This window comes from Chamaea fasciata, unplaced genomic scaffold (assembly GCF_029207755.1).
Source record: "Chamaea fasciata isolate MVZ Bird 193981 ecotype frontalis unplaced genomic scaffold, bChaFas1.0.hap1 SCAF_5, whole genome shotgun sequence".
Lineage (NCBI taxonomy): Eukaryota > Metazoa > Chordata > Aves > Passeriformes > Sylviidae > Chamaea > Chamaea fasciata.
In genome coordinates, this window is record NW_027094090.1 from 3,581,044 (window position 1) to 3,651,286 (window position 70,243).

Genomic DNA, 70,243 nt, shown 5'->3' on the forward strand with positions numbered 1-70,243 from the left:
CTGCCTTTAGGTGATGAGGCAGTTGTCCTTAAAGACAAACAGGGATTGATTGTGTCTAGCAGTGTGTGCTCTGTTAATTTGCTGTTGCTGAGCAATGAGAGGACACAGCCAGGAGATTTGGATTCCTACTGGGCTGCTCTGGAGAGATGTGGGTTCTTCATAGATGGGTTTGAAAGTAGAACCTGGGCTTGGGAATTTTTTTGGTGTGTCCTGTAGACAGGACTTTCAATGAAAGACTTCCCTCTTGCCCTGTGATTTTGTGATTTTATTCAAAGTGCAGAGCAGTTAAAGAGCAATCCCAGTGCCTTTATCATCCATCAGTTTGGTTTATCCTCACACATCACCACTGCCTTCTGGTTGTGGCTGTAGAAGGTACTTCTGAAGTCCAGATGAAGATGATCAGGCAGCTCCTGGCAGGACATGTGGCCCTTGACTTTGTGTTTAATATGTGAACACAGCTGTTTCTTATCTGCGATGCAGTTTAGAGGATAAATTCATCTGCTACGCCTTGTTTTGAATCATAAAATCATAGAACGGTTTGGATTGTAAGGGCTCTCAAAGACCATCTAGTTCCAAACCCCTGCCATGGGCAGAGACACTTTCCACTAGACCAGGTGGCTCAAAAATTAACCTTTTCCTCAAAATACATTAGTGACATTTCCTGCTTCACAGAGGATGACTGGATTTTTTAAGGATGCAAAACCTGGTAATTACACAAGTTGCTCATAACATCAGCCAGAGCTGACAGACCTTAACTCCTGGGCAGCCCTGGATGTAATCATAGATACTCATGCCTTATTGTCAGGAGCAGTAAAGGAGTTGCTGCTCTTTTCTCCTCCTCACTGAAGGATTTATTAACTCTGAAGCCTTTTCTAAATGAATGCTTGGACTGTTGAAATTGTCTTTCTCTTTCTGCACTTCAGTGTGTTACAAGTGCTGCTTGCCTTGAATGTCCAGTGTGATTTTACCTCCTATTTACTGCAAAAAATACTTTGTGCCACACAAGGTGCAGCTCAGCCAGTTCGTAGCAAGGAGAAAAAAAAAATGCTATAAAGTCTACAGGACTTTTTAACTGCTGGTCAAAAAGGTGGGCAAACCCAAAGTCTTTCACTTCTGTTTCTGAAGGGAGAGATCGAATGACAAAGTCCCTGTCTATGCGCCTGTGTTTGGTGCTTTAACCAGAACTGTGCAGTAGCTGACAATAAATACAAGTGTGATCCTGTTGTCAGCTGTGCTCCTTTAGGGATCTTGCTGCCTGTTTGCGTCAGGTGGGGCTGGACCTTGCTGGTGGGTTTTTGTACACAGGTACAAACACAGCCTTCCATGTCAGTAAGCAAAGTCCTGTTTGAATGGGGGGGAAATGGACGGTGAAGATGAAAAGGTGCAAGGGAAGAACAGGTATGGAAGTCAAAGGAAACATTCTGTAAGTTGAAGAAAGGATAGTGTGTGTGTGTGTGTGTGTGTGTGTGTCCCTGCAGAGGTTTCCTCTCCTACTCCTATTCCTGATCCCTGCTGAACTCAAGATTGTGGCTTTGTGGCTTTTTCTCCTTTATTTTAGCATCAGGAAATTGGGAAATCCCAGAGCACAGGGTTGTTAGCACAGAAATGTAAAAACACAACCTCATGTCTTGTGTCCAAACAAATGTCTGGTGTCCAAACAACATTACCCACCCCAAACTTTCAGCCCCATAGCTGTGGGAATCAGGGATAGGGCACAAGTGTCCTGCACCCACCAGGCCCTGTCTCCCACACAGGACATCCCCTGCCCTGCTTTGGCAACCCCAGCAGTTGCAGTACATGCTTAAAGCCCAAGACACCCTCAGCTCAATGGAAAACAAGATCTTTCCCAGGAAGGTGCCTAACCCTTTCTTCTCTCCTACTTCTTATTCCTCCTCTGGGAAGAGTGTGGGGTTTTTTTTCAAAGGAGCTTTTAAGCATCTTGCCACTTCACAGCCCTTGAGTTGTTTTTCCTCTCCCAGTCCCTAAGGTGTTGATCTCTGGCCTCCATTTGAGAGCTTGCAGCAAGTCAACAGCTCAGGAATCCACATGGTCCTGCCAAGACAAAGGTCTTCCACTCATTTTTGGGTTTCTCCACCTCCTGCCGCAGGCACAAAGCTGGGTAGCAGTTCTGGACTTCTCTGCTTTGAACCTGTAAAACTTGTATAGCAACTGTGAAACCAAAACTCAAATCATACTCTGGCAAAACACAGCGAGCTCCTCTTGGGAGGATGGAAAGTGAAAACTGGTTGGGTTTTGTGTTTTTTCCACTTTAGGAAAGTGCTGGCTTTGTGCAGTTGAATGATGTAGTTACCACTGGGAGAGGATGTGAGCTGCAGCAATTCCCAGTCTTGTCTTCCCTCTTTGTAGGAAGGGATGTTGCACTCGAACAGCAAAACTTAAAGACCTTTCCAGGGAAATAATCCTGTGGCAATGATGTGTATTCAAACTGGGGTTCAGAGATTTGCTTCAAACACAAATTTCAGAGGAAGATCCATCTCAGCCTGCCCATCATCCCCTATGACACAACACCATTGCATCCAAAGACACTGTCCCAGAAGTATCACGTTCACCTGCAAGGACTCAGCTCTTCTGAGGAAGTCAGGAATTTAGGGATAATATGGAAATTAAGTTTTAAAAATAACTTCAGCTATCACGTATTAGTCATAGTTTCTTCCCCCTTCTTCACATGGATTTCTACCTGATCATTTTAAAGTGTTTTGCTTTGTTTTATTTCTATCCAGCAGGCTGATTTATTCATGGGTAAAGCCTGATGGTTTTTTATTTTTCCTGCAATGTTGGGGAACATAAAAGCCTGGAAACTTGAGGTTGCTATCAGCATTTATGTTAAAAAATAATGGTGTTGGCATCATAAAATCATTACTTTTTTTTTTTCATTTTTTTTTTCATTTTTTTTCTGTTTTAAAAACAGGGGGAGCTAACTGCATGGTAAGAATTTGCCTCCCCAAGCCTGGACTATGTGAAATAGAACTGATTATCTGTCACTCTTGATGCATCAGAAGAACGATGCAGATGTTTCTCCAAATGTGACATTTCCTCTTCAGAGCCAGATGGGTGTGTGGTAGCAGTTCAAAGCCACAGAAATCAATGGAAAAGGGAAAGTGAATTTCCTACATGGAAAGAGCAAAATCAAATTTAGAAACCTGCTGGAGCTGGCAGCAGCAGAGAAGCCAGGAAGGTTTGTCCCTGACAGCTGCAGCCTGCAGATCACTCCTGGGAAATGCTGGCCAGTTCTTTCTCTCCAAAACCCAAAAGCTGAAAATTGTGCAAAACAGGAGACTGGGATCTGGAGCTGTGCAAAGGACCAAGAGTACCTGGTCACAAAATGATTTGGATTAGAAGGGGCCCTAATGATCATCTCATTCCAACACTTTCCACTACCCCAGGTTGCTCCAAGCCCCATCCAGCCTGGCCTTGGACACTTCCAGGGACAGGGCAGCCACAGCTTCTCTAGGTACCCTGTGCCAGGGCCTCCCCACCCTCCCAGAGAAGAATTTTTTCCTAATCTCTAATCTAAGCCTGCCCTCTGTCAGTTTAAAGACATTCCTCCTTGTCCTAAGTCTTTGACCTGCATCTCTCTAATCCAATCTTTTCTCCACACCTTTATAGAGCACCTAATCTCTGTGATATGAAGATGCCAGCACTAATACCAGAGGGTAACAAAAGTAATCTCTCTAGGTCAGGCTGCGAGGGGGAGAATGTCTGTAAACTCTCCAAAAGCTCATTGTTCCCAGTCCCTTCTGCATCTGAAGCCCTGATGACCTGGTTGTGCTGCCTGTTCTCCCAGCAGGACCAGGCCACCAGCCTCTCTGCAACTTTCCCCTGTGAAATTTGCAAGGCTGAAGCATCAGGCTGGTGATGAGCACGTGGGGAGAGCTGGCTGTGAGAAAGGGGAGCTGGGAACCAGTGTGTGGCTGCTGCAGTGTGGGAGGATCAGCGAGGGCCTTGAAAACCTGGGCATGGGCTGAAAGCTGAAGTGTAATGGCCAGTGCCTGGTCACTTGAAGATTGGCTTAGGTGTGACCACAGCAGCTCAGACAGAGAACAGATGAGCCCTGGGAAAAGGGGTCTGATGCTTACAGGGAAAGTAGGGCCTTCAGGAGATGTGTAACCCAGGGGAGGAGGAGGAGGAGGAGAGCCTGCCTGAGCACTCAGACATTTTATAAAAGGATAAAACAGAACTTTGCAAGCCAGATCAATCATGTAAGCAAGACGCCTGGTGTACCCAATTCCCAGCACCCTCATCTTCCTTGGGTTTGTGCCATGCAAGTCATTCCAAATGTTATAAATATTTCAAAGGAGCTGTTTGCATTCTTATTTGCTTGTAGAGTACAAGCCTTGCAGTGAAGGAGATCCCCGTGATTGCCTCTCAGGCTGAAAGCATTGACATTCCTGTCTTGCACTGATCCCAGCCATTATCTCACTACCTGGAAAGGGAGAGAAGTTCAATACTTATTTTCTGGCTAGGAATGTGCAGGGATGTGCAGGGCAGCTCATTTCATCCCTGTGCCCCTTGATGCAAAGCCTGGTTGTGTACACAGTAGGACTAAGTGCAAGGTGGGGAAGGAAAATTAATTCTCCAGCCTGGATAAAGAGGTTTTTCTGGGTTTAAGGATGAAGTTGAGGGGAAAATTCTTCCATGTGAGGGTGGGGAGGCCCTGGCACGGTGCCCAAAGAAGCTGTGGCTGCCCCTGGATCCCTGGAAGTGTCCAAGACCAGGTTGGATGGGGCTTGGAGCAACCTGGGATAGTGGAAGATGTCCCTGCCCATGGCAGGAGATTTGGAACTACATTGTCTCTAAGATCCTTTCCAACCTAAACTTCCCCATGTTTCTGTGAAATATGGTTTTTAGACCTGTGAGACAGGTAAAAGGCTCCTTTGCTGTGTCAGTTCTAACTAAACAACACCCCTAACATATTATTCATTCAATTACACTTTTGTTTCCTTCGGAGACACCTTCCTACAGGACACGGCTGGGAAAGCTGGTAGCAACCACTGAGGCTCCAAGTGCCTCTCCCACAGACACCAGGACTGGGGAAGATCTCAGGAAGCTTTCTGCACTATCCCTCAGCCCTGGGGTTCAATCAGTGCTGGCTGAAACCCTTCCCACCATGTTTGCTCAACATGTTCTGAGAAGCTCAAGTGATGCTGAACCACTGCCGCCCCCTCTGGACATGCAGCCTGGCATTTGTGCTCTGCCAGGAGGAGAGATGCTCTGATTTCACCATCCTAGACCCGAGCTTGTTTTTTGTTGTTGTTGTTGTTGTTGTTTGAATTATTACTGTTTTTACTTTTTAGTTGTTCTTTCTAGATACCAAACAGAAATGCTGTTGAACTGTGAGTAAGGGGTGATGATCCTCATACACCAGAAATCCTCAGACTATGTTTGAAGCCTTCTCTGCTTATTTAAACTGCCTGGCACTACTGAGATGCCTGAGGTGCTTTTTGTGGATGAAACCAAATAATATCTGATATAGACAATGATGCTCTGACTCCTGTGATGGCCTTGGCTGGAGCTTGGAAGCTGGTTTCTGGAATTCTCTGGAAAATGGAAAGCAGATGTATGGACACCAAAGATGTCCCATCTGAGATCTTTCTAGGTCAATGCACTGAAGAACTGGAACAAATCCCAGGGAAAGGACCAGGTGACAGAAGCACCTTAATGGGGACCTGAACCATCATTCTCTAATACAGGTCCTGGTCACAACTATGAAACTCTGGGATGCTCCTACTGGGAAGTTTTTGGAGCTGAAGTGGCATTGTCCAGGCAAGATCAGTGTTGGAAAAACACTGAGGAGTTGAACCCCTTCTAAGATGTGCAGGCACTGAGCAGGATGTTATGGACAACAAACTTGGACATGAACATCCAAACATGGATTTTCATGGATAAGACACTCATTTTGGGTCTAACCCTGAGTATATTGCATTAGGCCTCTTCTGCTAAGCCCTGGAATCATGTGCTGGAAATATCCTTCAGGAGATGAACTGCTAATCCACATTTATCCTGGGAAATAGAACTGTAAAAAATCTGGTTTTGTAGAGATTTGAAAGCTCATCACTCCAAGGGGAATTTCCCTTGTTTGCCAGACCAGAGGGCTGGGTTAGAGTTGAGGTGGACCAGAAGAACTCCTGAGTGCTGCTGCCCTGGCCTTGGGCACGGCTGGGGTGTCCTTCCCTTCCACCTGGGTGCTGGGACACATGGAGTGAAGGAGGACTCTCCTTTACCTCCTGGGCTGTCTGGCAACAGCACATGGATGTTCAACCCACCTGCCTTTAATTTTCCCAACCTGTGGCCCTTTAAGGTTACTAAACATCCTGGGAAATTCCATTTTTGGATGATTTTTCCCCAAGGAAATGGTTGCCTGCTCAATTTGCTTGGGCAGACCCCCAGCCCGTCCTGCTGTGTTTTCCAAGGCTGGGACATAAAGCAGCTGCTGTAACTGGTTCCAGTCACTGGAAGAAGCCCAGCAGTCCATGCCATCAAATCTTGAACACCTTTGTTCCTCACATGGGGCTCAGGAACATCTCCACATGCAGCAACCAACACTCCCGGAGCAGGGCAGAGGCAGCAAAGCCATGTAGGACGTTGGTGTCCGTGTCCCTGCCGTTCCTGTTGGAGTCACAGCTCTCGTAACAGCCTGGGGGGAGTTTTTTTGGAGCGCTCCTCACCCACTGGCCTAAACAGGTTTCTCCAGTGGGGGTAAAGCCAAACCTGGCAGACTTTGCCCTGGGGAGGATGAAGAACACTCACCTGGAGGTGGTCTGGATGGGGCTGGAGCCTGCAGGAGATGGATGGGGAGGCTTTAGAGCACCTCAGGGATCGTTTCAGGAAGGTCTTGTTGACTCCAGGAAGGAAAAACAGTTTTGCAGGGAGCAGAGACACAGAACAAAGCTCATGGTATCACTGTCAAGCATGCAGATGAAAGGATGGGGTCATATCCTGCACAGTACTGAGAGTTTCTCTTGAACTCCCTCCAAGCCAGTGCCTTTCTACCTCCAGGGAGGGCATGAAGGAACCACAGTAAAAAAAAACAACCCTCCCAGGTTAAAATGTTCCACCTTCACCTCCTGCTGCAACCTGAGCTCCAGAGATGAGGACACACGGATCTGATGCTGTTCCAAAGCTCATGGATCATCCCAGCCCTGTGAGGCCAGGCAAGGCGTATTTGTTCATCCTTAGGATCCAGCACTGCAGGATCTGAACTTCCAGTTGCCTGTGCAAGAACAGGAGATGCTGAACAGGGAGATCTGAGTTTCTGAGCCCCTTGTTTGTGAAGCCCCCAGTTTGTCCCAGTGCCACCACGAAGAAGATGGGATTGGTGCTCTGATGAGCTCAGAAATTTGCATAAGCGATGCAGGAGGCCAAAATTCCATTATCACACCCACAATCATTACATTCCGTTCTGTACTGGTCCTACCAAGAAAAAAATCCACCACAAATCAACTAAAAAACCCTTTCCCAGTACCTTCCACTCCTTTCTAAGGCCATCAGCTCCCTGTCCTGTTCCTGTCACTTCCCTCCCATCCCTGCCCGTCTCCAGGAAGCGAAGGGTTAAAAGCTCTGAAACTGCAAGAACTTCCTCCTTTCTGCAGTGCCACCCTCGGAATGACGCTGGTTTCTGCCGGGCTTTGCCCAAATATGTCCGTTTCCTTCTGAAAGAAGGAGGAGGAGGAAGAAATAGAGATACAGAAGAAATACATATATTTTATATACATATCTGAGAGACCGAGTCCGAGCCCGCGGAACCCAGGAGTCCGAGCGCAGCGCTGCCTCCTCCCGCTCCATGCCGTTCCGCAAAGGTAGGGCTGGATGGGTGGGCAGCATCCCGGGATGCTCCCTCAGGGACTACCTGGGCATCCAGGGATGGCTCCGTGCCCCTGGCGGTGCCTCCTGCGGGGATGGGAGATGGGAGCACCGGGCTGTGCCCGGCTCTGCCGCACCGCCGGCTTTTGGAGGACGATAGGGGACACCCCTGGGGTTGTGTGTGGGGTGGGTGTGTGTGTTCTGTGCAGCCTGAAAAGGGCAACTGGCCCCTTTCCTCCTTCCCTGTGGGGTTTTTCGGCTGTCCTCGGGCGAGGGGAACGAGCTGCTCTGGTTGATGCAAGGGCTGAACACAGAGGGCAGCGGGATGTTCCTGGCAGGGGGTGCTGCTGGGGCGGTGCAGGCTGAGAACTGAGCGCATTTGTGTCCTTGGGAGGTGCTCGGCTGAGGGGCTGGCAGGAGAGGCTGCGGAGGGAAACGGCCCTCACCTGGGCAAGCCCCGTCCGTGCCGAGGTGCTCTCAGATCTGCACCCCAAACCATCTCTTTTCCACAGAAATCCACACTTGCCACTCTCTGGCTTGGCAGAGTGGGAAGGAAGCACCACCTTCCTCTGGGAATAGGGACCTATGAGACCTAAAGCCCCCATGGGTGCTCCTGTGCTGCCGTGGATGAGTTTTCCATCCTCTCCGAGCTGCTTAAATGTCACCTCCCCCTCTTCCCGGAGGGAAGTGCGGGCGCAGAGTGGGATGCTTGTGGTGGTCCCTTTCCCCAGCAGCTCTATTGGGTGGAGAAAAGGAAGCGGAAAAGTCTTCCTCATGAGCCAAAAAAGCCAGGGGTGGCAGGGTGAAGTCGGGATGTGCAAGGACACGGGCAGAAGGTGCAGCTCAGCACCGCACACAGGTGCTTTGGCCGGAGGGCAGTCCTGTGCTGGGGCAGGGACAGAGGTGTCACACACTGCCACTGGCACGGCATCGAAAGGCAGCAGGGAGGGAATGAAATCGGCGGGGAGAGGGCTGGCTTTGTTTTTTCTCTCCTCTGGCTGCTCTGGGGAGGTTGTCACGGGGGTGAGGCAGTGCCCGCAGTGATGCTCGCAGAACCCGTATCTCAGGCGCCGAGGTTTCTGCTGCCTTTTAAGGCTCCGCGCAGCGTGATGTGGTTCACACCCTCGCATCCTGACAGCGCAGCAGACTGCAGGGCTAGATTTAATTTTAGGTGATAAACGGATTAATTTAGAGCAGAAGGAGAGCTGCTGGGGGTGGGCGGTGGGAGGAAAGCAGAGCTTGTGAGGCTTTAAAATCGCTGAGCTGGGGGAGCGGGGAGAGACCGGGGGAACTCCCCATGTTGGAGGGCAGCTCCCGTGGCCCTGCCGCAGCCTCAGCAGGGACAGAAGTGACCGGGCAGCTATCCAGCACTCGGGGACACACGGCGGATTTGCGGCAATTGATGCTTTTCCGTGTGCGGTCCTGCCCCAGCACACCTAAACCGGGGGGGACCCGTTTGTTGGGACACCGTGCCGTGCTTGTCATCGCTGCCAGAACCGTGGGGCACGGTTTACCTGAAAATCCTCGGCAGTTCTGTCCCGCAGCCCTTGTCACCGTCGCAGCCGTAGCTCGTCTGACTACAAACTTCCTCTAGAGGTCAACCTTGAAATGCCAGAACAGCTCCCAGCAGCTCCGTGCATCAGCCTGCGGCTCCAGACAGCCCAAGGAGGCAGAGAGGCCGGTGTGGATGGGTTTTATCCACTGCTTGTGTATTTTAGGGATAATTTTGTCACCACGAGAGTTGTCAAGCGCTGGAAAAGCGGTGCCTGGGGGAAGCGGTGGAGTCAGCGTCCCTGGAGGGATTTAGGACGTGTAGATGTGGCACTTGGGGTCATGGTTTAATGGTGGCTTAGCAGTGCTGTGACCTGGCTGCAGCCTTTAACCTCAGTTCAGATCATCCCGTTGGGCTGGTGGGACCCCACATCACCATCCCTGCCTGGACCACTGCTCAGTGGCTGCTGCTGGGCTGCCTGGGCTTCCCAGGGGCATATCCATAAGCCACCAGGCAGGAGGGTTGTGGAGAGCATGGCCTTGTGGCTACCCTTCAGAAGCTGCCCACAGCAAGCTGCGCATATCCTAAGTTTGCAGGAGAGTTGGGCATGAAGCTATTTTCCTTCTAGTTCAACTTGGTGCATAAAAATCCTTGCTGAAGGTGGCGGCTTCAGCTGGGTTGGAATCTGGCCGTGTTCCTGACCCTCCCAGAGGAATATGGGGACTCCATGTAGCTTGGCAAGGAGGCTGAGCCTTTACTTGGGAGCTTTTTGGGAACAGCATCTCACCACAGGTCTTGCTCACAGCCACCCTGATCCAGGGTGTAAAGAGGAGGCTCTGCCCAAGGGCTGCTGCTCTGTAGACCTTCGGTAGCTTGAGGCACAAGGACACTTTGGGATGAGCATTTTGGAGGGTCTCAACTGTGTTTGCACACCCCTGTGTGTGGAAATGGACCATCCTGTGGCAGAAAATGGAAATTTCACCCCTGTCTTGGCTGGTTTCTTACTGCTTGCAGCTTTGGCATCACTTTTCTGTGTCTCCCTGAGAAGTCTGTGTGAAATCCTGGCTGCCTTGGCTCTGTTCTGCCTCCCTCCCCCTCGGGCATTGTAGCCTGTGGCATTGCCAAAGGATCTGCACTTCATGGCTGTATAACAGCTGCCATTTAGCCAACCTCAAGGCATTTGGCAGTTTCAGATATTAAAGAAAGGTGTTTCTAGCAGGGATGCTCAAGGACAGCCAGGAGGAAGGAGCTTAGGACAGAAATTAATTTCTTCCAGCATTGCTGCATCAGCTGGGAGCACTGGAGAGAGCCCTGATCCCTATGCAGTGCCATTACCCTGGCAAAAGCCTGTCTGTGGCTGCAGCTCTGCTGGCAGGAGTTGTTGGGAGCTTTCACCTGAAGTGCCCTTCCTGAAAAAATATGATTTAATTACTGCAGCTGACGCAAGGAAGGCTGGGAGCGTGCAGGTGATAAGCTGGCAGGGCATTGCCAGCGAGCGGGACATTTGTCATCTGTCAAAGGACAAATGAAATCCCGATGCTGCTGGCTGGGAAGGAGCTGGAGATAAGACTGAAAGCCAGCGAGCAGAGATTGAACACATGGTGATAGAGGCACAGAACAGTTTGGGTGGGAAAGGATGTAAAAGATCACCTAGTTCCAAACCCTCTGACAGGGCAAGGACATCTTGTACTTGATGAGTTTACTTAAAGTCACTCCAATCTCACCTTGAACAAGTCCAGGGATGGGGCATCCACCACATCTCTGGGCAACCTGTTCCAGGGTCTCACCAGCTTCAAAATAAAGATTTTCTTCCTTATATCTAATTTAAATCAACCCTCCTTCACTTTGAAACCATCACCCCTTGTCCTATTGCAACAGACCCTGCTAAAAAAATCTGTCCCCATCTGTAGGAATAGGGTAAAAACCTAGCCTGTCATTTCTTCTAAGTGCAGCTAACAAGTAATCTGTAAGTTCCCATATGAAGCTGTTTTGAGAATGAGCAGTTCCTTTAACACAACAATCTATTCTGATGGTGAAAAAAAATGCACCTGTAAAAACAAGGGATTTTTCCGATGAGAATCAGTAAAGAAAATCTGTAAACAATCTGAGAATAGATAGATTTGATGGACAAGTAAAATACCTTTTCCTAACCAATAGAATAATTAACAAGAAAGCTATTAACCAATTAGAAGTTGCCCTTGAAGTTTGTAAAAACTGTATAAAGACAGCATTCAGCAATAATAAAGGGCCTTCTGAGCCTTCTGAACTTTTACTGTGTCTCTCTGCGTGTCGTGACCGCCTCAACAATGACACCCGTCTTTTTTTATATGTTCCCTTTAGGCACTGGAAGGGGCTCTAAGATCTCCCACAAGCCTTCTCCAGGCTGAAAAACTCCAGCTCTCTCATCCTGTCTCTATAAAAAAGGTTTTCCAGCTCTTGGAGCATTTTCATGCCCTCTTCTGAGCTTGCTCCAACAGCTCCACATCCCTCTTATATTGGAGACCCCGAGCTGGACATGGTGCTCCAGGTCGGGGTCTCATGAGAGTGGAGTGGAGGGGCAGAACCCTTCCCTCTCTCACTGCTCACACTACTTTGTACATTCTGTCAGCAGAAGTTACAACATCCTCTGGTCTCATTTCTGCTTGCTGAGATCAAAGAGGCTCTTGTTAGCAGGAGCAGAGGTGCCTTTTGCCTGTGAGCATGAAGGAAAAGGGCAGGACTGTGCCACATCGCAGCATTGCTATTTCTGCTGCCCTGTCCCCTGTGCCACCAAGAACTTCCTTGCGGTCCCAGCTCCTGCAGTGACTCAGATTATAACACCCCCTGATGGGAAACTCTGCTTTTGCAGAGTGGTTACAGCTAAAGCTGGAGAACTGCCTTTCTGCAGCTTTTTTTTAGGTATTGGAAGGGATAATCTTGTCACTTCGGGAGACTTTCTGGATTGCTGGGAATGCCCTGCAGACCCACATGCTGCTGCCTTTCCGGTGACATCACCCATCACTCCTCGATGTCGTGTCTTCCTGGCAGCCCTGGAAAAGTTTTTATCCAGCATTTCCTGTCAGAGGCAGTGGACAGGATTTTTAAGTGCTGAAGGATGCAGAGAAGCCACGTGAGGAGTCAGGAGTTGCTTGAGGGGGGTCCTGCCTGCTGCAGCTCCCCATGGGGACTGTCCCAGTGACAGTGACACTGTAGGTGTCTGCTTGAGGGTGTCTGCTTAAAGGGCAGGAAGGAAATGTGTGGCAGAACTGGTCCTAGCTCTCCTGACTCACTGGCTCGTGCCTGAGTCAAACCATCACCTTGTTTTCACTGAACACCTTTCCTGGAAGGCTGGAAATCACCTCCCCTCCTGCTTTGTCCCCTGGCCTGTATTTCTCACTGTGGTATTTTCATTCTGGCTCTTGGTTTCCTTTCACTCCCTTTCACCTCACCAGCCTCTTGAGCCAAAGGACCCAAAGGAGCAGGTGTCTGTCCCCCTATCACACCCCTCCCAGCACCTCCCTGCACTTCCAAGAAGGCCCTTGGTGAGCACGACCTTCCTGCTGCCTCTTGGCCTTTGCACTTTCTTTAGCATTTATGAGGAGTTTTAAATGGATTTGAGAGTCACCATGCCTGGTTTTGTTCCCATTATTGCTCACTGGGTCATGCACAAACAAGCAGTAGAGTCCACCACATCTCATGGTGCTGGTGCAGGGGGCACATGCCAGGCTGTGGGGGCCAGGTGGGACAACCTTGGCTGCCACCAGCTGCAGGTGGAACCACCACTCCACAAGAAACTCCTGTAGGGTGTGCAGCTCTGGGAGGTCCAGTGGGGTTTTGGGACCTGCTCTCCATTCTGATGACTCCACAGAAACCAGCTGGTGGGGAAAGATCTGGGTTGTTAACACCTCTGAGACTTCCTGAGTCTGGGAATTAAACCACATAACAATACTGAAGGTATATTCTCATGTCCTAACCTGGGAGCAGGCAAACACACCTATAACCTCCCTGCCAGGGCCAGCATCCCACCAAGAAACTCAGGATGCTGAAAAAACCCTTATTTTGGTGTCCTGTCTCCCTCCTGGCAGGGATGGGGAAGGACTCTCCATTGCTGTATTTCCAGCCACCAGCTGAAATCAAGCTCAGTGGCTATGTCACACAGGAAACCAGCTCAGATTGGGCTTGGGCTTCACCCCAGTGCTCAGATCCCACCACCAACACCCCCCAGGCCCCTTTTCCACCTGCCATCCCACCATCCTTGTGCCACTGGGAGCCTGTGCCAGCAGAGCTGCTGCCCTGCTGAACCTTCCCCTAACACACCCTCTGTGATGGAGAAATTGATCTCGGCACAAAACGTCTCCGAAGGCTTTAAATCAGATGACCACAGGTGTTTTGGTTTTTTTTTTCACGGAGGGACGTGGGAGGATTTCAAAACCAGCAGCCAGCAAGGTGTGATCCCTGTTTTCCTGGTGCGTGCGTGCAGGCACACACATCTCTGCAGGGCACCTGATTCTTTTCCCTTAATTTTTTCCATAACTACATTTTAAGGTTGGGGGCGGGGGGGGGAAGGATGGGGGACAGGCCTCAGTTGGGACTCAAGATCAAACTCACACAAGCCAATTTAGGTTTCCTTTTGTTCTCCCCTGGAGAATTCCTTGTCCTGGCAAGGGGTATTAGAATTCCATTAATTAGGATTCCACTGGGGCAGCATATCTTGTTTAAACCTTAAATATTTTTGCTATAAATAACAGCTATTATCTTATCCACAGCATCCTTTTCCAGGCCAAAAGCTATTCCCCAGTTTTCTCCTTCCTGTAGAACAAAACCACTCTCATTTTGTCCTCTCCCATACACCCCATTCTGAAAACAGCTCCTTGGTATTGCCCACCATGTCCCATCCCAGATTAAACCTCTTCCCAAAAGCACAGGGCCTGGAGTCAGAAGTGCCCTTCCTTGGTGCTGAGGAACCAGCACCATCCAGTCCAGAAAACCCAACCTCCTGCATTTTGTATTCCACCCTCTTGCTAAAACAGCATGGAATTGGGCTTTCCTTTTGGTTTCCCAGCAATATTAATATTGTTGTTGTTGTTGTGTTGTTGTTTTGTTGTGTTGTTGTTGTTGATGATGATGATAATAATAATAATAATAATAATAATAATAATAATAATAATAATAATAATAATAATTTCTTCTGGGACTTCATGCTGTTTGTTCAGAATTGACTGCTGAGACCTTTACGTTCCCCCTCTCCCCAGTTCTTCACTCTGTGTTGGATGATTTCCAGCCTTACCAATTGAGGCAGGGGAAACTGAGGCACGGGAGGGTGCAGAGATGGACTGGAGGCTGTGCTGATGGTGCTTTTAGCTGCTCTTATCCACGGATCCACCTCTCTGCACCAATCCTGGCTGTGCTGGAGCATCCTAAGATGTGTTCCCTGTGAAGGTATTTTTTGGGGGGCAATACTGGTGAAAACTTTGTAGTGCAGTGCAGAGCTTCCAAATCAGCCCCTGTGGGCAGGGTGTTAAAACCCCACCTGGAGAGATGTTGATTTGGGTTGGAAATCAAGGAAAGTTTTGCTCAGCTTTGAAAACTATTATCTGGGGACAGAGGGAGCAAGCTGAGACAGACCAAAGTCTCCTTGTGAAATTGTCTGGGGAGAAACGATGTTGCTGGGGAAGGTGACGGTAAATCCACAGAGAAAAGAAGGGATTGCCGTGTCCTTGTGCAGTCCCGGCCCCGCTTTGGGCTCTCTTCTGTCGGGACTGGTGAGAACCAGCTGCATCCCTTCACCCAGTCTGATTTATTCCCCTCCCCGCGGCCTCTGGAGCTTGTTTATCGGACCTGACGTGGGGAGAACCTTTCCCAGGGCAGCGGGGCGAACTTGTTTACCAGTTTTACTTATTATTTTATTGGCCTTGGCTGGCATGAGGGGCCAGCCCCGGGAAGCCGTAGGCCGTGCACGTCCCGTTCGCGTGGACACGGGCGGGGAGCGCTGCGGGCTCCGCTCCGGCTCCTCCCGGGACACGCGAAAGGAGCGTGCCAGAGCCGTGCAAGCTGCGCTTTCCAGCTCCTTCCAGGAAGCCCGGAGAGCAGCTGAGGGTGGTAAACAACAGGGAAAACCCGCCAGGATCAGGGGTGTGTTTTTAACCAGGAGGTACTGGTGCCTTAGCCTCTTCGCTTTTTTATTTTTTCAAACGCTGCAGTGCATTAGTGCATAACTCTAAGCTCCGTGTAAAGTGTTAGTTAAATGCCTTCACGTTTTGCTCAGACAAAACAATCCCTCTTGGCCTGAGATCCAAGGATCCTTACTGCCTTCAAAAGTCCAAACCAAAGTGAATTGGGAGGAGCAAACTGGGGGAATGTGACTTCATTACCTGAAGCTGTAATTGGACGATTAACCCCTGATATGTAAATATAACCCAAACTTTTATCTGTCTGAAAACCTCAGTGACCATAGTCCATCTTGGGTGTAGCCCCTTGGGGAGCCTTTGTCTGCCCTTCATTAAATATATCTGCTTTTATCCTTGTAACTTTGGTCTCTGTTTCAAGGTAAGCCTGAAAAGGCATCAGTACTGGGAGCAAAACTGCGTGTTTTGTCTCCTCCTCCCAAACCCATGAGCTCCAAGCAGGGATGTGGCTTCCCAGTTTCAGTCTCCATTGAGCCAGGATGCTCCAGCTGCCTTTACTGGGGGATAAGCAGAGTTGCACTGGGTATTGCTCATGGGCTTGAAGGTGAGGACTGAACAACTGCTGATTTCTGTGCCTGGGACACCAAATTTTTCCACCGCTAAAAATGCAAGTGTGTACTGCCAGGTCACCTGGCACAAGTGCAAAATAAAGGCTCCTCAGTCACCTCAATATAAATTTATTTGGAGCAAACTCTTGCCTTCATGCCAGGCGTGACCCAGGCAAACACCCCACCTTAAATGCCAATAGGAGACTAACATGGCTGGAGCAGAAATTTGAGAATTTGACTTGGCTTTTTTTCCTCCTTCTCAATGACTTTCTTAGAAATCCTCCTTATTAGGAAGGAATTTCTCACAGGAACAGTAGGACATAGCTGATGCTGTGATTTGGGCTCAGGCAGCCTGATAAAGCCCTTCCACAAAAGGAATGTGGGGTGGCTTTATGCCAACACCAGGTGCTCCAGGGATGGATCCATGCTCACAAAACAACATTCCCATTCAGAGCAAAATAAAGAAAAATGTATAGAATAAGCAGTATATAGAATAATAATAAAGAAAAATAAATGGTAGGGTTTGGGTTTATTTTCCAGCCTGTGTCCATTTCCCAACTGGAGGGCTGGATCCCATTCATGGCTGAGGACAAGGCTTTGGGGTGAGTTGAGGAACTCAGAAGTAGCTTCACCTCCAAAATCTCCATGCTGCTGAACCAAGCTGAGCAGGATGAGTTGAGACAGAAGAGGCACCTGCCAGCAGTGATTTTTGTGATTGTTTTTTTCTCCAAAGTGGCTTTGCCAAAGGTAGGAAATGGATTTCCGCCTCCTGCTAGCTGTGAAGGTCATGTGCACGGGGGAACACAGTCAGCAAAGCCTTTGTTTCCCTTAAACCTTAAATCACCTCTGGTTACTGCCATGTTTCTCCTTTCCCTTTTTTTTTTTCCTCCGCTTAGTAATTTTTGGGTGCAGCTGTGCAGCTGAGAAACTGATCACGTCCAAAACATTTACACTACAAATAAAAGAACAAAGCAATAAACCATTAAATCATGTAGGGCTGTTGCAACAGCCGCAATTAGGTGGAAGGCATGAGGGGGGGAAGCGTCCTTTTTACGGATGTGACTTTCCTAGCCCGAATTCTGGACGACCTGAGGTTACCTTTGGCAGCCTGGCTTGGAATGTGCTGTCACACCGTGCTGGCAGCCACGGGGTTGGGGTTGGGTGGCCTGGCGGTTAACGGCCCAGCTACAGGCAAGATGGGACAAGACAGCGTGGGATGAGGCTGGCGTGTGCCAGGGCTGAGCTTTCCTCACCCCTGTCATCAGTGACTGGCTCTGCCTGAATGCAAGAGGACCAGATTTTTGAGCAGCATCTGAAGGGACGGGGGTAGCTGTGTGTGCTCCTGCACGTGTGCAGGGGAGCTGCGCCTGCTCAGTCTCTGGGGCTGAGATGGGTTTTCAGGGATATTCCGCTGGTCAGGTCTGGAATGAGCAGGAGTGTTTAGGGCAGGATGGGGAGGGGCACAGCTCATCCATGCTCAAAGCATGTCCTGCAGATACTACAGCTCCTGTGACCCTCTGGCTACCCCACCTTCATCCCAAACCCATCCATAGCCAAATCTGCAGAAAGGCCTTGCTTTTGCATAGCTGGCAGGTTTGGGAATTGCTCTGGGCTCTGCTCCATGGGTACAAACTGTATCTCCCGCTGCCTCAGTGACCATCCATGGAACCCCTGAGGCATCACAAGCATCTTCACCCGGCAGTGGGTGAAAGGTGCCCATCAGTCAAGTGCCTGGGGCTGTTCGAGCCTGGGTAATAACAACATGAACTGAAGGAAGGTCATACCTTGAGCCTGAGCCTGGCTCTCCCTCTTTATAGGGAAACTGGCAGGAAAGCCTGCCCGGGAGTCGGGTGGCCCTCAGATCTCTTGTTGACTGTCTAGCCGTTGTTTTCCTTCAGGCTGAGCCCTGGGTAAACAGCTGGGTTGGGAAATGTGAAACCCTGGCTGTAGCCATGCTGTCACCGCAGGCAGCAGCCCAGGAACGTGCGGGGAGCACAAACCCACCAGAGCTGAGCCGGGGGGAGGCACAAGGGGCATGGACAGGTGAGGTGAGCCTCTCTCCTGGGGTCATTTGTATAGCTTGAGAGGTGTTGTGTTTGTAGCACAGAGTTTGTGCTGGGACAGGTCGCCCAGAGAAGCTGTGGCCGCTCCTTCCCCGGAAGCGTCCAAAGTCAGGTTGGACACGGCTTGGAGAAACCTGGGATGGTGGAAGGTGTACCTGCCCATGGCAGGGGGTTGGAACTGGATAATCTTTTATGTCCCTTCCAACCCGAACCATTCTGTGATTCCCTAATGAGTGGTGTGGCTGGAAATGCTGAAGCAGAAACAGTAAAAGTGGGTTTTTTTGAGTTATAATCAATGGCCAAGATGTGCTTCCACCTGTGCCATGACTTCCCTGCTCTGTCTCTCAGCTCAAGTAACAGCAGTTGTTTGGGAAAAAACTGAGGCCCTCTCAAGTGCTTTGAAGCACAGCATCTTTCCTTGTGACCTCTGCCAGGCACCCAGATGCTGCTTTGCTACTCCCTGTTAAACTCCAGGGCAGAAATCTAAACACTGAAGTCAGTTTTGGGTGGGTTTTTTTGTTTGTTTGTTTTGGCTTTTTGGTTTTTTTTGTTGTTGTTTTTTTTTGTTTGTTTGTTTGTTTGGTTTTTTTTTTTTTTTTTTTTTTTTTTTTTTTTTTAACCCAAGGTGCTGTTAACAGCTTGTCATTGCGGGTTGGAAAATATAAATGTATTTGAGAAAATATGTTGGCGGCAAGCTCCCCATATTGTTTCAGATTGCCCCAAAATTCCAGAGAAATTTTCCATTAATATTTTTCATGTCTGATTGGAAAATATCAGGGAAAGAAGAAACAAGTTCTGTAGATGTTTTAAAACAATTTTAGTCTTTTTTTTTTCTTTCCCAGCCAGGTCTCCATGGCAGAGAAAAAAGTAAATTAAATACAGAAATTAAAATCATCTGCTGGGACTTAAATGCATTAAAATCATTGCTCTGTAAGTGGAAGAATTTTAAGAAAACCATGATAAGAAAATTTGGTTATTTAATTTCTGCATTCCAGCTATCTGTGTGATCTTATTCCAGTGATTTGGGTCCAAAACTTGGTTAGGAGGGGTGTTAGGAAATTGGAGGTTCCCTGAGAGAGGTTTTGACTGTAAGGAGCTCCAGCAAAAGATACGGAAACAAAACAGGACCTTACTATTCTAAATTTCAGCTTGTCGACCACACATTTTCCCTCTTACTTGTCTTTCACAGACCTCCTAAAAGCAGTGCCTGCAGATCTCGAGTTTAAAAGCACATGGCAACACTCTGGAAAAGTGGGACACTTAGACCTCACCTCTGGATTCCTTGTGGTTTCCACCAGCTGAAAGGAGAGGGGAGCCCTTGGGGAGGCTGATCCAGGGAATAGCTCAACCCCAGGGGTGGTGCTGGTCCCAAAAGTGGTTCTTCTTGGCCAGAGCTGAGGTGTGTGGGCCACTGTTGAGCAACCATTGTCTGGATCATCCCAGCCCTGTGAGGAAGCAGGAATGAGCAGGTTGTCCATGGGGCAGACGTGCTCAGAGAGGTGAGGCGTGGGTGGGAAGATGCTCGGCAGGTACACGGTTTTGAAACACAGCTCCTCACCAAAGCTCCGCTCTTCCTCCCTGCATGGGACCCTGGATTGGACAAGGACTTGTGTTTTGGGTCACCTCATGCTGGAGAGCACTGAGATGTGCCTGGAATGGTTTTGGGCATGGCTCTGAGGTTCCCTCAGTGCTCAGAGGACACAAACTCCGCCAGGACACATCTGATCCTGGTTTGCAGTCAGTACCCACAGCAGGGCAGCTGAATTGTTCTGTGTGCAAGTGGGTGCCTGTTTCTCCCCACAGGTGGTAGAAGTGGTCAAAGGTGACCAGTTCCTTGTAGACACCCCAAAATTACATAAATCCTTCCCAAACTCTACCCACAGCTTTGCTGTGGATGGAGGCAGAACAGCAGGAGCTGAGAGCTTCAACGCCTCCTCCCTGCTCAGCATCCCTCAGGGGAGCCTTTCCATCTGAGCCTCCCAGGCAATGCAGATCCTTCTGGGATGCTGCTTCAAAAGCCCCTATATCAGGAGCCAAACTGATTATCAGCGGGGGTTGAGACCTGAGAGAAAAAAGTACCCTTTCTCCCAGGCTCTGATTAATCTGCTGCCCGCTGCTGCCTACAAGCACGTCCTTCTTGATCATCAGAAATACAAACCGCCACAGATTCTCCCCCAGAGCTTTGTGTTTTAGGTTCTTTGCATTGCTTTGAAGAGAATCTTCAGCATCTCTGGGGTATCTGGCTTCACCATATCATTGCCTACAACTTTTTAGACGCTTCTCTGTCACCAAGACGATGCTGAAGTTGTCACTGGCCCGGGCTTGTTACATAATGAGGTGAGTCAGCCTCAGAAAGGCCACAGCCTTTGCCATTGTTTGATTTAATAACCTGCAATGATGAGATAACGATCCAGGCTCTTAATGAAAGGTGGGTGGTAATGAGAAGTTAGGAAACAGTTCAATAGCAAAGTCCATGGTATAATGACAGGCTGTAGTTTCCGGAGGGTGATCATCCTCCACCGTAAATGGGCTGAACAGACTCATCCATCATCCGTGGGGGGGGTTCACATCCAGCACTGAGCGCCTGCAGGCAGGAGACCTGGAGAGCTGCATCCCAGGTGCATCACCGGGCTGGGAATTAGGTTCCTCCTGAACACAATCAACTTCAGCCATCGGGCACCTCCACGAAAATAAATCCAATAACAATCTGTGCATTCAGGAGGGCTGGAATTCTTTGTTCTTCCCATTAGATCTCAAAAAAGCTGCATTGCTTTGCAACACTGTGCTGGTTTGGGCTGGGACAGGTTGATTTTCTCCAGAGTAGCTGCTCTGGGGCTGTGTTTCTGACTTGTGACCAAAACAATGTTGATAATATAGAGATGTTTTGGGGTTTGCTGAGCAAGGGCTTACATAGTCAAGGCTTTTCTGCTTCTCACCCCACCAGTGTGGGGGCTGGAGGGGCACAAGGAGTTGGGAGGGGAAAGACCAAGGACAGCTGTCCCCAAACTGACCAAAAATATTCCACAACTCATTTTGTCATGTTTAGGAAAGGGGGGACATTCGGGGTGATGGTGTTTGCCTTCCCAAGCCACCACTACATGTGATGGAGCCCTGCTTTCCTGGGGATCACTGGACACCTGTGAGAAGTAGGGAATTAATCCCTTCTTTTGTTTTGCTTGTGCACGTGCCTTTTGCTTTACCCATTGAACTGTTTGTACGTCAACCCATGAGTTTTCGCACTTTTACCCTCCAGTTCTCTTCCCCACCTCACTGTGGGAGAGTGAGTGAGTGGGGTTGTGCTTCCAGCCACGGTTAAACCACGAAAATCCTAAATTAGGTCTGGTTCAGGTGTGAGCAAATGGCTGTAATTCTGCTGATTTTCCCGGAGAAGGCACTGTGGTAACACATGCCAAGTTCTGCTGGCAGCAGCAGGACGGAATATCTGTTCTGGCAGCGGGGACAGAGTAGCCCTGTAAACACACTTTTCTCTTAGAGCAGCGGGATTTTGCTGCTGGATCAGTGCCTTGTCGCAGGTGGTTGTCGCCTCTTGATTAGAGATGAGGTAACCCAAAGTCAAGTTCAACATCCTGTGGATTTACACCCTAAAGCAATCCCAGGATTTTCAGTGGGGAATTTCACACCTTAAAATAACAAGGCAAACAGGGAAGTGTTTCTTTCACGTTGGTAAAAGTTCCTGGGAGTAGAAGACTCAACCCGGTGTCAGGCTAATGTGAATATTGTCTTTTCCTAAGCTCTGGCAATGCCCAAACCTGAATTGTGGCTCTGACTGATCTGCACCCGTTGACCCTTGCTATTGGAACCAAGCCTGGACTTCTGCAGCCAGGTTTTATTTCAAGGAGAACCACTATTAAATTCCTGAGACTGGAATATCCCAAACTCTTGCCTTTTAATCACCCTCTAACTACTTTTAGAAACTCATGTTTCACAGAATAACAGAATGGGCTGGGTTGGAAGTGACCTTTAAGATCATCCAGTTCCAACCCCTGCCATGGGCAGGGGCACCTTCCACAAAAATAAGTTGCTTCAAGCCCTGTCCAACCTTGGACACTTCCAGGGATGGGGAGCCACAACTTCTTTGCTCAGCCAGTGCCAGGGCCTTACCACCCTCATAGTAAAGAATTTCTTCATAATATCTATCCTAAATCTACCCTCTCTGCAACCTATGGAGTCAATTATGTTTATGATTTAGCCCATTTATGGGGTGAGTTTTGTTATGCACTAGTGTTGTAAGGTCAGGAACTTTCACAGGACATTGCTCAATCCTCCTGGACCCGTTTCTGAGCAGACCTGCCAGCTTTGAGAAATGCCAGATTTGAGAAATGTCCCAGCTTTAATGGATGTTTGCAGCTTCAGAATGTTATCCCCAAATTATTTTTTTTTTGAGAATTACAGAATATTATTTTTTTTTAAATTACAAATTAATCTCCTTTCTTAAATATGAATCTATGTCTGGGAGGCTCCTTTGAGGTCATCAATCCTGGCTAATGGACACCCATTTTACACCTTCCCATTTTGGTCATAAGATTTACTGGGTGTTCCCAAGGACCATCCAAGACACATTTGGCATCTGTCACCTCTCTGAGAACATTGGAGGAAATCTTGAATGATTTTGCTTTTAATTTGATTGAATCCAGGCTTTCATCCTTCCTTCTTCCCTATATTCATCAAAGCCAGGCATTACATTTACATCTCTCTCATTTCCTTTCCTGCTACCCTTTAAATCAGCCAGTCATAACCAAAGACCTCTAGTTAGGGCACAAATCTGACCACTCAAAAGAAATAAGGTTTGAACCCTTGTCCTCTAGCCTGAAGAGTTATATATTAAAAGAAATTAAACAAACAAACATACAACTTTGCCGAGTGTTGACTTCAGGAGGAATTTACTGTCCTTGAAAGAATTCCTGCATGGAGTGTGACGGTGACAGTACACAGGGAGATCAGAGCAGAGGGCTGAGCAAAAGCAGCAGGTCCCCAAGCTGGAATCAGCTGGATAAGGCTGAATCCTGCATTTCTGCAACCCCTTCCTGGCTTTTCCTGTCCCTGGGCTGCCAGGAAAGCAAGGTCAGCCCTGGGTGCAGTGTTTGACCGAGGCTGATACCGCGGGGTGAGCAATGCCCTGTGCTTCTGTGGGGATTTCCCCCTCTGGAGCTCAGCCCTGGTTTCTTAATGTCAGAGGCTGAACCCCGTTGAATTTTCCCCTTTTCTCTGCTTGTGGCTGTCTTTAAGCAAAGCTGCACCCACGGGCAGCCCAGGTCTTGCTCCGGCGGTGTCCCGGTGCCCGGCTGTTGTCAGCAATGATCGGAATTTCTTGCAACCCGCCAAGGAAGGAGTTTCACGAGCACATCAGGTGCAATTAGAGGGTGCAACAGGCTGAAAAACTGCACGGCTTGGAGAACGCGTGTCTGCACTGGTGGGTGAAAGGAGGGAGAGCTCTGGGGCACACGATGTTCCCTGCCCTGCCTGGGTCCTGCACCCCGGGCAGGGCTCAGCCCTCGCTGCTGCAGAGGGACCGGGAGCTCTCCCCTGATTTCAGGGCAGGAATCTGTACATTCCGTGCTGAGCAACATGCCTTAATCCCTTTTTGCAGCAAAGCCTGTCTGCAAATAATACCGTGCAGAGATGGTTTTGCTTGGTTCCTGTTCCCCTTTGCCCGGCAGCAGGGCCGATGAGGCAGGAGGAGGAAAAGCAGCGTTAGACTGCAAGAACAGGGGGGAGAGAGGCGAGAAATGAGGAAGGGAAACACAACTTGTTTAGAGGAGGGGAAATAAAAAACTCTTCCATGGCAGAAACACCCCGATCCATTACAGGGACACGCAGGAGCTCTTGGTGTTCCCTCCCGGGCATCAGGAGCTGGGCGGGATGAGGGAGAGGGAGCGGTGATGTGCTGGTGATGCAGATACAGTTCACACTTCGATCCTTGTTTATTTATTCCTGTAACTGAAATACCTGCGAGGGGCGAGGGAGGCACTTGAAAACTGCAGGCACAAAGGACCGTGAACTCCAGCTGCCTCTCCAAATCCAAACATTTTTACCAGCCTGATAAAAATCAGACATTTATCACCCTCCCCGTCACGAGCCTGACCCGTAGCAGCTTTTTTTCAAAGAAAGGCCTTCCAAAGAAAGGGCCATCAGCAGTGGAAACTACTCAGCAACCAGCTAGCAAGAGGAGGGGTCGACAACTTGGTTTCCTTCCCGACCTTTCTGAAAGCATCTAATTCCCCGAAAAATATTGCAGACAATTTTCTTTGCTTGTTCAGTATCCCACTATTTTTTTTTCTTTTGCAAGTGCAAATTTTAGTGCTTTTTTGTTTGTATGTATGTGGGGTTTTTGTTGTGATTTGTTTGTTTGTTTGTTTTGTTTTGTTTTCCCCTGAAAACCATATAAATGTCCCTTCCCTTGGTCAGCACAGAGGAATAAATTTTTCTGTTACAAGAAAATGTCATCTACCTACTAACAACAATTCAGGCAGCTGCTGCCTGACTTTTGCAACCACCCTCCCAGGGTAGGGAGCACTTTGGAACGGCTTTAAACTGGATGAGAGTAGATTTAGATGGGATATTTGGGAAAAATTCTTTCGTGTGGGTGTGGTGAGGCCCTGGCACAGAGTACCCAGAGAAGCTGCGGATGCCCCATCCCCGGAAGTGTTCAAGGCCGGGTTGGACAGGGCTTGGAGCAACCTGGGACAGTGGAAGGTGTCCCTGCCCATGGCAGTGTTGTGGGACTGGATGATCTTGGAAATTCCTTTAAACCCAAACCATTCTGTGATTCTGAACTCTGTGCCCACATTGCAGGCTGATAAATCAAGGCTGTACTGGAACCTACTGCAGATGAAGCTGCCCTGACGTGAATGGAGCACACGTGTGGCTGCATCCACAAGGAGTGATGTACACATGGCTCCCAGCCACCCTCTCCAAATTCTAACCATGCAAAGAATTCCTGGATGTGTGACTCAGATCCCACCAGGCATCTCCCCCACCTGCACCCCCGTGCCGTGTCCAAAGGAGAGGATGCGTGTTGCACTGAACGTAGGCAAAAACGTGACTGGTCCTTCCCTTCCGAGTTTTCTTTAGAGGGAACCAAATAAATGAATTAAAAAAAAAAAAAAAAGAAAGAAAAAAAAAAGAAAAAAAAAAAAGACATCAAAAGAGGAGGGTGAATCATGGCTTAGTCAGAGTTGGGGCTCGCCAGAGCAGTCGCTGCGGGTGCTGGCATTTTGATGCCAAGGGGAGGATGTCAAAGGCTGGCTGGTGACCGGTAGGTTCTTTCAAAGGGGATGGAGAATGAAGTCTGGAGCTGTTATTTTGGGATGCATCCAGAGCCTAATGCCACTGTTCAGGATGGGTTGCTAGGTGAGTTTGACGTTGGAGCAGCAGTGGAACAAAAGAGGGAATTGAGAGGTTTTAGTTTTGGTGTTTCAGAGAAGTTCAAAGACTGTAAACCCCATTAGAAGTGGGTATGCCATTCCCACAGAAATGGGGGTTTCCCCCCTTCCCTCCCAGGCTTTCCCTTTTTGTACTTCCCTCTCTGGCCTCTCTGGACCTGCTACATTCATCCCTTGGACGCTCAAGGTCATTTTTTCCCCTTCTACCACAGTGACTTTAATATTTCAAACCCTGGCAGTACATTTATACCCCTGTCCCTTCCCATTTGTTAAATATCTGCCAGTTCCTGGTTGGGGTGTGTTTGGCAGGACCTCCAGCCTGCACTGGCTGGTTGATTCCTCCCTCCACCCTCTGTCACACAGTGAGGCTGTGGGGACAGCATCACTGGCTGTCCCATGTCACACTGTGCCTGTGGTGGCTCTCAAGCAGCTGACACCTCATCCTGACAACATTCAGGCCACATCAGTGACTTGATTTCCCGAAAAACCGCTGAGCTAAGCACCCCTCCGGCCTCTTTTCACAGCAGCTGCGAGCAACATCTTATTTACCAGCCCAGGTGCTATTTTTAGGGAGCTAGGATCTTGCATGGCACGATTTGGGAGGGGGGGAAAAGATAATCCTCGGAGTGCACCTAGTGCTGTCCTGCTCCCCACCCTCTCCCTGGGGCGCAAGTGCCTTATAAATAGAAGTGCTTCTTCCAGCTGACCTCCCTCGGAGCAGCTGGGTGCTGGTGCCTTTGAAATCCAGGCCACTTATTTAGGAGTTGAAGCTTTCCGCTCCAGTTATTTAGGAGTTTCTAAGCCAAGAGTTACTAGGTGGATCTAATTTGAAGCGACTGTGATTTTAATTCAGGCAGGGTTTCGCTTTCGGGCTCCTTTTCATGTCGTGGGGGTGGTGATTTGTGAGGTGGAAAAGAGCCACGGAGAGGCGAGAGAGCTGCTGGAGGAAGGGGGATGATGCCCGAATTCCTTGTCCTGTAAAATCATGTGAATTTTTGTCCTCCTTCTGACTCATGCTCTAGCTGGGAAGCAGCTTTCTGTTGCCCTACATGTGAAAAGGATTTGGGGATTTTGTGCAGAGTGATACAGAGAGGGCTGTTGTGCCTGACTCCCATCCCATCCTTGCCAACTGGAGCACTCACAGCTCTCTCCCATCTTCCCACATCCCAAATCTCTGGTTCTTTTCCAGCTCCCTCATAGTAGCTTTTTTTAAAAAATTCTTTTAAGGGTTTTTTTTTTTTCTCTTTTTGCCTGTGAATATTTTTTCCCTGTGTAGGAGAGGGAAAGATTGTGCACTTTTTACTCCATCTTGGCTCCATGTAAGGAATTGGACAGAAATATCTTCTTTCTAAATGTGTTATAAAAATACAAGCCTTTGCTTCCAAAGGAGGAAAAAGCCCTAAGTAAAAACAGGTTATTGAACATTTTAGGTATCCGAGATGCTCCTTATCAAGCTTTAAATTTTGAAGCAAAATTTGCTTTATTAAACACCATCAAAGCAGATGCTCCCACCTTTACAGCTCTTCCCACCCATGACATGTTCCCACATTTCCCTGCTGTGGCAAATTCCCACCCAGAATCCTTCCAAAGAGACCCCTCCATGCCAGGTGGGATTATCTCCATCAGCGCTGGGGGCCGAGGGGATTTGAGCACCTGCGTGTTTGGGATTTGGGTGCCCTCACAGGAATTTTCAGGGTGGTCCCAACCCCTCCGTGCTGCAGAGTGTGTGGGTGTGTCAGCATTGCTGGGGTGCCGTTTGTATCCTAATTTAGAGTGGAAACGTAACTGACAGGAACCTGGCGAGTGGATTAAAAAGTTTAATAAACTAATAAAAGAATGCCAATAAAATTATATTGTTATTATCATTATTATTATTATTGTATTTATTGTACATGAACATGACATAACGAAGAAAAAATAAATAATAGTAAAATGATAAAATAATAATAATAAAATAAAATATATGAGAACGTTAAGTAATAAATAATTAAACGGAATTATTAAATTAAAAATATTAAAATAATATTTTAAAAATGAAAATAAGTTTATATTAAAATATTTATATTATATTTAAAATATTATTAATTTTAAAAAATATAGAAAATATTTTTAAAATATTAAAAATTAGCTTTATGCACCCATTTGAGAGCAGAGGCTCCCCGCGGAGCATCCCTAGCCCTGCAGCCGCTCCAGCCGCCCTCGAGCCACTTTCCGCGGAGGGACGCGGGGGGGCCCCGCCGCCTGCCGGCCCCGCCCGGGCGCGGAGCGGGGCGGAGCAGCCGCGGTGGCCGCGGGCGGAGGCGGAGCCGCCGCATCCCGGGCATCCCCTCCGGGGGAGGCGGCTCGGCACCGCATGTGCGACGTGAGGGACGTGCAGGAGCGCAGGGCCGGCATTCCCCGGCCCCCCGGGAGCCCCGGCATCCCCCGGCCCCCCGCGGGATCCCGCGGCCCGAACCCGCTGAGCGCAGAGCGAGGGGCGCAAGGGGCGCGCCGGCGGAGACCCCCATCCCACCGCTGTGTACTTGGGATTCATTTTTATTTTATTTTTTTCTCTATATTTATTTTTTTAAATTGTTTTTCATTTCTTTATAGTTTATTTCTTTTTTTAAACTTTATTTTTTAAACTTTATTCCATATTTTTTGTTTATTTTTCTCCTTATTTTCGCCTCTATTCCTTACTTTTTATTCTCTTAATTAATTTTTAATTAATTTCATTTTTTCCTCCCTTTATCTCTTTCACTCCTTTTTCATTTTTCAAAAGAGCTTTTTAAAAAGTTATTTATTGTGGAGTTTTAATGTCCCCTTTTTTAAAAAAATAAATTTCCATCATTTTACATCGTTTTCCCTCGTTGTTTGAAAACACGTGAGAAATGAAACAGGGCATTTATTTAACTATAAATATTTTAGTTTGCGGGTCCCCAAATTCCCCGGTATTGAGGGGTGGGAGGGGGGGTTCGGTGCCGCGTCCCCCCCGCGGAACAAAGCGCGTCCTTTGTCCGCGCTGCAGTGCGGGGGGCGGGCGGCAGGGGGCAGCAGGGGCCGCGCCGACATCGCCCCTTCATCCTCCTCCTCCTCCTGCCCATCCTCCTTCTCCTTCTCCTTCTCCTGCCCATCCTCCTCCTCCTTCTCCTCCTCCTCCTCCTCCCCCGCGCCGCCGCAGCGCCCGCCCGGCCCCGGCCCCGTCTCCGCCCCGCCCCGGAGGCGGTCCCGGCCTGTCGGGATAGAAATAGGCGGCCCGGCAGCTGCCGGCACATCGTGTGCGGGGCCGGACTGAGTAGAAGCGCGGACCGTAGCACCACTCCTTTCTCGGCTGCCTCGCGTGGAGATTCTCCTGATTTTCTTCTCTTATTATTATTTTTTTTTCTGATTTAAACGGGAAGATTTTTTTTTTTTTTAATATCTGTGTTTTTTTTCACCCCGCTTTCCATCGCTGTTGGCGGTGGGGTTCGCCTTCGCTCCCTACCAGCGCGCAGCGGCTGCACTGGGGCCGTTCCTGCCCGGCTTTGTGCCCTGCAGACCCGGCCCTCCTCTTCCTCCTCCTCCCCCTCCTGCCGTAAAACCTTCACGAGCCTCGGAGCAGCATCCGAAAGCACCGCAGCCGCTCGCCCAAACCACCGACTGCAACAAAAAACCCTTTTAATTTTCTTATTTTTTTTAAAAATCATCTATCTCCTCCACCTCCTTCCCCCTTCCCCTTTTTCATTTCTCCTCCTCCCGCCCTCAAACGCATCAAGGTGGACGCGGAGCGCAAAAAGACCTTTGTTTTAAAAATGCCCATGGAGCTGACGCAAAGCCGCATCCAGAAGATTTGGCTTCCCAATGACAACCGCCCGGCGCTGCCCCGCCGATGTGAGTACAGGGCACGGCAGCATCCCGGAGGGATTGGGGGTCGGCATGGAGGGATGGGTGGGAAGCTCTCCTCTCTCTCTCTCTCTCTCTCTCTCTGCGCAGCGCGGCGGGGCTCTTTGCAGCATCCCTGCAGCATCCCTCCTCCCTCCTCGCCGTGCCCCAGCATCCCGGCGGTGCCCGTATCCCTCCCGCTGCCATCCCGTGACTCACTGGCAGCGGGAGGAAGGTGCAGCCGTCACATGGCCCTGGCCCAGCGCAGGATGCGGGGAGGTGCCGGCACACGCGTGGCCCCATTTCCACTCTCCGCTCCCAGCCCCGGGATTAAAAGGAAAAGGCAGCAGGATGTTCACCTCGAACCCGGGGCACTAGCTCAGATGGGATTTTCGCGGTGTCAAGCGGCTCGCCCGGGGATTTATTAATGGCAGAATCATGAATGGTTCGGGTTGGAAAGGACCGTAGGCATTTTCTTCGTTCCACAACCCTCCCGCCATGTGACAGGACACCTTCCACTAGACCAGGTTGCTCCAAAGCCCGTCCAGTTAGTGTGTTCAAAACATTTTTTTGGAGGTGGAGAGAGGATTAGGGCAGTGGACTTAGGGGAAAAAAAAAAAAACCAACACCCAACCAAACACCAGCCGTGTGCACTTTGCTATTTAACCTTGTGGGGATGAGATAGGAAGCAGGTGGAGGGGAAAGCAGAAATTAGTGCTGAAACTTCTCCGCTGGTTTACCCTTTTGTCTCAAGCTCGGAATATAAGAATGTTTGGGTCATCCCGGTGTTACTATAAATCAAATCTTGAATCATGATCCAATCCGAGAGCTCAGAAAGCAGCTCTTTTAAGTCACCCACCAGCTACACTGACAACCTGCCAGCTGTGCAACTCCTAACTCTAAATGAGCGTCGCAGAAATGTGCGGAGCCGGGATGGATGGGGTGGCACTCGCAGCCTGGCCAGGGATGGAAGTGGCTTGAGTGAATCAGTCTTTCCGATGCTCGTCTTCATCAGGCGTTTAAAGTCGCTTCCGATGTTTGTTTACCTTGGCCGAAAACTTTCCCCTACTAAATAATAATAATAATAATAATAATTTTTAAAATAGATATCCCATGAACTTGCCAGATGCTGTTGCCCGCGGCTGTGGGTCAGGCAGCCTGGAGCAGATGTTGGGATGCTCAGCCTGTGCCTGGCAAGGGCAGCTCTGCAGCGGGAGCTGCCGAGGAAATGGATTTCAGCAACAGGCTGCACATCTGGGTAGCTGAGGGGCTTTGCTTGGAGTGGGGTAAAACGTCTCCCGGCTTAATGCTTTGCACGTGTGTCTCTGTTGGCTGGATTTTTCTCAAGGACTGGCACCTCTGAAAGAAATCCCTTGTGCATGCAGTGGTTTTTTTGCCACTTCATTCACCTGGTTTCTCAGAGAGAGAGCTCTCTCTTGGTAGCGGAAAAAACTCAAATAAGGCACCGAGGGGCTTATTAATAACATAATGTGGCTTCTTAATTATTTTTTCTTGGGGTGGGAACAAGCCACGCTGCTCGCTGTGCAATGTGAGAAGGGGGGTGTTTTAGGCTTTGGGTTTTTTTAGCTTACTCTTTTTTTAACTCAAGGTATTTTAAACGCGCGGTGCTATTAAATTCCTCAGCAGCGACAAAGAGCGAGGGGTACAAAGCCGGGTTGGGAACGGAGGGATAACGAAGACCACGTCCAGCGTGATGCCGGGAGGGAGCGGGCGCATCCCTGGGAGCATCCTCTTGGAAGGGCGCTCCCCGAGTGTGAAAAAACGAGTCCGACTGTGTGACCGGCGGTCCAGGGGAGGCTGCGGTGATTCCTTCAGCTGCCCTTTTGACGGCGATCCATTAAATCGCTGTCACGCCGCACGTCTCTCACGTAGGGGCTGGGAAAGTCGAGCCGTCGAAGGCGCTGGCTGGGCAGAGCCGGGAGAGGGGAGGGGGATGCCGCTGCATCTCTCCATCCCCTCGCTGCTTTTTTCCCGTCCCTGCGGTGGGAGTGGAAACACACGCCGGGGGATGTGCGCGTTCCTTGCCGGCTCGCAGGGGTCGAGGCGATCGCGGTTCCACGTGTGCGGGCGGTGGGGAGTGCGGAATCCGGGAAGGTGTTGGAATTGCAGCGGGAAAAAAAGGCTGGGAAAAGGGGAATAGGACTAACAGAACGTGCGGTCTGGGCTTGTGGGAGGTTTTGGGGCATGAGGATACAGTAAAAATGCTTGAAGTGGGGAGGTGGCTGTTTTATCCGACTTTATATAGAAGCAAATTTCCTGCCCTTTTGTGCTTGTTTTTTTTTTTTTTTTTTGGTTTTTTTTTTTTTTTTGGTTTTTTTTTCTTCTTCCCTTTACCCACTGGTCAAACTGACTTTCTTGCGAATTGCAAAAGTGATGGGCTCCTTCTAAATAGCCTCTGATTGAGCCTGAAAGTCATCCCTGCCCTTGACTTACCTGGCTAGATGTCGATAAGGAGTAATGAATATGGATTGAAACCCCTGATAGCTTCCCAGCAGTGATGAAAAGAAATGATGAATGAGGCCTTTGTGAAAGTCTGGGAGCAAAACACTGGCTTCTGTTTCATCCCTGATGCAAAGTTTCCCGTAGACTTTTGGTTTGGGCTCAGATTCCTGATGAAAAGTTGCTCACTGATGCCGTGGTGTTTTGGGAGGTGCTTCCCAGGTGATGTTCCATTGTTAAAGGGCAGCAAAAACTGGGCGAAGATTCCTGAATTAGGGGTGCTTAAGTCTTGCAGCACCCTTTGGAGGTGACACGTGTGCCCACACAGTGCCAGCCCTGGGGCTGTCACAGCTGTCTGGAGCCACAGGGACATGAACAGTACCCAGCATTGTCCCTTTACTCTTGGAGTGCTATTTAATGGCCCCAAATCCTCTTGGCTCTGCTCTTGGAGATCCTTTGTCCACTGGCAGGTAGGGATAGGAAGAGTTTCCTTATTCAGGTATTATTCCTCTTCCCTTTATCTAATAAGTGTGTGGGTTTTGTGTAAAACAGACTTGCACTTAAAGCTTGGATGAGGATGTCAGATTGTTGGACGGGAAAAGTATTTTTCTGGTTATGCTGCAGAGCTCCAGCACAGAAAATTGGCACTCGGTGTCAAAATTTTTGGGAGCTGCCCTGGGGTTTTGAAATGCAGTGCTGGGGAGGGGGACAGGTTGCACAAAGAGGGTGAGTGTGAGGGCAGCTCCAGCCTGGGGAATGTGAAATTTGTGCAACAAAAAAAAGAGAAAATGCACTTTAGGTAGTTTTTAATATCTTGGCCTGCTAAGTTTGCTTTGGTGAGAAACTTAGGAAGATGATGGGTGGCTCTTCTCTGCCATCTGGGTACCAGTGCCATAACTCTTCCTTGTGCCTTTAATTTGGTTTCTCCAGCTGCTAGATTTATTTCTTTTCTTAGAAGGGAAGCTAACCCTATGTACTTTGCATGTTCTATGGCTACCTCTCAGTTTGTTTGCCCTTTCCAGATCCACACTGACAAAAACCTGGGAGCCCCTGCCATCCTCTGGTCCCACCTTCAGGCATCTCTGACAGGCAGGCAGAGCTCTCCACCCAGGCCATAATTAAGCTGGGTTTTATGGCTCTGCCACCAGCCACTCACTCCCTGCATTCCTTTCCTATGAGGTCTCTGGGCTCACTGGGTGGGTGAGAAATCCCCTGCAGGGTCCCATCTGTCCTGCAAACGCTGCCTCTGGATTTTCTTTCCAGCTGTTTGTCATGGACCCTCTTCACCACAAAAAAAAAAAAAAAAAAAAAAAAAAAAAAAAAAAACCAAAACCAAAAAAAAAACAAAACAAAAAGAAAAACAAAACAACCCAACCCCCCCCCCCAAAAAAAACCCCAAAAAACAAACAACAACAAAAAAATCCACAGAAAATACCAAACCAACAACCAGCTTGGGTTTATGAGGAAAAAAAAGGATAAATCACTTGGATATCTGCTTTTAAATGCTGGTTGTTCTGTGGTTCTCTTGCCTTGTTTGTCTTCAGAAAAATCCAGCTAGTTGGTTGTATGTCAGCTAAAACTCTAGTCAGAGATTTTGGGAGATGCTTTTTATGGGTGAAGATCTTGGACCAGACCTGGTATTTCAGCACAGGCACTGCTGCAGGGATGGGTCCAAAGTCCTTGGCTATCCTTGAGCTTTTCATGGGATTGCCCAAGCCATTGGAATGTGAAGTTGTGCTTGCCTTTTTTTTTTTTTTTTTTTTTTTTTTTAACTTTTTAAGACTATTTTTAATTTTGGTTGTAAATGAGGAAAACAAGGCACAGAGCCTCTGCAGGGAGCTTAGGCCAGCTGCTGGCTCCTTGCCCACTTTGCACCTATCAGGGTATTCTTGCTGTGGCTTTCAGGTTTCCTCTAGCTGCTGAAGGACTTGGAAGGAGTCTGGACAAAAACAAGTGCCTTGTGGGGTTGATGCAGGATGAGCTGGAGAATTAACAGCTCCTGTTCTTTTTTCCATGCAGCCTGTGGGCCTCAGCTTGCCAATTCCCCCACTGTGATAGTCATGGTTGGCCTCCCAGCCCGTGGCAAGACCTACATTTCCAAGAAGCTGACTCGCTACCTCAACTGGATTGGTGTCCCCACAAAAGGTGAGGCTTGCACTGGCTTCCAGGAGGTCTGGTCTTCAGGAATTCCTCTAGATCAGTGCTTTGGGGGATGGGAGGTAGTGGGGGATGTTTCCAAGATCCCACAGGCCAAATATCTGTGTTTTCACATCCAGCTGCAGCCCAGGTTCTCCTTCACTTTGAAGACCAAGGGATGTCCTGAGCCTCTTGCTCTGAGGATGTAATTTCTTGGGCCCAGCTTGCTTTAACTGCAGAAGCTGCACAACTGAGTCATGCCCCTCATTTTGATGGTTTTTCTCTTCTTTGCTTTTCCCACCTAGTTTTCAACGTTGGGGAGTACCGGCGCGAGGCTGTGAAGCATTACAGCTCCTATGACTTCTTCAGGCCTGACAACGAGGAAGCCATGAAAGTCAGGAGGTGAGTGTGGGCAGCCCCTCCCTGACCCCACAGGGTGGTGAAGCCCGTGGCTGGCGGCAGTTACCCACTTTGGGGGGTGATGAACTGAGAAGTTGGGCTCTGAGTTTCCCCTGGATTTGAATTTCCCCTGCCTGCTCAAGGAGGGTTCTGAGACCTCAAAAAACTGAATCTGTACAGGATTGGTGACTTCAGGGTGACTACAACACCCAGAGGACATCAGGGTCACATGTCTGTCCCCTCTTTTGCAGGCAATGTGCCATGGCTGCCCTGAGGGATGTGAAGCTGTACCTGACAGAGGAGGCCGGGCAGATTGCGGTGAGCTCCCAGATGTGCTCTGGGGTTTTGCAGCTGTACCAGCTCCAAAAGTCCTCTGCAGTTCCTTCTCTGAGGAGGGGCTCAGTGGGAATCCAGGCCCTTGTGGTGCTGATTGAGGTGTTTTGCTTTTTAAAGGTTTTTGATGCCACCAATACCACGCGGGAGAGGAGAGGGATGATCCTAAACTTTGCCAAAGAGAACGGATTCAAGGTTGGTGCCATGGGGCTGATGCCTGCTTTGTGAAGTCCACTGTAGTGTAGAGTTGGTGTATCTTCCTTCACTTGTGTTATCCTCATGCTGCTCCTATGTGAGGGAGATTTCACCACTGGGTTTGATTAAAATATGAAACTGTTCCTTCATTCCCTGTACTGAGCCTTGGGGAAGGAAACAATGGGAGTGGGGCAGAGGGAGAGCTCTCTGGTCAAGCAGGGAGGAGGTTGGGTTGAGCAAGGAGCTTGGCTGAATGTCACAAACCTCCTTGGTGGCTTTCAGCTGAGCTTTGCTTTGCTTCACAGGTGTTCTTCATCGAATCTGTCTGCAACGATCCCAATGTAGTTGCCACCAACGTTATGGTAAGTGTGGAACTGGTGGAAGTGTCCTGCTTTTGCTTTCCCTTCATAGAGAGCTGGGAATGGCATCACCTTCACAAGTTCTGGTCTTCATGGTGGACTTCAACCACCCTGGTGTCTGCTGGAGGAACAGCACAGCATGGCACTGGCTGTCTGGGAGGTTCCTGGGATGTGTTGATGACTTCCTTCACGAAGTGATAGCACCTCTCCTTGTTTGCTCTTCTATGTTGCATCTTGTCACCAACAAGGAGGGGCTGGTGAGGAATGTGAAGCTCCAGGGCAGCCTGGGCTGCAGTGGCTGTGAAGTGAGGTGTCAGGAGAGCAGATTTTGGCCTGGAGTACTGTGAGATAAAAAAGCCCAGGAGGGAAGAGGGACCCAAGAAAACTGGTTAATGTTCAAGGCTCATCTTCTCCAAGTTCAGCTGCGATGCATTCCCAGCAAAGGAGAAGCCATCAAAAATGCCAGGATGATCAGGGACCTCCTGGACAAACTCAAGCACAAAAAGAAAGCCTACAGAGAGAGGATGGAAGCAAGGACAGGCAGCCTGGGAGGAATACAGAGATTGTCTGGGTTAGGAAAGACAAAGCCCTGACAGAACTGGGGGACTTCAGGCTCAGTCTCACATCAGTGTTTGGGAAGATCACGGAGCAGATAATCTTGGAAACTGCTGAGGCACGTGGAAAATTAAAAGGTGATTGGTGACAGCCACCATGGCTTCACTGGAGAGAAATCGTGCTGCCAGCCAGGGGCATGAGCTGAAGAGTCTCTTTTGCTCCTGCTGGGAGCTGTTGTCCCAGTGACCAACTTTCTGGGAGGTTGCTCACAGCCTTTTGTACAACAAAATGATCAGTTTGCTACTTTTTCCACCAGCTGGATTTTTTTTTTTTGAGGATTTTAATCCCTTTATATGGAAACTAATAGTTGAAGGGTGAGGAAATGAGCTCCTAGCTGAGCGTGGGAGTTTGCTCCACAGGGAACTGCAGATAAATAGTGCTCTTAGTGCTGGGATCAGTGTGGAAAACACACCCCAGGCCTGGGATGCTGCCACACGTGTTGATCCATTGTGTCATCCTGTTGGTTTCAGGACTGCTTGTGAAGTTTACCAACGTGTAATGCTGCTTTTCAAACACAAATCTGCAGGAAAAACATCCTGTTAGATTAGTTCAGGCAGGACTTGATCTGTGAGGGTTGTGGATATTCACCTTGCCCGTTTCTAGTGTCTTTCAGCCCAACAGCTTGCAGCAAGTAATGCCCAGGAAGGGGTTGAATGTTGCCATCCTACTCTCCTGCTGCTGAACTGGGATAAGCCTCTTGTCTGAGCTTGTGCACTTCCCTTTCTCAGCTTGAATTTGAACCTGATGAGGTTTTTTTTTTTAGCCTTTAGGAAGCTTAGTTTTCCTGCTGTTGGGTGGTGAAGTGCTACTCCAACTCTTGGGAGAATGGGAATGGACTGATGACAGTACTAAATTCTCCCACCTTATGCTTGGTTTTGGGTCCAGTTGGCTTCTTTTCTGCCCTGTGATGAGTGATGACTATAAAGAAGTCATCACTTGGTTTCAGCTAATCACTGGATCTTGGCAGGACTTTGAAATTCCAGATTAGCATTGTCTGGCTTGGAAAGCTTCCTAACCTCTCCTTGTGGCTTTTTTTTTTTTTCCCCCCCGTTGCAGGAAGTCAAATTGTCCAGCCCAGATTACCGGGACTGTAATTCCACCGATGCCATGGAGGATTTCATGAAGAGGATCAATTGTTACCAAGCCAGCTACCAGCCCCTTGACCCTGATGACTATGACAGGTAAGAGACCTTGACTTCTGAGCTGCCTTGAGCACCAGCCCTCTCCCAGGAGAGGAGCAGTGAAAGGTGGAGCTGTATTTCACTTGTCTTCAAGCACCTGACTGTGCTAGAATGATTTATAGCCAGGCCTCACTTTGAATTCAAGCTTTTTATGTGAAAAATGCTGGTTTCCCTAGGCCCTGTGCCAGGAAATGGGCACTGATGCCTTCCCAGGCTCTTCTGGGCTCAGATGAGCTGTTTTCAACTGTTCTACAGGTCTAAATACAAAGACTTTGGGAAAGCACTTGAGTTTGAGTGGTTGAGGTGCTTTTTTCATTGTCCCAGTTAAAGGAAGGGGCTGCTTGGCTCAAACCCCGGGATTGAGCAAGTCCTGTGGCTTCTGCCTAGTTGTTGTGTGTCTTGGAAGAGCTTTGCTGCCTTGCTTGACTCTGCAGGCACCTCCCAACCTCTCTCCACTGCTCACAAACATGTCTGTGTGCCCTGCACGGATTATCCCAGTCCTGCTGATCCCTGTCCTGGGGAGGAGCATGTTCCCTGTTAGTCCTGTTTAATCCTCTTCCCTGCTGCAAGAGGAGGGGTGGCGATTACACTGCTGCTATTCAGCTCTTCATGAAACTCCTATTACCTGTTGGCTTCCTGCTGGAAATAGCCCGCAGGAAATCCTTTGAGCCAGGCGATTACATGGACAGAGATAACTCACAGGGCTGCTTTTGAGAGTGACTGTGTCTCTGTCCCCAGGGAACTTTCTCTCATCAAAGTCATTGACGTTGGCCGGCGGTTCCTGGTCAACAGGGTTCAGGATCACATCCAGAGCAGGATTGTTTACTACCTGATGAACATTCATGTCCAGCCCCGCACCATTTACCTCTGTCGGCACGGGGAGAGCGAGTTCAACCTCAAGGGCAGGATTGGAGGGGACTCTGGCCTCTCCAACAGGGGCAAGAAGGTGAGGCAGAAGGAAAATAATTCCCCTGTGGCTTCCAGGAGTGATCTGGCTGTAGTAGATGCTGTGCCTTGGGTTAAGTGCGGGTTTTGGTGGCAAGTGGGCTGCTGAGTGTCCATCTGTAGCTATTGGGGATCAAGGAATGTGTGGCTGCCCTTGCCCTCAGAGCAGAAGGCTGATGAGCAGAAGGCTGATCTTTCTGCCTGTTGTGGAAGGCAACACTTCCTGGGGAGCAGGGAAAAAGGCCCATTGGGAAGCTGTGGACCAGGAATCAACCTCTTTTTCTCTGTCCCACAGTTTGCAGTGGCACTGAACAAATTTGTGGAAGAGCAGAACCTGAAGGACCTCAAAATTTGGACCAGCCAGCTAAAGAGGACAATCCAAACAGCAGAAGCTCTCCAGCTGCCCTATGAGCAGTGGAAGGCACTCAATGAAATCGATGCTGTGAGTATCTGTGCAGCCAGAATAGCTGGATGGAGCTGTTATTGCTTAACAAGAGAAAATGAGGTTTTGTCTGGGGGCTGTGCTGATGCTGTTTGACTTGAGCATGTCCAGTAACCTCGTGGTTGTCCTGCCTTGACAGGGTGTGTGTGAAGAAATGACCTATGAAGAAATCAGGGAGCAACATCCAGAGGAATTTGCTCTGCGTGATCAGGATAAATATTACTACCGTTATCCTTCCGGGGAGGTAGGTCTGCAGAGGCACCTTCAGAGACAGGACTTTTGCTTTAAATGTGGCCTTTTCTTCCTCATTCTGTCCTCCGCTCTTGAGCAGAGGAGCAGTGAGAGCTCCAAGAAACGAGAATTAAAAGAGATCAGGGCTCATGTTTACCTCTACCTTGAGCTCTTTTGAAATCTTGGCATATGAAGATCTCACTAAGTAACATATCACTTAACAAACAGTCCAACTGACTTTTTATAGCAAATTAGTAGGGAAAGGTCTCTGGAGATTTGTAGTCCAATCTCCATCATTGTATCTGCTCACAGTTTTGTGCTGTCCCAATTTTCTTTCCTTTGATTTCCAAAAAAAGTATTTTTCACCTTGTTCTCAGTATCATTCCCTAAGGGTTGATGGTAATATCTCTGTTCTTGGCAGTCTACTTTCAGGGTGTGACACAATGAGGTGGGAATGGGCATCAGTTCTGGGTGATACTTTAGGCTGTGAATTGAGCTCATTATCCCCGAACTGACAGTCATGCCCATAGACATTTCAGAAAAATCTTTGGAGACATCCTCATGACCATGTATCTAACAAAGACTATGTGGGGATATCAGACACCAGCTCGGGGTGTCTGGGGCTCCTGGCTGCCTGTCATGGTTTTTTATGGGGCCCTTCAAAACCCTGAGGTTTCTCAGGCTACTTCAGACTTCTCAGAACTTGGAAATCCTGTACAAAATTAAATACCAAGATGATGGAGAGGCTCTGTCTTCAAAGCCCTTGTTGCTTACCTTAATTGATTCGTCAGGACTGAGCTGTGATTCACTGAGATGTGAATGGCTCCTTGTCTGACAGAAGAATTAGAACTCCCAGAGAGCCCTGAGGATGAGGATTTACTTGTTTTTAGCACTTTGTTGGTTTACTCAGAAGCATGAAATCAGGAGGGGTTGTTTCTTTGGGATGCTTGTTGCATTGAGTCCATGCCTCATCTCCTTTCATTTCTATCCCAGTCCTACCAAGACCTGGTGCAGCGCCTGGAGCCAGTCATCATGGAGCTGGAGAGGCAAGAGAACGTCCTTGTCATCTGCCACCAGGCTGTCATGCGCTGTCTCCTGGCCTATTTCCTGGACAAGAGTGCAGGTGAGCTCCCTGTCCCTGGGAAGAGGATTGGCCCTGCTGGAGGAGGGATGATGGATACAGCTCTGGGGAGGTCGTGTTCGCATCCTGGAGCACGCATCTCTTTGATGGGGGATGAAGGTGTCTGGGCCTGCCTTTGGAGAAGAGGTGGGATAACCCTCCTGCTTTGCTGTCTCTGCAGATGAAATGCCCTACTTGAAATGTCCCCTGCACACGGTGTTGAAGCTGACCCCAGTAGCCTATGGTGAGTGAGGCCTTCCTGAACGTGCCAGGGGGGTTGACTTGTACCTCCTCCCAATGCCTTGGGAAGGCTGACATGGAACAAAGACTGGACAGAGCTAGAGAATGAAGTAGATATTTATTGAAAGACTTTCAAGAGTACACCTTGGGCAGGAAAAGAGGCTGACCAGGGCTACACCCAGGGTGGATTTAAAATGGTCACAAAATAGATGACTGGTCATGAGGTCTTACACTTTTATCAGTTTTGGTCCGTTTGCACATAGGGGTTTAATTGTCCAATTACAGCCTCAGGTTGTGAGGGCCCATCCTTCTTGTTTCTCTCTTCAGTCCACTGTTGTTCATGCTTTTGGGCCTGAAAGTTGTCCTTGGCCTTCAGCAGGAAAAGGATTTGTTTTGCCTACCTACCCTGTGAAGAGAGCTGACTAACACTTAATGTGAGGCTCAGAACTGCACCCATAGGCAGCACAGAATCTGAAAAACATGAAAGCTAAAACTTAAGGCATCACTCCTGAAGCCAGGCTGTCTGGGAGAAGAGCAGGGATCTGTAGTGGGGCTCTTGGTAACATCCTGTGCCTGCTGGCCTTGCTGATCTGTCTCTTTGTGCTCCTTTCTGCAGGCTGCCGGGTGGAATCCATCTCACTGAACATTGAAGCAGTCAACACCCACAGAGACCGGCCAGAGGTGAGTGTTGCTTTTCCCTGGAGCTGTCCTTTGGTGTCCCCCTCCTGTCCCCTGTGGTCAGCTGGCAGTGGGAATGGCTGGGGTAGTCGTGGGGAGATTGCTCATCTGGGTGCTTGGAAGTGGTGCTGGAAGACTTGGAGCATCAGATATATTCTTGCTCTACAAAGTTGTGGCCAGGTGAGGGTTTTCCAAGGGAAAAGGACTGCTGCATGTTCCTGCTTCCCGGTGTGTTTGCCCAGGGAAAACTTCTCCCTGGTCTCTGACTTACACCTGGTCATTCCATTGCAGGGAGTGGAGCTCTGGATGGAGAAGGTGCCTTCTCCCAGGTCTCCCAGTTGGCTGGCAGAGCCTGGGCTCAATGCTTGCCCTACATCTGCCTCTGAGGGTCTTTTTCCTGGTATGCCTGTGCCTCCCTGTCATTCTGCAGGGTGGGCGGTGGCAGTGCTGGGCTGGGGATGCTCTGTGGAGGAGATCCCTCCTGTGGAGAAAAATTCCTGTAAGGTTGAGTCTGTCTGCCAAGTGCTCCACTGGAGCTCAGAGGCCAGAACAGGAGAATGCCAACTCGGTGTCAGGGCTGGGCAGCCACCCAGAGTGGGCCACAGGGACCCTGGCCACACCCATGTCCCAAGATGCTGGGACATTTCCAACTTGTGCTTAGGAATGGTGATGCTGACCAGTTGGGGCTTTCCCCTTTTGGCCCATATCTCCTTTCCTTGCGGATTCCCTGTCAGGTGGCAGCACCTGAGCCGCCTGTCCCACCCCACAGCTGTAGGGGGGAAGCCAGTCCTTCCCCCTGTATAGGACCATTGGTGCCCTGCTTTGCCACCCTCTCTGGGGATGGCAGCAAGGCCTTGGGTAGGACAGGGTGGGACACGTGCCAAGTGCTTTGGGTGCCTCTGCTCAGCTTTGCCTCTGTCCCTCCTGGCTTAAGTTGGAGCTTGGCGTGGTGCTGACCCTCGCTGGCTGCTCTGCTCCCATTCCCCAAATCTTCCTGATCAGCCTGGGCTGGCTCATCTTCCCTCTTCTTGTTCTCACTCCTCTCTCTGGGTGGAGGGATGAGCTTTGAGGAGGAGACCGATGGGCACCTCTGTCATGCAGAGTCATGGCTTGATTGCTGCTGGGTATGTTCAGCTACCTGGAGTTACTTTTTTTTTGTCAGCTGAGACTCAGATGAGGAGAAAATCTCTTATGTCTGAGTGCAGAGCCATTTTTTTTTTCCTCCCCTCCCCTTCTGCGCTCTTAAACATTTTTTAATCAGGGTTTTTTTTGTATCCAGAGCCTTTCAGTGCATCCTTTGCTCATTGACAGTGACTGTGGGGAAAAGCAGAGTCCACATTAAGAAAACCAAAGCAACTTGCTTCTTTTTTTTTTTTTTTTTTTCCCTTTATAACTGTCGCCTTCTTCCTTTTTCTTTATTTCGCTTTATTTTTTTATATTTACTTTTATTTTCTTTGTCTCACTTTAATTTAGGAAGCAAAGAAGGGACCTAACCCGCTCATGAGACGTAATAGCGTTACCCCTCTAGCAAGCCCAGAGCCCACCAAAAAACCTCGCATCAACAGCTTTGAGGAGCATGTGGCTGTTTCTTCTGCCCTGCCAGGCTGTGTTCCTCAGGAAGTGCCCACGCAGATGCCGGGACAAGTTAGTTGAACTCTTTCTTTTTTTTTTTTTTTTTTTTTTTCTTTCCTTTTTTTTTTTCCCTTATTTTTTTCCCCTTTTTTATTTTTTTTTTTTGGTTGTTGTTGTTCTCGTCATTTTATTGTTTGTTGTCCTCCTGTCACTCCTGAAGCTGAGGAGCTGCTTGCACTTGTTGTAACCTGTGCTGCTGTCTGAGATGTCTTCCTCCCATGGCTGCTGTCCGTCCCTGCCTTGGGTCACTGTTGATCCTCTCTTGGTTTTTGAGAGCGTCATGAACTTCCACCAGGCTCTAGGCTGCATTAATTTAGTGCCTTCACCATCCAGCATCAACCTCCTGAGGGATCTCCTCCCTGAAGTGAGCAGGAACAAAGGGCTCGTGCCTTCCCTCTGGGTGTGCTTGGCTCCGGGCGTGGCAATAAATCAAATGCTCTTGTGCTTCTCTTAAGGAGGAGCTGCCAAGACTCATCTTTGGCTGGAAGGGTCTCCCTCATTCTGGAGCTGTAGGTGAAATGGACCAAAATTGAGTAGAAGACTCTTGGTGTGGTGAAACCCTATGGGTAGCTGCCATGCTTACTCATGTGTCCTCTCCTCTTTCACCCATCCATGAAGGGACATAGGAAGAGAGGCCTTGCTTGCTGCTCACTTCTCCAGGCAGAAACCCCTCTCCTAAGCTCACTAAGGAGTCCTATATAATCTATAGGAGCCTTAGCCATGCTGCCCTTCCCACCAGCTGCCTGTTGGATCTTGCTGTGTTGCCCAGCCCCTCTCCCTGTTGTCTGTGTTGGTTTGATGTCTTTTCTCCCCTCGTCGCCCAGATCCCAGCCAGGTTAGGAATGGCTCCGTGCTCCCCCATTGCTCTGCTTGGTTGCTGCTTTGCATGAGCTTCCCAAGACAGCTGGCTCTGTCTCAGCTCCCAGGGCTCTGGTTGAGCCTCACAAGAAACCTTTTGCCAGTTTTGGCTGCCCGGTGCCCCTCACTGCTGTTCGCTGTCCTCTGCCCAGTGTGGCACGGAGTAACTGACACCTCTCTCTGTTCTCTCTGTCTCTCTGCAGCCTTTACTAGGGAAGGCATGCCTGTAAGTACCTTCTTGCGTCTTATTCCCCCTTCCAACCCTTTTTTTCCATGTCTCTTGCCGTCCCGCTGGGTTGTTTTGTTGTTGCAAAATCCGGACGGGTGTGGATTTCCTGGAGTTGATATTTTGCTGTTTTCAAGGGGGGATTGTTTTAGGAAAGGTAAAGAGGAGATTGTGGGTGCTGGTTTGTATCCTAGCTTGATGAAATGTCCCAATTTTGTTGTGAAATTAAGCAAATTATCACTTTCTCTCTGATGATGGTGCCTATGGGTGATGCTGTTGGGTTTTCCTGGAGTTTTCTCCTCTGTGATAGCACGTTGTACTGTAGGTGAGAGAGTTGGGTGCTCTCTCCTTCCTGAGAGCTCTGAGTTGTCTGTGAGTGAGTGATGGCACCAGAGAGGTATCTAAGAAGCTTCTGACCTTCTCAGGAATGTGTTTTCTGGAGCTGAATGATCCTGGGACCAGTCGTCAGTTCTGCAAACTGGGAATTTGGAAACAGTCAGCCTAGATGTTGTGGGCAGAGTGAATGGAAATTGTTAAGAAAGCAAAACAGCTTGAGCATTTGATACACTAATTCTGAATAATCAAGGCTCTGGCAGTTTGGCTTAGTGCGGTTAAATCCCTGAGGAACAGGAACAGGGACAGCTCCTGGATAAATTTGAAGCCTTTAGACTTAATGCTACATTTAGTTCAGAGCAGCAGTTGTTGATAGGTACTCAGATGTTATCTTAAAGATTGGGAAGATTTTGGGGCTCAGCTGATACTGGGTAATGTCCAGGGGGTCTTTTTGCCCTCTGAGGGCCAGTTCAAGTCAGCCTGTGAGCATCCCTGGCTTGGGCTGTTCTGTGGGCTGAAGATGGAGGGATCTGCTCTAACATTGCCAGGCCAGAGCTCAGCCCTGCTTGCCTGTAGCAGCTGTTAAATCTCGTATTTCTTCCCCTTTTAGAGTAAACCTTTTTGAGAAAGGGAGGTTAGGACTGTTGCACTTGGCTTTGCTGGTGGATGGGTTGGGTGAGTGTAGAGGTTGAGTTGCTGAGCATGGCCTGCATGCCTGTGGTCCTTCCCTTGCTGCTTATGGCCACTAAAGCCCCTGATGAAACCTGATCCTCTTGGGTTGCTCTGGAAGCATTTTAGTTTTTGTCCATCCTTCCCTCCACCGTTTTCACATCTGTATTGTAACAAAAGGCACTGCATGCCTTGGTGCTGGCTGGGACACTGAAACCACAGTCTGGTGTTGAGTTTGGGAGGTGGATGTGTCAGATTTTGCTGGAGCAGGCAGTGATGGTTACCCATGCCATGCGTAGGCTGGCAGCAGCAAGTTTAAAACCTCCAGCTGCTGGGAGCCTGTCTCCACCTCCTAGTGTGGAATTTAAAGGCTGCTTTTGCGGGACCCATGGGGACATGCCAAAGCCAGGACTTGGTGACATTCACACTGCTGTTAGCTCTGGGAGGCTGCTGTCTTCTACACTGGTTTGGTCCCTCACTGTCACCACCTGTATGGGGCTGGGGAAGTGGAAAGTCCCTCCTTCACAACTTGCACTGTTGGCCTGGGTTGGTAGTGGGAGCTTCCCTGCATCAGCCCTCACTGCTGGGGTCTTGTCCCCCATCCAGGAGGACCAGGGGATACCTGGAGAGGTTGGGGACATGGCTGAGTACCTCAGAGTCCTCCTGGCTGTGGGATTGAGCTGACTGAGGGTCATGGGACTTACCTGGCGTGAAAATTTCTTTTCCTTTTGCTTGGTTTGTGTTCCAAAGTGCACTTTTGAACAGTCACCTGATCCCCTCCCTTCTTCTCCCCTTCACTTTTCATGCTTAAAAAGAAGACCCGTTTGTCACTTTCTCAAAGTTTTCTCTTTGCTAATATTTCCAAGGTAAATGGCTGTGGTGCATGTGGCTTTTCCTAACCCTCCTCCTGTCTCCTTAGATTACAGAGAGAACAGCTCAGCCCGCTTTGCCTCGTAGCCTGGCCAGGATTCCTGGTACTTTTAAGAGGCAGCTTAGGTAGTAAAAACATTAAAAAAAAAAAAAAAAACCACAAAAAAAGAGAGAATCCTTCCTAGCTGTTTCCTAGTTTTTTTTTTTCCCCTACCTTGTTTCATGTAGTTTTGTGAGTTGGGAAATGTCCTTGTGGTCCCCTGGGCTTCTCCTGGGGCAGATGCTCTCCTCGGGGCTGGTCCTGCTTGTGTTTAGCTGGTTGTCTCTGGTTTGTGATCCTCACCACGTGCTGGTGGGTACCTGTTGTCGTCACCCTGTACCAGGGCTGTGTCTACAGCGTCTCTTGGACCCATGAAACCTCATGGGTTGTCACCAAGGGAGTTGTGCTGCTGCTCTACCACTGGTGGTGGCTGGTCCTTGGCATGGCCAGTGGGAGATGCCTGCTCTTGGCATTGCCAAGGATGGGCAGACAATGACCTCGTCCTTGGCAGGCAGGGGGGACTCTGCCCATCCTCAAGGGGAGCAAGAGAGAGATGTTTAATTGGACTGCTTGAATGAGCACTGTGGTGCCATCACCTTGGGACCACAAAGAGCAGCTCAAGAAGGGCACACAAGGTGGGGTGGGAGCGTTGCCTTGGGTTTAGCTCAGTTTTTAGGGATGTCTAAATTCTAACCCTGTAATTAAAGCCAGGCAATGCTTGAGGAAGAGGGGGTGAGTAGTGAGTCAGTGACCTGCCTCTCTCCTCAGGTGGGCAGTGTCCGCTGTGGTGGGTGCTTTGTAGTGACCCATGTGTGGCTTTGTTCCTTCTTGTTTCCTTGTTCACGTGTTCCTGGAAGGTGCAGCTGGGCTGGAGCCTGCCCCCAGTGCATCCCCCAACACCCTCTCCTTCCCCTCTCGTTGCAGAACATGAACAATTCCCAGAAGCCTTCGTGACTCCGTGGGCACCGTCGCGAGGCCGCCGGCGCTGCCGGTGCCGCCAGCTTCTCATCCCATCGCCATTCCCGAAGCTTGCTCCCAAAATCGGCCCCCTCCGGCTGCAGCCAGCCCGGCCCTCACTGCCCGTTCATCTGCAAATCCCCGCGCTGCTGAGGGGGAGAGGGATGCAGGAGAGCCGAGGAAGAGGAGGAGGAGCCCCAGCTCCCTCCCCCGGGGTCACCACCAGCTCTTGGGGCTGTGTTTGCTCTCCTCTCCCAGCGTCCTGTTAGGTCGTAGCGAGCTGTAAAGTGCTTCTGTAGGGCACAGGAGTTTTAATTTTCCTCTCTTCCAGTGGTTTTTGATCTTCTGTATAGATGATTGGTACCCATTCAGTCTCTGGGTGGGGTGTGTATATATGTGGATGGTGCGGGGTTAGCAGAGAAGTAGGGGGAAAAGGGGGGGTGGGTAAAGGGGTTTTGCATTTTTTTATTATTATTATTATTATTAATGTTGTTAATTACTTTTGAATAAGCCCCTAACATGCTGTGCTGCAGTCCCTCACACACACTACAACTGGTCACATATGCCAGCCCTGGCTCATGCAGATCTGTGAGCGCCAGGAAAAGCAGCTGGGTGAACTCCTTCACTGCAAGAACTGCTGGGTTTAATAAAAAAAACAACCCATTCTTTCACTTTTTTTTTTTTTTTAATCAACATACCTTAAAGGAGTTTGCAGAGAATGTAGATCTGCTGCTAAAACTGGTTGAAAGCTGCCTGCAGTGCATGAGGAACCATGCCAGCAGGGGCTCAGGTGATGCTTTCATCTTGGGGAGCACCCAGGTATGGTCTGAGTTCAGGCATGGGCTGAATTTTGGGGAGGCTGAGCACTGTTTGAGGTGCTGTGCTGGTACTTCATCTCCCCTTTCTTCTTTTTTTAGATGGAAGTGGAGGTATTGGGGAAGGGTTTGAATGTGTAGGCTTGGATGCATTTTGTAGACACACAGGTCTCATGGAGGTGGCCAGGGGTCTGGAGTCCCTGTCTGACTGCAAAAAGCCACAAGAAGGGACAGTTTTGTCTGTATTTTTTTAATTTTATATATACACACACACACACGTGTGTGTGTGTATGTGTATACTTAGAAACTGCTTGGTTTTTGCACTTTATTTGTGGCAGAAGCATAACTACTTTATTTCTTTCCAAGTTGTGCCCCTTAACAGGGGAAGCCTGAATAGAGGCAACTTTTTTTGTTTGTTTTTAATTGTATTTTGCATGCTGGAAAGCTGGGACTACAAAATAATAGTTACAGTGTTTGAGGTGGGGGAAACAGGGTGAGGTCTTGACTGACTCCATCAGCCAACTCCCAGTGGTTTGATTCATAAGATCCCTTGTTGGCAGCCTGTCCTGGGCTGGCAGACAGCAGTTAAAAATGGCAATTAACCACTATTGCTTTGTGCAAAAGTCTCTTTTTTTTTTTTAGGGTTTTGAGTTGGGTTTGTGATTTTTTTTTTTCTTTACCACGTGCAGCATTTTCTCCATGCCCATCTCATGGTTTTGGGGTTTTTTTGCATGAGCCAGGAGGTGAAAGCAGCCACCCCTCCTGCAGCACTAGGCTGGGGAGCTGGAGGTGGGGCAACCCTTTGGATCCATCCTTCCCATGGCTTTCCCCAGTGTCCTGTGTAGGGAACACCATCCCCAGAGATGGGATAGGAAGGTTTGGTGGAGAAACGATTGTTTGGTGAGCGTGTGTGTGTGTTTTGGGGGTGGGTTTGGTCTGTTTTTCCTTTGGGAAAAGGCGAACCACAGTGCCTCACGCTTCGGCCTCGTGCTCGGAGCGGCACCGACGGCGGGAGGGCGCCGGGGCCACGCTCAGCCCGTGTCCCACGGGGGTGACAGTCCTGGCAGTGCCCTGCCTGTGTGAGCTTGTGCATATGTGTATCATATTCCTGTACAGATAAAAAAATGAACACTCTCCCCCCACCCCCCGCTTTATTTCTGTTTTAATAGCCTCATTAAAAGTGGACTTCTCCTTTTGTGCCCTGGCCAGCATCTGCGCTTTCAGTTTCTCTGCCTTTCAGATAAAATGAATGTGTTTTGGGGAGGCCACTCACTTGGCTCTTTTCAGCTTCCTCCTTCGTGGGGAGTTTTATCTCTCTCCTGCTGCAAAAAGATAAGCCAGCAAATAACAAACATGACGTCTGGCTGCCCTGAGATCAATCGTGTACAAGTGTAATTGCGTGGATGTTTTGGTGTGTATTTGTGTGTGGATGTATGTATATAAATATATATATAACAGAAACAAACAAACAAACCAAAATGGCCCTAAACTTTCATCCTTTAGTAATGATAGATATATCAGTAGGTCTACAAAAACCTGAAATTTGAACATGGTGTTTTTTCCAGTGCTGGGAAAACTGTTCTCGAGTTCCTCTTGTGCCGGAGGGGTTGGTGGGATGGTGTCAACCCTGTGCCATCACAACTGCCCCAAAAAACTTGCTGTCCATCTTTTTGGTTAACAGAGCCAAGGACTGGGCAGTTGATGCCACAGCCGAGGCAGACTGGGAGAGAGGACATGGCAAACCACACCAATGATTTCTTGCCCCACTTTTTTTTTTTTCCTCTCTCTGGTTTGTTTTTCTTTGTGATACTTGAATTTATTTTTTTAATTTTTTTTTTTTTATAGCAAAGTGCTTTTTATTTATTTAATGTATACTGCAAAGCTTGGAGAGAAGGGTGTTGTTACTTGGGCTTACTTTTTTTTTTTTTTTTTGTGGTATGTTGACGGTTCTGTATATACATCTGGAATAACTGCCTGATATAAAGCTGTGCCAGCTTAAAAACAGGGTATGCCTTTCAGAAATTTGTATATTTTGCAGTTGCTGGACCAATAAAATATCTTGTTGAAATACAGACGTGACCTGGTTCTTCCTTGTGTCAGCACTCATGCTCTCAAGCCCTAAGAGTCACCCTGTGCTGCCTCACACGTCTTCCTGAACCTCATAAATAAAAATTCTCATAAAAGAGAGATTGTGGATGGTCCATCCCTGGAAGTGTTCAAGGCAAAGTTGAAGGGGATTTGGAGCAACCTGGTCTAGTGGAAGATGTTTTTCATTCTAAGAATTCTACAAGTGTTAACACCTACTTAGGACAAGCAAATGCCACCCAAGCTCTAGATGCTACATCACTGTTGAGTAGAAAAGTGATGTACTGGGACTTGTCCTGCCTAGATCTAAATCTCGGCTGCAAATTAGGCAGGACTAGGCATTTATTTAAACCTAGCGTAGTTCTTGAAATCAGATACCAGGGTGCTAAATGAAGGGCTGTCTTTTCCTGCCTTCAGGGCAAACAGCAGCTGCCACCTGCAAGAAAAGTTCCTTATAAACTTGTGTGTGGAGTTTTTTATTAATTTATTTAATATTAATTTATTGTCCCAGAGAAAAAATGGGAGGCGGGGAAAGGTGTAATTTGACACGATTTTCTGGAGCACATCTTGGGTGAATGCCGCTTCTGTGATTAGAGGCTTGTCCCACTATAGAAGTTGCATCTCTAAAAGCTTCTGAGGAGCTAAAGGGGCTAAAAGGTGCAGAGTGCTGTTCATCCCAGCTCACCTCTGTGGTTTGACTCCTGCAGCCCTTGGTCTGCTCTCCCCGGGGCTGGAAGAGCCTCTCAGACCTTGCTTTGGGCCAGAGCTTTTTGGGTTGCACAGGGATCATCTCCCTTCTCCCAGTTGCTCTGTGCTCCAGGCCCTCTCACCAAGGAGGGTGTTCTCTCATTTCAAGTTTGTTCTCTCCTTTGAAGTTCTTTTCCTCATTTTATTGCATTTGCAGTAGTATTTTCTAGGTGGACATGCTGAGGTGTGAGATTGCGGCCGTGCTCATCCCTGAGGGTAGGGAGGTCCCATGCTCTCCGGGAAATCCGGCAGCCATAAGATTTAATAGTTTCTTTTTTTTTTTTTTTTTTTTTTTTTTTTTTTTTTTTTTTAGCTATTAATTTTTATCTCCAGCAACCTGGCTGTCTCCTTGAACCTGGCAGAGACAAAACACTTGGCTTGTTTTAGGGCGAGGAGTTGGAGCCTTGCACCCGCCTCACAGGGAGTCCTGCAGGGGCTCTGATAACGCCTCCAGCCGGGGTGGGCTGAGGTCACACGAAGCCACAACATCAGCGCAGCTCCCGTGCCCTCCCCTGGGGCTGTTTGACAAGGATAAAACCTTGTCCTTGTGGGCAGAGCACTGGGGAGAAGATTTTGCCTCCTTAAGAGTGGCTTTGGGCAGCATTTCCAAGGCTGCTCTGTAAGAAAATCCCACCCCCGCCCAAAAAAACCAAAAAAAACCCAAACAAACAAACAAAAAAATCTGTCCTCCTTTTTCTTATGTGCACGATGGGGCTTGTGTCACAACACCCCCAAACAAGGGAGGGGAATCAGTGCCATCCCAGGCTGCATCCTTTATTTTTCTTCCATGTGATGCATTTTGTAGCAGCATTTCAGAGAGAAGCTCCTCGAGGCGGTGCAGCTTTAAAGGTTATACTCGGCAGCAGGAACATTTCCCTGTTCCCAGTCAAGTCCATTTTTTTATTAAAATAAAGAAAAAAAGAGGAATAAACCCTCAGCTCGCTGCTGGCAAACATGGCGAGAGAACTTGTGATGGCTAAAAAAAAAAAAAATAAAAAGGGCAGACCAGTCATGCTGGCTGACTCAGCTCTGATTGATGGCTCAGGAATGTGTCTGGGATTAACTAAACCACGGGCAAACCTTCACAATGCAACATATTGGATGAAGCACAGCCGGCAGGCTCACCTGCCTCGGGCTGGGGAGTGACTGCCCTCACGTCTGGGATTGGAGGGGATTTTTCTTCTTTTTTATCCATCTGTGAGTTAAAAACAAAAAACAAAACAAAACAAAAAAACCCCCAAAACCGGCTGTTTTCGGGAATTGCTTTGCAAGGGGCTCTAGTAGGAATTATTTGCAATATTTCCAGGTGTCTAGATGCACTTGAGCAGTTTTGCTGCAACCAAAATATCCTAGGAAGGAATATATTTATGCTGAGATATGAAAAATTTATTTTGTAGCTCTGTGTAAATCACAGTCTGACTGCTCCATGCCGAAACTCTGCCAAATGTCAGGGTCCCTTCCCCATCACAGGGGAGCCTGTGTTGCATTCATGGTTAATGAAAAGCTGCGTGGATGTGAATATTTGTCCCTCATATTTCCCTTGCTCGTGTGACCAGCTGTGTCCTCTCTGAGGCTGAGTGGTGTGAAGAAAAAGTGTATCAAAATTCAATTTATTGGTCAGCAATCCTGGAAGACAGTACATCATGTGGATGGAGGAGTAGTGGTAAGTCAACATCAAAAGCATTGACACAACCCCAAGATACCTGATCTAGCTGAAGATGTTCCTGCTCATTGCAGGGGGTTGGACAAGATAAACTTTAAATGTCCCTTCCAACCCAAACTATCCTATGATTCTGTTTTAGGGATTTAATTTGCAGTTCCTACATCAAAGTCAGCTTCATCTCTCATGTTCCAGCCTGATGTGTCCTGCTCTGGGGTCCTCCCCCAGGAGCTGTGTCTGCTCTGGGGAGGGCATGGGTGGACCCAGCAGCTCCAGCTCAGCTGATGGTGGGCTAAACACCTTGAGAGGTCTTCTCTGGATGTTATCTCCCACAATCCCAAGGAAAATCTAATTGGCATGTGATGATGTTACTGAGGCTGGTGCTTCAGGGCAAGCTGGATAAAACCCAGCTGATGCATCTGTCCACCCAGCTTGCTGCACAGTGAGATCTTTGTCTTGCTGATCTGAGAATCAGATCTAACATGGTCTGAAGGGACAACATTCAGGATCCCCCAGGCTTTATGAATTGCTTCTCCCTCTAGTAGAAGGTGCAGACTGATATTGCACCCACTCCTGGCCAGACACCAGCAAACATTATTTGGTCTTTACTTTAAGAGGTATCTGAGTGCTCTTTGTTCTGAATTGATGTTGGTGGCTCAGAGAAGGAGTCAGAGAAGTGGGTGGCAGCGGAGGTTGTGACCAAAAAATGCAGCTGAATTAGAGCTACAAAGAGAAACAGTAATTAAGACCTAACGAATAATTACCATGGGGGAGGGCAGCTCAAGAATGAACACAGCCCCAAATCCAGATATTTCTAGCTGCAGCTCAAACCCCACAATTAAGCTGTGATTTTGGTCATTATGAGGAGATATTTCCAGAGCTGGGTCTTGCCTTTTGCTGCCTTCATCCACCCAAATGACTGCCTGAGCATCAACAGAAAGAAAACCCAGCATTTTGATAAATGTCATCCAAACCAGACTGGAGAGCCTAGGTTGGATGCCTCCACCAAAGCTGGGTGCCAACCTGTGGGCAGGGTTGGAGATGAAGAGAGGAGAAGGCTTTGGAGAGGGCTTTCTGGCTAGCAGGGGATGTGTTGGTTTAGAGGTTGGTGGCACCTAAAAATACCAGTGTCCTCCCTCAGGAGTCCCACCATGTGGTAGCATGCAGAAGCAAATGTCACCTTGCATTTCTCTGGTTCTTGGTCCATCTCTATCCACCCCAGGGCATTGATCCATCAGTGACAGAAGAGGACAGGAGGCTGTGGCTCTCACATTTGTTCCTGGTCACCCCATCCACCCTGTGCTGCTGTCCTTGGGTGTCCCTACAGGCCACTCACCTGGATGTCAGGGTGATGGCACCAATGCTCATGGCTTTTTTCCTTCCTGCCTCTCCCACTGGTGGTGCTGCAGGGACCATGACTTACCCGGGCAGTCCAGGGCTGCTCTTTTCCCTTTCAGGCAGTATTAATGTCACCTGCTCCAATCAGTGACACCACAGTGGTGCCCTGACCCACTCACTCCTCCTCGTGCCAGCCTTGATTCCTTCCAGCCTTGAGACAAGTTCAGATGTGCTCTCCTTCCACACATCCACCGTCATTCTCTCTGCCTGCCTCATCCTTCAGCATTGTTTTAGCATTTTGACCCAGCCTTTCCTACCATCCATCCATCTGGGCACATTCTCAGCGACATTTTTACACCATCATTGGTGTGGATGAGCCCACCTTTTTGAAGTCACTTGGTACAGGGAGGTTATTATCTGGCTATAAATTACTCAGCAAGGACTGGCTGCTGTATAAGCAAGGCATAAGAAAATAATAAAGCATTGATATTCACCATAATTAATTTGTCATAATGACTGGGATGCCTTTCCAGACTTGCTAACTGGTTTATGGTGAATATTTCTGAGCATGGCCACTGGACAGAGACTGATTTAAGCCTCTTTTTTTTGGCACAATTTTGCCTGTGATGGGGTCTGTTGCACAGGAGAAAGAAGTCTACCTGCATCCTTAAAGCAAAATCACTTGGAGGAGTCAGCAAACCCTGGAGAGAGATGGGACTGGGAAGAAAGTTAATTAAGCCAGAAAAGTTGTAATAAAGGGTTTGAAGGACTCATGGTTACAGCTGGCTGAAAACCACGGATCTTGGTTCACCAGAGATCTTCTTTTTAAAACGTAAATAAAAATAAAAATACCTTCCTGTCCAAATGGGATGGAAACCGATATTTTTCAAATTTTCTGAAGCTCTTTTTGACCTCATGAACTGACATATCATTTTCCCTGTTTTGCTGAAGATGTTTTTAGAGAAGCGTTGGCCTTTTGTTGAAAAAAAAAATTCCCTTGTTGGAAAACACTGCACTGGAGTAAAGCTGGTAGAAGAAGAACCACTGATGGGAGAATGGGGGTGACACTTTATCACTCATTCAAGATGAAATGGGGTTTTTACTGCCCTTATCTTGCACAGGCCTTGATGCCCACCTTGTCCACACACCAGGCACCTCCTGGGAGACCCAGCAGAGAGGAGCAACCTCTGGAATGCAGATGTGACTCAGCCTGGTGTCTGGCACCTCACTGTCGTCCCTGGAAATGCTCTCAGCAGCTCTGTCAGCAGTGCCCCAGACAAGGAAAAGAGAGGCTGGGAGGTCTAGGCTGAAGCACAAAGCCCACCTGTCTGCCCTTGGTGGTTTTATCAGGGGTAATTATTACCTTTCTATCTGCTAAGCTGATCTGAGCCTGTCTGCACCTTCCTCCCGAAGCCTCTCCTAGCAAAGCTCTGCTGCTCTGAGAGTTGGGAAGGACGGGCTGGAGGGTGATTAAGGGCTGTGAGGGTGTCAGCCAGCCCGGGATGGCTTTTTGCCTCATCTGTGAAGCTGATTTTCCTGCAGAAAGGCTGACTCAGCAGAGCTGGGAGGGTTAAGCTAAGCCAGGCAATGGCAGGGATGCCACGGGGTGAGCCCATGCACGTGTTGGGCTTGGCTGATGGGCTGCCATTGCCATGGTGTGGTTGTGTGTCTGAGACTGTAATTTGACTTTTGCAGCTTCTTTAGAAGCCTCTTAATTTTTTTTTTTTTTCCCCTCCTCAGGAATGCAGCCTGGGGATCTGCCCCTCAGGTACTTCCCGATGGCAGTGCAATGCATTGCAAAGTATTTCTCTTTCTGGGTGCCCTGGAGGGTTTTTGTGCTAGCCTGGGGGAGAGGATTTGGTTTCATGGCTTGTCTTTAGCACAGCCAGGATTTTTGGAAAGCCTGATGTTTGCCAAGAGTGTGCAGGAGCCCACACAATCCCAATGCCCAGCCCATCCACTGGCTGTGGATGGAGTTCTCATGTCTGTGCATCTCTTGCAGGCTATGGGTCAAAGCTGTAGAAGTGTAGAACATCTCAGGTTGGAAGGGACCCATATGGATCATTACATCCAACTCCTTGCTCCTCACAGAATCACCTAAAACTAAACCATCAGTGTCAAAAGAAGCACAAACAACTAATAAATAGTGTTTGCAACAATAGAAAATCAGTGTTGAAGTGCTAAACGAGCACAAGCGAACTCTCCCTGCTCCAAAAGGGGATGTGTTTTCCCCTGTGCAAAGGTTAAGGGAAATATTAAGCAGCTGCCAAATTCCTCTATTGTTTTGAAGAGCTAATTTGAGATAAACAGCTGTGGAATCCATCTCTGGAAGTGGTCTAGGTCCAGTTTTGAAGGGTGGAGTCCCAAGGCCAGGCTGCATGGGAGATCCACTCTCACTCACAATCACCTCATGCCTCAGTAGGCAAATGCCAGAGATCAAGATACCTCTGGACAAGGAAACATTTACTGGGAGGGCTTAGGAATAAATCCACTCAAGGAAATGGACCTAATGGATGTATCAGAATCAGGCCTGGTGTCCTCAGGTGAACTGGACGTGTTTCAGACAGATCCTATTAGCTGCAGCCCTCTCTGGGTTATCATGACCTCTGCTGAGACAGAGCACAGCACTGAAGCCATCAAAACCTGGTATATTCCAGGGTGGAAATCCAGCAGCATCCTGTTCTAGGTTATTAACCAAAGGGCCCAAGCAACTATGTGCAAAGAGCAAGTTAAATCCCTGTGTATTGGCCATGCTTGCAGTAAATAAATCTGTCAGGGAGGTCATTCCTGATGCTGGCTGAGATTATTTATAGCCACTGTCTGTAGGAGCTCATCCGAGCAGGCAGGGATCATAGCAGGGCTGTGGCTGCTGCGAGAAATCATCTGTGTTTAAGTGAGGCTGGGAATGCAGGCAGAGCCATGCAGGATTCTTCTGGGTGAGCTTTTTTTCCTGAGATGAAAATGTTGGTTTGTTAAAAATTGAAGCTCTCTGCGTCAACATGCCAGGCTGTGTTTCTACTGGCAAACCAACAGGGTATGGGCAGGGGTCATCAGTGGGGCTTTGGTGTGTGGCCTGGACTAACCAGAAGCAGTACAGGGGGTGCCAGGGCTCAGGGATGCAGTAACACCATATCCACCACCCAGTTTGGGTACATGCATCAGCTGGGGGTGTCTGTTGTCCAAAGGTACTCTCCCAAAATAAACCAGAGTGCTCAAATCAGCTCCTTATTTGAGGCACACTGAGGAGGATCTTGATCACAGGTGCAGCCTGTGGACCACAGGATTGTGTGGATTGTAACTACAGGGTCTGTGAGCACAGCTGAGGGCAGCATTCTGCTGTCAGGGGGACAGTGACCATGATGGATGAGCTGGGTAGGACTGGGAGCAGCTGCAGCCACATGAGCATGATGCACACCACGGCCACACCGTGCACAGCCCCAGGAAAGTCCCAACACTCAGGGGGAAACTCCATCCCCACTGCTTGCACGTGGAAGGGAAGAGCTGTGGGAAAACACCTGGTTTTTCACAGTTTTGGGGCAAGACACACAAAATATTTTGCCTGTCAGCTACCAGATCTGGTTGTCAAACCACTCAAAGTTGTGTGTTGTGCTGGTGTCTGTAAATGTGGAAATCATCCCAAGGCAGGTCTGGCCTTGATGGACAGAAAAGTTGTATTTTTATTATTACTCTTATCCCTGTTGTCTTTGTTACTATCACTGTTATTATGTCTGGGAGTGGCATGAGCTCCTCTGTGCATCTCGGGAGCCAGGAGGTGGGAGAGGGATCCAGAGAGTGGATTCAGGATAGATCTGTTGGAGCTCAAACTCCGTGTTTGATTTATTTGTCCAGGAAGGGTCTGACAGAATTGGTGAATTGCCTCATTTCTCACTCTCTGTGATCCCCAGGGGTACTTCAGTGATTCCTGGGGAGATAAATTTCTGTTAGACCCTCTTGGTAGAGTCACACACCCACCAGGATCTCCAGCAGTTTGATTCATGAACCTGTATGGGAAGAGAACAAACCCAGGGCTGATGTGGGGCCCCTTCTGCTTTCAAACACAGCCAGGGCATCTCTCAAAAGAAAGACAAGGTGGAAACACATCCTCCTTGGCCTCAGGAGCCAATATTCCCCTCCTCCCCCGTGGCCCCAGTTAGGGATTTTCTGTGATCCTGAGACCAGCTATTAGGCAATCCCAAGCAAGCAGTGTTCCCACAGGGCACATCAATCTTGTGCTCTCACCTCACTTTGGTCACTGCCTTCTAGTTTAGGATCTGCTGGGGTTGGAGGATTGCAGTAGAGGGGATGTTGTCTAATGGGGCAGATACTGACAGGACCACAGGGTGGTTTGGGCTGAAAGGAACCTTAAAGATCATCTTGTTCCAAACCCCCTCTCATGGGCTGGGACATCTTCCATGAGACCAGGTTGCTCCAGGCCCCATCCAACCTGGCCTTGAACACTTCCAGGGATGGGGCAGTCCCGGTTTCTCCAGGCAACTTATTCCAGTGCCTTACTACTCTTTGAGTAAAGAATTTCTTCAAAACATCTAATCCAAATCTCTCCTCTTTTAGTTTAAAACTGTTCCTCCTTGTCCTATCACTATCTGCTGATGGACCAGAGGAGCCATAAAGCACAGGAGAACCTCTAACTGATGTCCAAACTGTATATTTACTTTCTTTAGATTCTTGACATTGCACTTATTAGTGCTGATGCTTTGATTTACAACCTGTGCCATGCCTGGCAGGTGCTGCCACTGACAAAAATTGCAGCTCCTTTTGGACTTGACAACTAGGCTTTAATTGGCATATTCCTAACTGACCACCAGGCTGGAAAAGGTTAACAGCAACCACCCTAAGCCATAAAACTGCTGGACTACAAGTGCATTCTGTCCATCCATTCCTACAAAGCCTGCAGGAGGCAGGCAGGATTGGATCCTCCCTGGGAGGAGGAGGAACCCTGGAGGCAGACTGGGGCTGTGAGAGCAGCGGTGTTTTTTCAGGCAGTGCGTGGTTATTTCTCTGTCAAATGCAGCCCTGCCACACGTGGTGAGTGGAAGAAGCGACCGAGATTTGCATCTTTGCCTGGCGCTGGCTCAGCTGCTCAAACCCGGAGTCACGGCTCCGTTCACACGGAGGGGAGAGAGGAAGCGAGGGGGAGGATGTCACCACATGTCACCGTCAGCCTTTTCCAGTAATTGGCGTGTGCTTAAGCAGAGCTCATGTTTAATTTACCAGCAGGCAGATGGTCGAGAGCTCTCCCACTGCTTGGTCACAGGGATTGAAGTTTCATTTTCCTTCTCTGCTATTGCTGCAGCAGAGACAACCAGCAGCAGCGATCTTGTGATCTGTCCCTACGTGTGGCCTCCTGGTGACTGGGTTCCTTCCAGTTAATCCACTGGAGCTGTGACTCCAGTGAATCCTGGGCTGCATCACAAGAAGTGTGGGCAGCAGGTGAAGGGAGGGGATTCTCCCTCACTGCCCAACTCCAGGGAGACCTCACCTGCAGAACTGCCCCAACCCTGGGGACAACAGCAGCAGGACCTGGAGCTGCTGGAGCAGATCCAGAGGAGGCCATGGAGATGCTCCAAGGGCTGGAGATGCCCTTCTGCTCTGGAGCCAGGCTGGGAGAGCTGGGGGTGATCACCTGGAAAAGAGAAGGCACCAGGGAGATCTTAAAACACCTCCTGGTACCTGAAGGGAGCTTATGAAAAGGAGGCTGATTTTTTTACATAGGCAGATGGGGATAGAATGAGGAGGAAGGGTTTTAAACTAAAAGAGGGGAGATTTAGATTAGATGAAATGAAGAAATTCTTGGCCCTACCACTGCCCCACATCTAAATTGCATGAGATGGGGTCAGGTGCTTTGGGTTACCTGGAGTGGGGCTCCTGGCACAGCTCCTTCCGGCTTTACTCAGCAGATGGATGTCAGAGGTTCCAAAATGACTCCCTGACTCCAAGGGCACATGGTTTTATGCAGAGCCCAGAGGCTGCACTGGAAAGGCTGCATGGGTGGGCAGGAAATGAGGAAGCAAACCGTACCTATTGTTTAGGTGCATAAATCTAACAAATTCCTTGCCAGCTAGTGTTTGCTGTACAAGAACAAGCTGGGAACAGAGTTTATTAGTTATGCAAAGCTGCTTGGTTATGAAAATAAAGCCTCAGATAAGCCAAACTTACCTGTCATGAATCAACAACAACAGAAGAAAGGAAGGTTTTAGAGAGAAGCAAAACCAGCTCTCTGCTGGGAAAAATGCCCTGGTTTCTAGTCCAGGACTGTGCATCAAGTCCTATCTCATCTCCCAGACAATGCACTGGGTCCTCAGCTCCTCCTCCTCTTGCCCACGGGATGTTTTGACTCCGGCACTGAGCAAAGAGAAAGGCATATGTGACCTAAATCAGGTTTTACTTCTGCTCACATCCCTGCAGCTTGAGTAAACAGCAGAGGATGTGACTGAGAGCACATATGGTGTCTTGTCAACGCCTCCTCTGCTCCAGGTCTTCTCCCTTCGCCAGAGGTGAGTTTGACTCACTCTGTGTTTAGGGAGATGCTTCTCCTTTCCCCACACTGCTCATTAAACCTGCCTGATGAGCCGGTCCCCAGCCCACCTCTGCAGCTTTTCTTGTTACTCAGAGCAGCACTGTCAGACCCTGCCTGCCAAACCCCACCAGAGGGTTGGGAAAGGACGGGAAAAGCCCCCCAGGAGACTGACAAAACAAACACAAAAGGGACTCACTTGATCAGCCTGAGCCCCAGCCCCACCCTGGGGTGTGGAATAAACACTGGCAAGTATTTATTTATTGCCAGTCAGCATCCAAGTATTTGTTTCCCTGTGTCACGGGGGCACACACTCATTCGTGGACGATGGATGCCTTTGATCCCAGTGAACCTGGCCACACTTTCATCTGCTAAGGCAGGGGAGGAAAGGAGCTGGCAAGATTTGTTATAAATATGCTGGGATTTTCTAGCAATTTCACACCTAGATACAAAAGATTTCTTCTTGGATATCTGAACTTCTGCACCACACATTTGTCTATCCATTTCTAATCTTGCACTCAGAAATTTCTACATATTCATGTGTGTATGCTAAAGTATTTAACATACACGTATCTCTCTCCACCCACGTTCACCTACACATGAGTACACAATGCTGGAAATGATAATCTGGGTGCCTTGGCATTAATAATGCATAAATCAGATGTTTGCAAGAGTGAATGCATGACAGATGATGCCATTGCAGTCTTGGCACACACACATGTGCATCTTTTCTCCATCTGTCTAGTTATGAACATTTAGGTGTGCTTCACACCAGCATGGGCTTTTATGGGACTGTTTCTGGGATGAATTAAGTTAGCACACAGCACTGGTTATCCCAGCCAGAGTAAACCTCAGCAGGAGCAATTAATTAAAAGTCACAGAATGGTTGGGGTTGGAAAGGAACTTGAATTCCATCTCATTCCAATCCTCTGCCGTGGGCACCTTCCACTAGACCAAGTTGCTTCAAGCCCCATCCAACCTGGCCTTAGACACTTTCAGGGATGGGGCAGCCACAGCTTCTCTGTGCCAGAGTGAAGAATTTCTCTGTAATATCTAATCTAAATCTATTCTCTTTCAGTTAAAAAAATCATACACCTGCTGTACTTTTCAGAATCAATACGGATCCAGTGCAGGCATCAATGTCCTGATCAACTCAAGGTAACAGCCATGAGAAGAATGAAATGCCCTCATGTGACTAAGGAGGCTAAGTTCCTGGCTTGACCACATGACTGCTGAAGAGTTCCATCCAAGGTCTGATTTAATGAGGCTGCAGGTAAAATGTGGAGGTGTTGCAGCTGGGAGAAAAGCTTCCCCTCACTGTGAGCACACACAACCCCATGATAACTTTTCCTTTGATCTGTCCCAGCTTTATGGATGTTAAGGGAAATGTCTTTAGTGCAAGCAAGGTGGAAATACTGACCACGGAGATTAGATAAGGGGTGTTTGGTGAGAAGCTTAATTTCCCATCTGAAATGGTCACAATGACCTGAGATGTGATGAGTAACCATGGGCTGCTGGAGGTCAGGGAACTGGCCCCGGGGGAAGGTTTTTTCCCAATGTCTACAAGAGTGTGAAAAAGAGGGAATTTCTCAGCTATCCTGAGTATTTTATGGAGCTGGGGTTTATTCTGATATGATCCTGAGGGTATTTCTCCACTGCCCTGGTGAGGCTCCTGGGTTTAAAGGGGTAACTCGAAGAAGCATTAAGGGAATGAAGAGATTCTTGTCTGGCCCAAGGCTGGTTGCTCCCGTCCTCAAAAGCAATTAAGGACATATTTTATCCTTATCTATTTTTGTAGCCTTTATGACACAAATTTGCCAGGAACACACAGTACTTAATGGAGGTGCCCTAGCAGAGAGTTTAGACTTAGGTGACAAAATGCCCACGTGCCTTTGACTCAATTGGTTGGACAGGCAGCCAGGATCAGGCAGATCTGGCCATCTCCTCTGTTCTTTCTGAGGTACAGAAGGCACAACTCATGTTGTGAGTCATGCCAGAAAGTGCTTCAATATGACACATGCTCCTCCTGAAGTCATCCTTCCACTGCTCCTTGCCGTGGGCACCTGGAAATGTGCATTTCTTCCACCCACCAGTGGAATAGACACAAATTTGCATTTTTTTTGTGGTCCCAGGTCGGAGTCACCAAGAGGTACAGCCTCCTGCAGCCACACCACCATGCTTATATCACCTACAGAGCAGGCCAAAGGAATACTATCCTCTGCTTTTTTTTTTTTTTTTTTTTTTTTTTTTTTTTTTTTTTTTTTTTTTTTTTTTTTTCCCCTCAAAACCATCAGAAGAACAGGCAGGGAAGACTGGGAGGTCACAGCAGTGTTTGTCAATCACGTGTCAAGTTCCAGCTAAGATACAGCGTGTTCTAGCAGATAAAAGGAAGTAGGATGGCTCCTGACCTGGGAGCTGTCACAAGTCCCCAGGGGTCTCACGGTGACAGTGGCAGAGAGTGCCTCGGAGCCACCTTGCAGCACTTCTATAATTGGAGACACACTTCTGAATCTATAAACGTGAATTGCCTCTGGAGAGATTACTGAGATCAGAGCAAGGAGCCATCAGCTGCTTTGTGGCCATGTGGAACCCTCCAAACAGACTGGTAGTGGAAAAGGCACACAGGGCTGCTGTCCAGAAACAGGGATCTTCTGTGGTCCCTGGCTTGTTGCCATTTTCATACTCCCAGTTAGACCCTCTAACCATCATCCACAGCATGTGGCCTCAAAACGTCCCAGGTTTCAGTGGCAAGGTCTCCCTGTGTTCTGCTGTAAGAGGGGAACAGAGTGGGGCAAGGTTTTTTGGGAAGCCCTGCAAGGTGGGAATGGGTTGATCAGGGCTCCTTGATGGGCTCCAAGGCTTTCAGCGCCATCTACTGCCATCCCATATCTTGGCTTCTTTGTCATCCCTCCAGGAGTGGGGTTTAGAGGATGCTTCCAGTAGCGTCGGATTGAATAATTAGCAGCTAGATCCTGTTTTTATGGGCTGCAAATTAAAAAAATAATAATAATAAAAAAATAGTCACTGGAGATAAAAACCTGGTGCCATTTCCCTAAAAAATTAATAGGAAAGCAAAAAGAAAATACTTAAGGGCTGTTATCTGAGAATGAGCAAGAATTCCAGGCAAAAGATAGTGTCTGGGAGCTACAGTGCTGTTCTCTTTGATCTGTGTCTGCCCAGAGGATGTTCCCCATTGTCAGCATAAACTCGTGAAGATTGAGCAGATCCTTCAGTGAAGGTCAGAGGGGAAACAAAGATACATTTCCCAGAGAAGCTGGAACTGCCCCTGGAACCCTGGAAGTATCCAAGGCCAGGCTGGAGAGAGCTTGGAGTAACCTGGTCTAGTGGAAGGTGTCCCTGCCCATGGCAGAGGGTTGGAACTGGATGGTCTTAAAAGTCCTTTCCAACCCAAACCATTCTGTGATTCTGTAACAGAGAGGTTATTAAATATGGGTTTATTGAGTTACCAGTGAGCACATAGAAAGCATCCCTCACATTAAACAGTGAAGAAATGTTAGAGGGACAAGTGACAGGACAGGTGCAGCTGAAGCAATGGTTCTGTCTCTGTCATGTTCCAGTCTCAACCAACTTGAATCAAATCAGCTGAACTCAGTGAAGATACATTGAATTTCCAGCCCCTTTATTAAGAACTTGAGTGTGCTCTTCCCAGAACAAAAATCCTAGAGGCTCAAAACTGTTCCAGGCCTAGGAAAGATCAAATTTATGAAACAAGCCAGCAGGTTATTTCTGACGTGTCCCAGGATTTAATCCTTGTGACCAGAGCCTTGACAGCCAGCCCCAAAATCCACCTCTTCCACCATTTAGGAGTTGGAGTTTTTCTAAGGCATTTTGTGGGTGTGTTCCTGTCCTTCCTGGTCTTAAAGTATTGGAATGGTCTAAAATATTGGAATGATCTTAAAGTATTGGAATAGTCTGCCTGGGGAAGTGGTGGAGTCACCATCCCTAGATGTGTTTAAAGAAAGACTGGGTGTGGCACTCGGTACCATGGTTTAGTTGAGGTGTTGGGGCTGGGTTGGACTTGATAATCTTGAAGGTCTCTTCCAGCCCAGTGATGCTGTGATTCTGTGTTTTACTCTCAGGTGTAGCAGGAGTTCAAAATATACATGATCCTCTCTACCTGCTCCAGAATATGGTTATTAATTTTATGAAATGAAGACTCAAAATTGATTCTGTTCAGATCTCCTCCTCCTCTAGATGAAGCCAAAGGCTGTTCAGAAGTTTTGGCATCTCCCAGTCCTCAGCAGTCCACACTCAAGGCAAAGGAGAAGATGAACCACAAAGTGCGAGTGTTTTATATAATCTATAAAACCATCGGAAACCATTGAAAGGGTTTCAACATAAGGGAAATGAGCAACACTCAGGTCTCCTCTGGTGTGAGCATAGATGTTTGGGGCTCCAGAGAAAACATCAATCATTTTTATCAATCATTGAACTTGCCCTTATTAATGGAGTACAAAGACTTTTAGATGTAAAAATGATGGATTTCAACTCAGTGACTCAATCAATGACTGATTTTATACTCTTGTGTTTGTCAATAGCCAAATTCAGAGAATTTTAGGATGATTTCAGTTGGAAGGGACCTTAAAGATCATGTAATTCCAAACCCCTGCCATGAGCAGAGACACTTTACACTAGACCTGGTAGAGCCCCATGCATTTGTTTGCACTTAATTATTCTGGTTAGTGAAACCATTATTAGGAACTTGGATCAGCGTGACCAAATGAGAAGGGCTGTGGGATGACACCAAGTCACAATTTTAACAAAATGTAACCCCTTCGACTTTATATTCCTCTCCTGTGACCCACGAACAGGCCAGAGAATCCTACAGGTGGCCTGGACATCATCCAGCATCTTGGCTGAGAGATTTGGGAGCTGATCTCAGCGTGCTCCCACACCAAACAAACAAACACTTTGCTTTCCCCAAGGTCTCATATGTTGTCAGATTCTCTGGGTCCTGGAAAATCGAAGGAATCAGCTTTTGAGGAACCTGTAGCCCAAAAGGAGGGTAGATTTTTGAGGATTAACTGAAGATTAGAGATTATTAAAAAAAACCAGTTTGCTTAGTGACACAAACAGTCATCTAGGAGTTCTTGTGGACTGTGAGTTAAACACGTCAGGACCTCTTGCTTGCTCTTCTTGTGAGGATCTGATCAATCAGGACATCAGTAGATATTAGAAACAGTTGGGAGGCTCCCATTAATGGAGGTTTAGAACACACCCTGGCATAATTGCAACCTAAAAGCTTCGGCTGAGCTCCAGCTGGTGTTGATTCACCACCAGCCTTCTGCTGCAGATGGCTGGGTAAATTAGGAATGCTCTGCATAGCAACCTGTCGGCTTTTTCCAATGAAAACAAACAAAAAACCTCAGTGTGGTTTCTGCAGGAATGGAACTCCAGTTGAAACACTGGCTTTGTCCCTTTTCTGAAGACCAGTCCTGGAGACCAAAAGGGCATGAGAAATGCAGACTCCTCTCAATCATACATAACTTCCTGAAAAAGCATGGTTTTTTACCAAATCCTAAGTAGCATCTCTTCTAGCTGACATGCTTGTGCTGCTCCTCCTGGCATGCTGAGTGTCTGGATAAAGGTACAGGTCTGCAAACTGCAAACACACCCAAATTCCTCATGGGCATTGCCCAGGTCTCCAGCTGGGAAATTTGACATGCATAATGCAACCTTGATCACATGCTGAATGCTCCAAGGATGAGGTGTTGCAAGCAGCCTTTCTGGGATGGCTTGCAGGCATGTGATAAGAATCGTTTGTGTTCTCACCCACCTTTGGTGTCCCCGTTTACCTCCCCCTTTGGCAGTGGAGCACCTTGGCATGAGGAGAGCTGGGTTCCAGGAGTTCACATCGACCTCTCTGATTCCAGACATGCCTGTGACTGAAAAGGACAGGCCTGGGATTGAGTGATTTGACTTTCCAGTGCTTCCATTTATGAAGATGTGAATGACTGATAAGGAATTCTTGGAGATCTCTGCAAACTGCATCATGCCTTGCTTATGTAGGAGTTAATTGTACTAATTATTGTATTCCTTTTGCTAACAGTGATTCAGCACAAAGGAATCTACCTGAGGTGATGGGACAAGGAGCTTTTGACAGTGCTCCATCAGCAGGATTTGGAGAGGAGACATCTGAGCTCTCTTTCTGAATCTGTGGCTGAGACTACTCCAAGACCTTGGCCAGGATGTTTAAACACCTCTGTGACTGTTACCAGTGTGTTAAACAGGAGGGACAATGAGAACTCTGCAGAAGAGATGAATTCCTCACTGTCTGCAGCTTGACTGGAGAAGCCTTTGGTGCCAGGGAATGCAAAGGTCCTTATAATTTTCAGTTTGTGGCTTCAGTTTGTGACCTCAGTATCCATGCCACGCTCTGGAGTGGCCTGTGATGGCAAGCTTGGGTTTGGCTTATGACAACCAACAGGAACAAAGAGATCCACACCTCTGGTAGAAAATCCTCCAAAATCGGGGGTGGGGGTGGAATAAAAGCTTTGATTACTCTGCCCTATGCAAGGCCAGGTTGGATGGGGGTTTTCACCTAGTCTAGTGGAAGGTGTCCCTGCCTGTGGCAGGGGGGTTGCTCTGGGTGACCATTTTAACGTCCCTTCCAACCCAAACCATTCTGTGATTCTGTTCCAAACACACAATAACAGAGATTTAAAAAGCTTTGTCTATTAATAGGCTCTAACTTGATGAACAAGTGACTCTTTATGAGTAGTCACAGCAATCAAATTCTGCTGATGTGGGCTCTGGTCTGAGCTAAGGCTGCCTGTCATATTGACTCTACCCGTGGGTGGTTTCCACAAGGAATTTCTCCACTGAGAAGTTGTTTCTCTTTTAATCCAACACAGGTTAAATTAGTCAGATGACAACTTTGGGCCACCTTCCCAGAGATGTGGCTATTTCCGGATTTACAGAGATAAACATTTCCAAGCAAAGAGCTAAAAGCAGTTCAAATTTCCTTTGTGGGAAAAAGGGACATGTTTAATCTGTTCTTATCCACCACAGGATCATCTCTTACACTTGCCCTTCATCCTTTCCTGTCAGTAGTGCTTTAGCAATTTTTTTTTTCTTAATTTTCTTTTCACTTTTTTCCCCCCAGGTTCTTGTCTACTCTGAGTTATCTGTGGAAGACATACAAAGAATATTTTGTAAGAGTAACAAAAACTCCTGGAAGACACGGTTTGCCATGCTTTTCACCCATCCTCAAGGATGACTTGGGGCAGAATTGCCTTTTCAGTACCACTTTACACATGGATTGAATGAAATTGTGGTAACTTGCAGTGGGAAAATCATAGGGAATAAAGATGAGTCACACATGTGGTACGAAGTAATCCAACACAAAGAGTTTCCATTATTCTCACCACTCCCTCTTGTTTAGAACCTGCTAACATGCTTGAAACAATAGTGAACAAAAACAATTCAGGGAGAGGTGTGATGTTGAACTTGGCCAGAGCCTCCCAGGAGTTCTAAAGCACCTGAAGATCCTTGGAAGAAAAACAGATTATAAGGGCAATTACTATCAGTTGTTAATTATCATTATCAGTTTAATTTCTGCTTTCCATGTACATGAAGTAACAAGATCCCAAGGTCAGGGCAAAAAAGGGCTGCACATCACATTCAGCAGTGGAATTTGATCCTTGTTGCAGGGTGAGCTGCTATTTGGACTTTGTATCACCTCAGACAATATTTCCAGTCACAGGTTGCTTACAGGACTTGAAAATGGAGGTTTGAAGCAGCAGATAATTTGTCAGCCCAATACAAAACCCCTGAGATTTCATTCCTAGATGTTCTCAAAGACACAAGGCAGAATAACACAGTTCTTAGCAAATTAATCTCTTGGTGTGGGAGCTGACCTGGACTTAGACAACTCCTGGAATACTGGAAAATTTTATTCTCACTTTTCAGGCATTATTAGCAAAATAATGTATTTCATGTGCGGCTTCCTTTGTTTGCTGCTTTTGCTTTCTTTTCCTTGCACATCAGAAATTTGAAGAAGTAAAAACAAAAGTAAAACTGCATTTGGCACATGAGGAGCTACATATACCCATTCCTGACTCATGGTCATGCAGCGAGGAAGGGCTTGATATGGGCAGCATTTTGGAGCTCATTGCCTGGACCTGAGGACTACTGGAGACCTTGGCTGAGAAGTGCTCCAATCCCACATTGCAATTGCCTCTGGCTGCAAAACTAACAAACGAAATCAAGAAAAACTGCCTTATTTTGATTCACAGATCAGAAATGCTGTATCTTCAGTAGGAATGATGATGTCAAATGAAATGGCTTTTGTCTCTGGCTCTTCCTCTTGAGCACTGCACAAGACCCTACAGGTGAAAATCAGGTTATTTGGTCTCAGGCACCTCCGTGGTGAGTGCACTGATAGCCTGAGGTGAGAAGTGAAGGTTTGCAAAGCCCAAAACTCCTTTATCCTCTGTGTTGCTCCCTGCCAAAGCTCTGGAGCTGGCCCAGCTCCCCAGGGTCTGTGAGATCTCCTGGGCTTAAAGTTCAGGATAGTGGGAAGAGTCAGCTCCTCCCCTGGAGATAACCAACACGTGGAGAGGTGATGCCTCTACCTGGACCTTGTGCCTGCCAGAAGAAGTCTTCTAAGAACTCCTGAAATAAAACCCAGGTGTGACTGTACAGCAACAGCAGGGTGATCTTCCCATGGACCTGCCATTCCCTTGGGCCCAGCAGAGCTTGGGAGGAAGGCTTTTCCTTCCCAAAAGCTCCCGTTATCTTGGTGAGAACAGCTGGGGATAGATCTGGTCCTTCCCTGGTGAAACCTTTCAATCCCCCTCTCCAAGATCTCCATAGGAACCCCTCCAGGTGAGCATGTGGCTGAAAGAAGCCCTTGTCCCTTCTGAGGAGCAAACCTGTCACATGGAGAAATTCAGTGGAAGATCTCTTCAAGGATCAACTACAGTGGGCCACTGGGACTTACAGCCCTGCAGAACAAGGGGGAGGCTGGAGAGAGCAAGTGAGACATGGATCCAAAGTGGATCCTGCAGCCTGGTGGTCTTAAGTCATTGCTACACAGCTGCTTTACTTTGTGCAGGGGCTGCAGATTATTTTGCATAAGAAAATGAGACAACATAAATGAGAACTAGTCCCCAAGCTTTTGGTTTTGGGTTAGTGTCACCCAAAAGACAAGGCTGGATTCTGCTTGGCTGACCTTGAAGGCTGGAGAGGGACTTTTTGCAAAAGCATGCTGTGATAGGACAAGGAGGGATGGCTTTAAACGGATTTAATAGGTTTTAATTGGATATTAGGGATAAATTCTTCACTTTGAGGGTACAGGTTTCCCAGAGAAGCTGTGGCTGCCCCTGGATCCCTGGAAGTGTCCAAGGCCAGGTTGGATGGGGCTTGGAGCAACCTGGGATAGTGGAAGGTGTCCCCGCCCATAGCAGGGGGTTGGAATGAGATGATCTTTAAAGTTCCTTTCTAACAAAACCATTCTGTGGTTTTATAATGACATTTCTGTCACATTAATCCTTTTGGGACTAGGTTGCCACTAAAGCAGCTGACGAGGACAACATGGTGCAAGACAAGTGACAAGACTCCTTTTCTCATGTTCTTGTGAGCTGTTTCTGCCCAAAAGGAGAGGGACACAGTAATATCACCTGCTGCAGTCCCAGCCTTTTGTGAGGCCTGGGAGGAGGTGTTGATAATTGGGCTCGTGACTCACGCCTTGGGTGCGGAATTCCTGGTCTAACACTCTGCTAATTAGCGCACACTTCCTGATCAATGGCGCGGTAATTACGAGATTAGGGTTAATGGGTCAGACTCATTGAAGGCTCCCTCCTCTAAGTCAGATTACTCCTGCTGTCATTAGCTTTACCTTTCCGTGTTGCTGGATACAGACAGGAGGAAGCGCCCACAGGGATAGTGATGAGGCTCCAGGGACCAAGACACATGTCAAGGGAGTTTTGCTTCCATGATTGTGCCAAATAAACTTTAAACATACTGAAATCTTCCAAGTCATGCTTTTCATATATCCACGGAATCTTTTGCTTCTCTGCTAGAAGGCAGGCAGAAATGGTCCCTCTGCAAGGATTATTCCAGTGAAATGGTGTGAGGGAACCTATTTTGCTTCAACAGGCTCTGTTCATGTAGCAGCTTGTCTGAGAAACAGATACCACACAGGCTGGCAGTATTCATATTTCCCTTTCAACCAGATCTGAACCAAATCTTGACATTGCACTGACAGTTTCAGTCATTTAAAGTAACTTTTTCCTGTAGATTTTACTGTTTAAAGAAGAGTTATTTGGTCCTGTAATATCATAGAATCGTAGTATCATTAAGGTCAGAAAAGACCTCCAAGATCATTAAGTCCAACCTTCAACCAAATATCACCATGCCCCTTAAACCATTTTGAGAAGTGCCGCATCTACAAAGTTTTTTGAACACAGACAGGCATGGTGACTCCACCAGTTCCCTGGGGAGCCTGTTCTAGCTTCCTTTTCACACTTCCTCAAAGTTTTTTCCCCACACCATTTAAATTCAGTTGACTTTAAAGCCTCAGATTTTTGTTGTTGTTGTTGTTTCCAGGAGTCACAGCCATGTTGTAGCCTCTCTTCTGGGACATTTGCAGCCAAACACTAAAACAACCAACATACCTGGCAGCAAATTCTAAGATCTGCCCATGAGGATGTACAACATAGAAGTGACAACTTTTGGGGACACAAAAAGTTTATTATCCAGCACACCAAACATCTGGATTCACCTTTTGTTGCTCATGCAGCAGGACTACCCTTCACAGAGTTATTCCAGTAACACAGCTCAGGCAAAATCC

General features: G+C 48.2%; 1 protein-coding gene across 5 annotated transcripts; it reads left to right on the plus strand.

Annotated features, from left to right (window-relative positions):
- Positions 1 to 7,624: 7,624 nt before the first annotated feature.
- On the plus strand, positions 7,625 to 49,137 carry PFKFB3 (6-phosphofructo-2-kinase/fructose-2,6-biphosphatase 3). Of its 5 annotated transcripts, none has more exons than XM_066182669.1 (16): positions 7,625 to 7,817; positions 33,811 to 33,936; positions 34,233 to 34,329; positions 34,578 to 34,644; positions 34,780 to 34,854; positions 35,160 to 35,216; positions 36,885 to 37,009; positions 37,748 to 37,955; positions 38,250 to 38,396; positions 38,536 to 38,640; positions 39,621 to 39,750; positions 39,929 to 39,991; positions 40,604 to 40,668; positions 42,139 to 42,309; positions 43,359 to 43,381; positions 45,199 to 46,207. In XM_066182669.1, the coding sequence occupies exons 1-16, from the start codon at positions 7,802 to 7,804 to the stop codon at positions 45,251 to 45,253; spliced, it is 1,530 nt and encodes a 509-aa protein (XP_066038766.1). In that variant the 5' UTR covers positions 7,625 to 7,801; the 3' UTR covers positions 45,254 to 46,207. The 5 variants fall into 5 exon arrangements, with proteins under 5 accessions (XP_066038766.1, XP_066038765.1, XP_066038763.1 ...); XM_066182668.1 differs by lacking the exons at positions 7,625 to 7,817; positions 45,199 to 46,207 and adding exons at positions 29,172 to 29,340; positions 46,218 to 49,137; XM_066182666.1 differs by lacking the exon at positions 7,625 to 7,817 and adding an exon at positions 29,172 to 29,340 and having other exon boundaries at positions 45,199 to 46,206.
- The last annotated feature ends 21,106 nt before the right edge of the window (positions 49,138 to 70,243 follow it).

Coding starts and splice junctions, on each gene's coding strand:
- PFKFB3 (XM_066182666.1), top strand. CDS start 29,262: ATGCCCATGGAGCTGACGCAAAGCCGCATCCAGAAGATTTGGCTTCCC. Junction 34,855..35,159: donor CCAAAGAGAACGGATTCAAG/GTTGGTGCCATG, acceptor TTTGCTTCACAG/GTGTTCTTCATCGAATCTGT. Junction 42,310..43,358: donor CCACGCAGATGCCGGGACAA/GTTAGTTGAACT, acceptor GTCTCTCTGCAG/CCTTTACTAGGGAAGGCATG.